Raw genomic sequence first — 72,089 nt, 5'->3', positions numbered from 1 at the left:
GCATGATTTGGAATAGTGACTACAGTCAGTCAGCAGTATACCTTCATTTGGAAAAAAAAACCTAGACTATTACTAAAACTGAGCAAATTCAGCAGTTTATTTTTGCTGAATGGACTAAGAATGTTCCGACCCCCCCCCCCCCCCCCCTCTACAGGTGGTTGTTTTAGGACTTAGTGGGTTAACGACATGGGAATATTGTAAGAGATTAGTAAATTAAGTGATATTTAGGCTTAAAGAAATAAGTAGTTGGTGATCGATCATATTCATACTGATGAAAATGTTCGATTACTTTATTTTGTGGCATGTGTCTTCCGCTGCAAAGGAAAATCAGCTTTTCTGAAATAGCACCATTTATCAAAGTTGATGCTTACGTTACAAAAGGGTTAATTCTTATACAATGCATATCATGTGATAAAGATATGTCTTGGCAACCTCTGACAGCCAGCAAACATTCTCAAGTAGTACAGGCAGCCTGTAACTCACATTTTTCTTCCGGTGGGTCAGATTTTAAGCAACCCCCGATTTCCATGACCTTTTGACCTCTGAACAGCAAATTTGCATAATAATCAGATAATTACATATTGTCACATGTAGAGTGAATAAAAACAAATATTTTGAATGGTAGTTTGCAGTTATATCATGTATGGTTGTGGCATTATAAGCATTTTAGTTTCCCCTACCCCAAATTTTTGGTCGCCTCATGAATGCAAAAGCTTGATATTGTGACGTCATTTTCTCAAATCCGACCAGGCTCCCAGATGTCCACCCTCACTTTTTTGATGTCCCACATGGCATGGCATGTCCATGATGTCTTCAATAATATGAAGAGAAACTTAGGGCACATAAAAGTCACACAGAAACCACCCCAGCCCATGGACTATGGGGAATTCTTTACAATGAGCCATGTCTCAATTTTTTCTATGCAGCGTTTTCGGAGATGTAGAGGTGCAATGTTTTTCGTTTTTTTCCAAGATTGTGCCAGTACCACGTGACCTATAACGTCATAATTATCATCAAAAAATTATATGGTGAAAATTCCCTGTCAATTGGACCAACGGTTGCAGAGAAAATCATATTTATTCTGTGCGGACAAACAGACAAACAAACGGACTCAAATGCAATACCCTCTCCTCTGGCGAGGGTAAATATCAGCAGATATACTCTGACAAGTTGGAGAATGACAAAAGAGCAGGAGGATTCAAAAAATAACTTGACAGACCATAGATAGACAAAGAAGGCTCATTTGGATGGCTAAGAAGAAGTCAAATTAATTGGGATGGAGAACGAGTCACCAAAGGTACCCAAGACCAAGGAAACGAGACTAATGGTTTTAAGAAAATGGCGGGATTGAGCCAATCGGACAACTGCAGATGTGGGGTAGATACAGAAAGTACCAGTCACCTCCTTTCGGGATGTAAAAAAAATGTCGGAACAGTTGTACACAAAAAGACATGACAGCGTCTGTAGAGTAATCCACTAACACATCTGTAAACATTTCAACATTCCGGGTTCAGAACAATCATACATACGTCTATAATCATGATCAGGTGCAGAACATACTTCTGGTCAAATCTGTTTCTGGGGTTTGTTCCCCTTCCATCCCCTCCCTTACCTCAAACGGTTACACAGCTGACACTGCACATGAAAAAGCCGAATTCCTCAACTCTGTACTTGCCTCTAAATCTTGTGTCCCGAACCCATCTCTCTCTGTACCCACCTTACCCAGTCGAACCCAGCTGCTCCTGGACTCTGTGTCCTTCTCTCCTGACAGGTGGAGAAGTTTTCGTCAAACCTTGACTCTGACTCTGCAACTGGACCAGATGGCATCAGCCCACGGGTTCTAAAATCCTGCTCTGCCGCTCTATCTCACCCTCTCTCTGTTCTCTTCACCCTCTCTTTTGCTCAAGGTCATCTGCCATCAGATTGGAAATCAGCCAAGATTACCGCTTTACGCAAAAAAATGTGCAAAAACAGATCCTTGCAACTACAGACCAATCAGCCTTCTCCCAATAATCAGCAAGGTCATGGAATCAATCATCACTTCTGACATCAAATCCTTCCTCTTCTTCAATGGCTTGATCTCGGATCATCAATTTGGATTCAGACCAGGTCATTCTACTCTGGACATGCTGCTTCTGCTGTCTCAACGATGGATGGAGGTCCTTTATGCCAAACAGGAAATCAGAGCTGTCTCCCTTGACATATCACGTGCCTTCGATACGGTGTGGCACCCCGCTCTGCTCACCAAACTCTCCTCCTATGGTATTCATGGAAATGTCCACGCATGGCTTGCGGACTTCCTTTCTGGTCGTAGTCATTGTGTGGCCCTGAATGGTTTTCTCTCATCTCCCTTTCCTGTTCAGGCTGGAGTTCCCCAAGGCAGTGTTCTGGGCCCTGTACTTTTTGTGGTCTTCATCAATGATCTCTCCGACTCTCTGAAAAATCCTCTCTATCTCTTTGCTGATGACTCCATTCTCTGCCGCTCCATACCTCATCCCTCAGTTCGGCAGTCTGCAGCCTCCTCATTCTCTGCAGACCTGGACAAAATCACAGACTGGTCAAACAAGTGGAACATGGCTTTCAATCCTGACAAATCTCACACTCTTACTATGTCTCTCCGAAACGACTGGAAAACCCACCCATCTACTTTCTCAACAATCCTCTTTCACGAGCCTCGATCTTGTATACAAAAAAAAAGAAGAAAAAAATAGTTCTGTCACTCATGCGTTTGGGTCTCACTGTCTGCCATTATCTTTCCGGGGAAAACCACATTTCCAAGCTCGCCTCCAAAGCCAGTTGCCGACTGGGCATCCTCCGTTGTGTGATGTCCTTCCTTGGCACACCTGAGCTCCACACCACATACAAGGCTTTCATCCGCAGCTCAATGGAATGCTGTTCTCCCCTCTGGACTGGTGCTCCTGCCTCACACCTTGCTTGGCTTCACGCTGTTGAAACCAAAGCTTTCAGAATAATTGGAATCTCCCGCGATGAAGCTAACTCCGAGGGCCTTTCACTCACTCACCGCAGGTAGGTTGGTGGTCTTTCTGTCTTCTACCGACTCCTCGCCAGGCTAGCTCCCCCAGCTCTGTCTCCTAAATATTCCTCCAAACAGCTGTTCACCACCATCTTTTATCTTCCCACATTCAAAACCTTGATCTTTTCTAACCCGTTCATTCACCCCAGATCCACTTTTTTTTGAAATACTGACTTCTTTCCTGGAAGTCCTAGCAGTGTCCGTGTGTTTTATACCTCCCCCCCCCCCCCCTCCCCTTCCCATGCTTCCTCCCTCCCTCCCCCCAAGCCCTCTGCCTCCCACACATCTCCCGATGTCCCTGCTCTGAAATGTTGTACTTGTGTGCTTCCCTCTCTCTCCCCATCTTGTCTCCCGCTCCCTTTATCATGTTTTATGTGTCAGTTTGTCTTTTTGTGATCAATGTTAGCTCTTACACGAGCCTCGATCTTGTATACAAAAACAAAAAAAAATCAAGGAAACCCAAACCGAATCTGATCCTTGAAAATGAACACATAGTGCTCATGCATGACAACATGATCCCCTCAAGTGTAGACATTGCAGGTGGAGTATTGCATCTGGACATCGTGCTCAAACACAAAAAGGAAAAGACGGCACTGTTCATTGAGGTTTCGGTTCCATGACTTTGGAATAATTGCTTCAGAGACCAAGTAAATGCTCAAATACCATTTTCAGTAAATGCTGAAAAATGAAGTCAAGAGGTCGTGGAAATTGAAGAAAGCTGAAATTGTACCAATGATAGTCGAAACAACTGGATTGATCAGGAAAACCCTTACTGAGTACTTAAAAATCATTCCCAGGAATATCACTACAAATGGACTACAAGTGGAGGCTTTCAGAGGTTCAGTGATGATTTTGAAAAGAGCCCTGGGAACGAAGGTACGAGAAGGAAGTTTCACAATCGGATTCATGACTAATGATCCTTTACCAAAATAGGAGGTCGAGATTTTGAGTTCTGGGAGAACTTCCTCCTACCTAAGAAAACCCGCATGTGTGGATACCAACCAATGAGAGAAGCCTTACAAGTTTTCTGCATGCAGCGAGGCTTTTGCTTCTTCCTCATATTTTTCTCAACATCAAAGAATACACAGAAGAAAGATTGGAGTTTTGGTTGTGGACACCTACCTAGTGAGAGATTCCAAGTGATGGCAAGCTATTAAGCAAACCAGTGAGGAGAAAGTGAGCAGGTAGGTGCACAACCCTGGCGTATACCTTCTTGGCACGACTCCCCTGAGTGCCATCGGTGACACCTGCCAAGCAGCCGAGGCACCACGGCCTCTTGGGGAAAGCAACATCGTTGGCTGCAACAAAAATATGCCAAACAAGTAGCAGCACTACATTCAAAGTACACCGCTCCCACGCCAAATAAATAAATAAAACATCCTCCAGCGCCACGACATTGCCGGGGCGCCTTCGCGAGAAAGTAAATGACTCCAGCGTGAGAAAACATATAAGTACTTCATAAATCGATAGTATTTAAGTAATTCATCAATTAATTTATGAATCAAACAAGAGAGAAATGACCACAGTGTGGTCACCAGCTGCGACGTGTTGAATCATGAGGATATCCGTTGCAATATGCGCTACCAAATTCGACCAGTCATTAAATTATACGCATGCACTAGCGTCTTTTTGTCTTTCAGTTCTGGTCTTGTCCTTTGTTTTGCGACGCAACATACTTCATCAACTGATTACGTATAATGTGTGGACGTGAATGTTATTTCTGTTAATGTTAATGGTAATTCATTAATGTTATTTATTAATGTTAATTCTGGGTGGCAGAGGGATAATTTGAAACGGGCTTGGTCGGTAGGGGAAGTCCGAGTGTCTGCACATGCTCTATTCAAAAAGTCACCCCAACAACAAGAAGTTGTCGCAGCTAAAAATCCAGTCGCCTGAGATCAGCTGATTCATGCGAGCATGTTCCTATACAGGTGTCTCTGATTTTAGAAGTGTTGACATTCAACGTTGTATGTAGTAGGCACATCCGAGTGTATGCGCATTCGCCATTCAAAAAGGCACCCCAACAACAAGAACAACAACACGGTCCTCTCAAAGAGCTGCTCGTCACAGCTAAAAAAAATAATATCGTTTTGTCTAAGCACTAGTTCACTATTGTGCCCAAATTTCACAAACAGACAAGAAAACAAATGAAGTGAAAACTGAGTAACTCCGATCGGCTTGCATCATCGTCGGCTCCCCTCCGGCGCCCGGTGATGACGTCATGTGCCTGGAGATGGAATAGAGAGGGAACGGTGTACAACAATGATGATCAGTCACAGAAAATGACTAAATGGACTCAGACCCCTCATAGGCTGAGGCGAGGCCGAGGTCTCTGCGGCCACACCGAGCAGCCAGAATGTGTGCTGAGAAGTATAATGACTGCACCTTTTTGAATGAGGAAGGGGATCCCCGCCTCACAATAGGACAGAGCTCTACACAAAAGCTAAAAAGGTGTCGCCTGTTCTACAAACAACATCTTCTAGGTTATAGACGAATCGGAGAAGATTAAATGAAGAGTTCCATTAAAAGAGCCATTGGATCGAAGCTATGAGGACGAAGTTTCACAATCTGGTTCTTCAGTTTTCATCCTTTTCCGAAAATGAAGGTGGAGATTCTGAGTTCTGGGAGAACTTCATTTCACCTTCTTAAACCCGCAAATGAAGATAACCAACGATAGAGTAAACTTGCCACAATTGGAATCGATAAACTAAATACCAAAACAAGGAAACTCCTCACTATCCATAAAATGTTCCACAAAACCAGTGCATCCCAAGAATGTACCTGCCAAGATGAGAAGGAGGTGGTGGCTTGGTGGAGCTCAACCAAGTGCAAAGACTGGCAAGTGTGGGGTTGGTTGAGTACGTGAAAAGTTAATCAGACCACCAAATACAATTTGTACACAGACACGAAGACAACAAAGCAGAAAAAGGATCTCTAACTCACGTTACAAAACTTTGCAAGAACAGGAGTGAATAGAAGATGCCACGTGTGAATTTGAGACAGCAACGAACAGCCCCAATGATTGCAAAGATGACAAATGAAAATCAGAACACAAAATGTCAACAAATATTCAATGCCAATTTGGAGAATGACAAAAGAGAAGGGAGATTCAAAAAAAAAAAGGTTTGAAACCAATTGCGAGTAGTATAGACTCAAAAAGGTAATTGGAATTGCTTGGAAGAGGTTAATAGTAGTAATAGAATGTTGGTTCTGAGACAACCACTCGGACACTCGTCGCTCACTCACGTTCGCTCTCTATCGAGCTTTTACCTCACAACCAACATTCTGTGTGTGTGTGTGTGTGTGTGTGTGTGTGTGTGTATGTGTGTGTGTGTGTGTGTATGTGTGTGTGGACACACTACACTCTAACCTCATTATTGTGTATCATACGGACATCTTCACATTAAACTCTGAGAGCCAATGAATATATTTTAGTGAGAGAGAGGAGACACACCATACTCTAATCTCATTATTGTGTTCCATTCTGAATGAATATCTGTTTATGTTATATTTTGAGGAAATAGCTTGATTTTCTTATGACACTCATCACAATCAAGAATATTGACAAATAATATGTTGGAACTTGGTTCTTTGTTTAAATATCGTTGTTGAATAGAGAGGAAATGATAAACCTCCTTCAACATTCTGGTCTGAGCACCTCCCGATCCACATATCATTTTGAGGTTGTAGTAAATTATTTTTCCATCGATATTGTTTTTGACATCCATTAAATCGTTTTTAACCCCTCAGTCTGTATGCTTTATTTACACTTGTCTTGGTTATCTCTTCGATAAGAGCTTTTTGATATTTACCACACTAGCTACGGTACCCGCCCTATGGGCGGGACTTCAATTTGGAGGCCCAAATGAAAAGGCAAAATATCAGAAATTGAAGGCTTTTTTATTTTAAACGATTCATATAAACATCCGTTGAATCATATCACATGCAAATCATCAAAATCTAAACAGTACATGGCGCCCATTTTGAAAAAAGATAAAAGCGGCCGCTACACGTCTTTCTCAGTCGCATGTTTATGTGTGAAGAGTGCGCTACGAATCTGTAACACTGAAGCAGCTGCTACACCTGTTTCTCAGTCGCTTTGCACACGCTGCCATGTTACTTCGGAGCCGCCCGTTTATATAGGAAGAGTTCGTCAGGAGTCGATCTACTCTCTCCTGGTACGTAGCATAAACAGTATTTGTAGAATTTCAACAAAAGCCACATCACTGTTCATATCGGTAAATATTATTCCATCGTGTTTGGAAAAACTGGAAAATTGGCAAACTTGGAAACATTGGAAAAACAATATAGCCTATTTTACTCCCAGGGGTCCCAGGAATACCCGCCCAAAATATCGTTGCGATCGGTTGACCCGTTTTTGCGGTACCTTCGAACAGGCAGATGGACATTTGGTGAATTATAGTAAAATGTGATTTGGGTTGGATTGGTTAATTGGTTTGGTTAATTCAACAGCAGGGTTGAAGGCTAAAATAGAGTGAGACTTGGACAAAAAAGTGAAGTGGGGAGGAAAGGGGTCGGAGAGGATGCACGGGGTGGACAATATGGATACAGAAGCAGATTCTCAGGAAGAAAAAACTGGAAATTTGGAAGAAGGTGGGCTTAGGGGTAGTGGGGTGAACAAAGGTAGAAAACATAAAATGGTTTTGGATGGAGGATGATCTGAAATGGTGGTGAACAGCTGTCTTGAAGACCTGCAGGGAATAATGAGAATGAAAACAATGTCGAAGTCTATTCCATAGGTGGGAAAAAAGAGGAATGAATGAGTGGAGGTAAGCAGTGATTTTTCGATTTGCGGAGTTTCTCTTGAAGGGGATTTATGGTGGACCGTGTGCGTGCTGTAGAATCCTCAGGGGAGGGGACGGTAGAAGAGGGACACCTCTGATAGACCCACAGACTCAGCTTCAATGCGGGAGATTCCTTGGTTTTGATGGCATCAAGCTGAGCAATGTGTGAGGCAAGAGAGCCAGCCCAGAGGGGGAGAGCAGTACTACATCAAGCTGCAGAAGAAGTCCTTGGAAGTGGACAGGAGTTCAGATGTGTCAAGGAAGGACTTCATATGACAGAATATGCCCAGTTGGCGACTGGCTTTGGAGGGTAGGTTTGAAATGTGGTTTTCCCAAGAAAGATTATGGCTGATAGAGAGACCCAGGAGTTTGAGTGACAACTACCTCAAGAGGATTGTTGAGAAAGTAGATGGGAGGGTTTGCCAGATGGTCCTTTTGGTGAGAGTGTGACATTTTGTCAGGATTTAAAGACTTAGCACAAGTGTTTGACCGACTTGTATTTTGTCAATATAGGAAGACAGGGATGCTGTCTGTCTATCTGAAGGAAGAGGGATTGGTTGAAGGGTAGAACAATGGATGAATTCAACAGAATGTTGATTGAAGTATGTTGATCGAAATATGTTAAGCAAACGAGGAGAAGCTGATATTTGTCAGACAAACCTCTGATTGTTATACACTGTCCAGAGTGATGTAACTTTCTTGGGTTTTCAAAAAAACGGCGATTCAGATCGATTTAAAAGGCTTATATTCAACATAAAGCCCGGCATCAACCGAGTAGTCCTCGACTTGGAAGTGACGTTTACGTCCCGTTGTAAATTCCCGATGGTGAGGTCTAGGTGTTGCATACATCACTGGAAAAAGCTTTGCTAAGGTAGTTTGTGTGTGAGTGGAGAACAGAAATATGGACCCTGTTTAATCAAATTTATGAATTCATCATAAACTTTTCTGTATTTTTCAAAGTTGGTGTGAATTCTTTATGGTTTTTGTGACTTGTCTTTGCAGAGAAGCAAATGAAACTGGATTCTTGTTCCAACTGTTCCGAGTTGTTCAACATACAAGTTTTCAATCGACACATGACACGCAATGTTACTCAAGAAACTGAAACATTTAGCAACGTGTCTTGTAAATGTGGGACAGATACCCTCAAGGATATCCAAGGAAATCAGAGACCACACAAGTGTTCTTTGTGTGACAAATCATTTACAACGTCGTCATCTTTCAAACTACATCAAACAATCCACACGAGCGTGAAGCCGCTCACGTGTTCTATTTGCAGCATGGAGTTTGCTCGCACATCAAATTTACACATTCATCAAAGAACACACACAGGAGAAAAACCATACAAGTGTTCATTGTGTTCAAAAGCTTTTGCTCAATCATCACAATTAAATAATCATTCAAAAATACACACAAAAGAGAGGCCACACAAGTGTTGTTTCTGTCCGAAAGCCTTTGTTCAATCATCACATTTAAGGAGACATCAAAGAATACACACAAAAGAGAAGGTTGACAAATCAGTCTTGACAACTTTTCCAAATGCACATTTCTACCACGTAAAACAAAAAGCACATACATCTCCATAAATCAAAGTACAACAATACTGGAACTAGAAAACTAAGCAGCCTCCCAATATCTCGGAATAGAAAAGGCCCCCAGGTACAACACAAAAACCATACGTAAAATAATCAACAGAGTACCTCCATAGAATAAGACTAATTTGAAGTCATCACTCTCTCCAATTAACAAAACCAAAGCTATAACAAGAGAGAGGCCACACAAGTGTTGTTTCTGTCCTAAAGCCTTTGTTCAATCATCACATTTAAGGAGACATCAAAGAATACACACAAAAGAGAAGGTTGACAAATCAGTCTTGACAACTTTTCCAAATGCACATTTCTACCACGTAAAACAAAAAGAACATACATCTCCATCAATCAAAGTACAACAATACTGGAACTAGAAAACTAAGCATCCTCCAAATATCTCGGACGAGAAAAGGCCCCCAGGTACAACACAAAAAAACATACGTAAAATAATCAACAAAGAGTACCTCCGTAGAATAAGGCTAATTTAAAGTCATCACTCTCTCCAATTAACAAAACCAAAGCTATAAACCTAAATACTACCATTGTCGCTGTGCAATTATAAACGCAACAATTGGAGATCATCAACTGAGACACCAAAACAAGGAAAATTCCAACTATTCACAAGATATTCTCTAAAAACCAATACATTCCGAGGTTTTACTTGCTGAGACGAGAATGACGAGGCAGTCTGATGGAGCTTAATAACCAAGTGCACAGAACAGTGTGTGTAGGAAAAGTATGACAACTTCATACTTCAGTATGTGAAATACTGAAATACTTCGGCGCTTCAGTATGTGAAAAGCTCAACAGACTATTGAATGAGATGTTTGCACGAGCAAGAAAACGACAAATCAGAAAAGGTATCCTTAATCCATTTAGCAACAAACTTCCAAAAACAGATGCAAGTGCAGGATATTACACAGGAAAACGAAACAGAAACAAATACATCCCCAATGATCGCAAAGAAGAAAAAGGAAAACTGCAAAAAAAAAAATCAGCAGATATACTCTGACAAATAGGAGAATGTGATACGGATTCGTCACTTCCGTTGTTGTGGTTTTCACCCACTTGACATATTTCTGATATTATGTACTATTATTATTCTCAAAAGGTTTGTTATTCATGAACAGTTATCTAAAGTTAAAAAGGCTAACTTTAAATGATACCGGAAACCGAACCGTAAGACGACGGGAGAGAAGAGGGAGAGAGGTGGCGAGCAAAGTCGGAGAAGACGTGTGACGTTGAGGCTCCGTAGCGAGCGTGGTCTACCGAAAGTCGCGAGGGAATTTTGAGTTCCTTGAAAGGACATCCGGCGATAGGAATTATCGCTGGAATTGAGAAATCTGCGGTCAGGTTTGGGCGCTGAGATTTCGACGAATCCTCGCCTAGTCGCATCGACTCAAGTAAGAGCCGTTGGCCATTTTGAACCTCGCGCTTCGGACACCTACAAAGGCTTTGCTATGCGTCAGCTGTACCCCAACATCCTATCGTCTGTCGGGGATGTGTGTGTGCGACCGCTTCGTCTCCAATTACGTTGCGGTTTGCTGAGTGAGCGGTGAAGGTGCTCCTCTGGAGGGTGCCTTTGTACAGTTTCTTGTACAGTTTCGGCGGGGTGATCGCCATTGCCAACTGTACGCGATTCGGGTCTCAACTGGAGAGCGAGATTCGGGCTTCGACTGGATATCGTTCTAACGACCGCTGGAGCGAATCACCTTTGCCTTGGAAAAGGTTATAGAGACATTGAGGAGTGTCCTTTTCCCTCGCTGGGAGCACAGTGAGTTACCTGACTTTAGTGATGGTACCATCCTAAGCGATAAGGTATATAGAGTGCACTCTTGCACTAAGTGATAGGTATATAGAGTGATCCTAAGTGATCACTCTATATGATCCTAAGTGATCCTAAGTGATAAGGTATATAGAGTGCCAGTTGTTGTACCGTTATTCTTGTGTGTGATTCTTAATACAATATCTGTTCATTTATAATCATTGGTGTGGCTTCACTATTGATTTCTAACACAAAATAACATATTTTTTTGCCGGGGCTCCTCTCGGGGTTCGGAGGTTTACCGAGACCAGGAGATCGTAGAGGAACCCGTAACAGAAATTGGGGGCTCGTCCAATTGACTCGTGGGCTCGAAATTGGGTCTTCGCCGGGATAGAATTCCCTAGCATTCCCAAATTTTCCAATTTTGGAATATTTTCCAACATTCCCAAATTTTTCAAAAAACAAACAAAGAATGTTTTTTTTTTTTTTGAAATTTCTTGTGTGAAGGTTAATAGGTGCTAACGGATAGTCACCATGGAGTTTGACGCAGAGAAGTTTGCAGTGACCCCTAGTGAGGCACAGTTCCGAGCATTATTAAAATCGGAACTCTTGGTATTGGCCAGACATTTTAGCTTGGAGGTCCGAGCGAGTATGAGGAAAGCAGAGATTGGTGATAGAATCTCTGGAACTAGGAACATGGAAAGAGGGAGCCTTGGATTGGTTACCAGAAGAACAAGAAAATGTGGAGCTCCAAAAAATGGAGATGCAATTGCAGAGCCAGGAAAGGTTAAAAGCAAAGGAAAGAGAACTCGAGGAAAGAAGAGCAGCACAGGAAAGAGAACTCCAGGAAAGGTTAGAAGAGAAAAAAGCAGAGGAAAGGAGAGCTGCAAGAGAACTCGAGGGGAAAAGAGCAACACAGGAAAGAGAACTCCAGGAAAGGTTAGAAGAGAAAAAAGTAGAGGAGAGAAAAGCCGAAAGGGAGTTAAGGGAACGGGACTCGGCGCTTCAGCAGGAAATTAAACTCAAGGAGCTGGATTTAATGAAAGAACGGGGAGAGGTACCATCCATGCTGACTGGTTCGACACCTAGTCAGAACACCTGGGATATTGGCAGACATGTTAGGCTGGTTCCACTCTTCAATGAAAAGGAGGTAGGCAAGTTTTTTTTACACTTTGAGAAAGTGGCTCAAATGCTAAAATGGCCTGAGGAGTCCTGGACCATGTTAGTGCAAAGTGTTCTGGTGGGTAAAGCTCAAGATATTTATTCGGCTTTGCCGATTGACCAATGTGCAGATTATGGGATAGTGAAGAAAACCATTCTCAAAGCCTAAGAATTGTTCCCTGAAGCTTACCGGCAAAAATTCCGGAATGCCAGGAAGAGGGAAAGTGAGACCCATGTGGAGTTTGCCAGAATGAAAGAAAACATGTTTGATCAGTGGTGTGATTCAAAAGGGGTCGGGAAAGACTTCGAACTATTGCGACAATTGATCCTGGTGGAGGAATTCCAACAGTATGTCCACGAGGACATTAAAGTACATCTGGAGGAAAGAAAAGTACCAAAGTTGTATGAGGCAGCAACCATGGCAGATGACTATGCCTTAACACACAGGATGAGGTCCCATAAACCTAACTTCCCGCCTAGAGTTCGCATGGAGAGTTCTGATACATCCGGGGCGGAGAACGAAGATTCAGGGGGGCGGCCTAGAGATGACTATGAGGACAGATCTGATACTGCGACACTTAGGGATCAGAGGTCTACAGTTCCAAGACGGACTTATCCTCCGGGGGGCTCGAGGCAGACCACGAGGTTCTCCTCTGGGCCTACTTGCGCTTTTTGCCATACACATGGACACTTGATGTCCCACTGTTATGCTCTGGAAAAGGAAAATCAGGAGCGGAGTCCGACTAGTACAACTCCGAATGCAATGGCAAATGTGAGAAATCGCCCTCAAATGGGTTACCAACCATTTATTTCAGAAGGGTTTGTGTCCTTGGATGGAGACTCGACTAACCAGAAACCGGTTAGGGTCTTGAGGGACACAGGAGCACATCAGTCTTTGATGCTTGAAGGCATTTTGCCATTGTCAGAGAAGACGGCAACTGGTGTTAGTGTTCGTTTTCAGGGGATTGGTGGCTGTGTTAAAGCTCCACTTCATGTCATCCATTTAGAGTCTGATTTGGTGTCAGGACCGGTCACCGTAGGTTTACAAGCCACTCTTCCTGTAGAGGGAGTATCTTTTGTTATCGGGAATGATTTGGCCGGTGGTCAAGTTTCTGGTAACCCGATGTTTGTTGAAAAGCCTAGTAGGAAGCGCCCTGAAGAGAAGATGAAGTACCCTGAAACTAAGTGTCAGCACACGCAAGTCAGGGATGGAGGCAATATTGGCAAGTTCTTTGTAGGTGGACTGAACTTCAAAACAAAGGAAGATGTTCTGGAGTCTGTCTTCAGCAAATATGGACCGCTTTTGGAAGTGCTGCTGATAAAAGACAGGGAGACACCAAAGTCAAGAGGGTTTGGCTTTGTCACGTTTGAAAACTCAAAGGACGCCAGAGATGCAGAAACGGATCTGAGTAGCAAGGAGTTGGAGGGTTGGACCATAACAGTAGGGAAGGCATTTCATAGGTGTCGAGGGGGCTACGGAGGAGGACAATGGAGTAGTAGTTTTGGTGGTGGCCGCAATCGATATTATTATGGAGGCTCCCAGAGTTACGGCAGCTCCCGAAGGAATGATTAATCAGAGTAGTGGCCGAGAAGGAGACCGCTATTCATGTGACTACAGTGACAAGCGTTCCAACCGTGATTATTATGAAAGTTCAGAAGAGTTGAAGCACTGAATGCTGCGGAGCAGCCGAGCCAAAAAATCCTACACGGATTAACCGTGAACGCCACGTTCCTAAAGGCGTCCATGTAGTGAACCTTCCTGCACGGACTAACCGTGAACTCCACGTTCCTAAAGGCGTCCATGTAGTGAATACTTCCAGGCCTCACCACCCAACCACCATGGAACCTGGCTTTCAGCTCGGCCTCCCGGGAAAAGTGCTATAGATTTGCTGGCCTTTGGGTTTTGATCACAACCCCTTAACCTTCATTCAAAAAATAATAATAATAATAATAAATCAGAGGTTGATGGGATGGAATTTGGCTTTGCAGAAGTTCAACTTGGAAATTGAACAGGTAAAGGGCAGGGACAATGTCGTTGCTGATGCTTTGTCCAGAGTGAATTAACTTTGGAAATCTCTGTGGGTTGGGTGAAATTTTGTTGCTTTATTTTTGAGATGTTGATAATTGTTGCTCACGGGAATTGGTGATTTGGGTTGTGAGTTTATTTTTGTTTGTTTAAAGAGTTTGCATGCAAAGAAAGTTTTCGCTGTGTTCATGAAATTTTCTTTCTTGAGGGGGGGAAGTGTTACGGATTCGTCACTTCCGTTGTTGTGGTTTTCACCCACTTGACATATTTCTGATATTATGTACTATTATTATTCTCAAAACGTTTATTATTCATGAACAGTTATCTAAAGTTAAAAAGGCTAACTTTAAATGATACCGGAAACCGAACCGGAAGACGGCGGGAGAGAAGAGGGAGAGAGGTGGCGAGCAAAGTCGGAAAAGACGCGTGATGTCGAGGCTCCGTAGCGAGCGTGGTCTACCGAAAGTCGCGAGGGAATTTTGAGTTCCTTGAAAGGACATCCGGCGATAGGAATTATCGCTGGAATTGAGAAATCTGCGTAGTCAGGTTTGGGCGCTGAGATTTTGACGAATCCTCACCTAGTCGCATCGACTCAAGTAAGAGCTGTCAGCCATTTTGAACCTTGCGCTTCGGACACCTACAAAGGCTTTGCTATGCGTCAGCTGTACCCCAACATCCTACCGTCTGTTGGGGATGTGTGTGTGCGACCGCTTCGTCTCCAATTACGTTGCGGTTTGCTGAGTGAGCGGTGAAGGTGCTCCTCTGGAGGGTGCCTTTGTACAATTTCGGTGGGGCGATTGCCATTGCCAACTGTATGCGATTCGGGTCTCGACTGGAGAGCGAGATTCGGGCTTTGACTGGATATCGTTCTAACGACCGCTGGAGCGAATCACCTTCACCTTGGAAAAGGTTATAGAGAAATTGAGGAGTGTCCTTTTCACTCGCTGGGAGCACAGTGAGTTACCTGACTTTAGTGATGGTACCATCCTAAGCGATAAGGTATATAGAGTGCACTCTTAATTGCCAGTTGTTGTACCGTTATTCTTGTGTGTGATTCTTACTTAATACAATATCTGTTCATTTATAATAATTGGTGTGGCTTCACTATTGATTTCTAACACAGAATAACATATTTTTCTGCTGGGGCTCCTCTCGGGGTTCGGAGGTTTACCGAGACCAGGAGATCGTAGAGGAACCTATAACAAATGACAAAAGAGAAGGAAGATTCAAAAAAGAATCTTGAAAAATTGAAAGACCATCAATCGACAAGGAAGGCTCGTTGGAATGGCTAAGAAGAGGTTAAATTTATTGGGATGGAGAACGAGTCATCATAAATGCCCAAGACCAAGGACACTACACTTTAAAAAAATGGCGGGACTGAGCCAATCAGACAAATGCAGATTTTGTGGAGTAAAAACAGAAATTGTCAGTCACCTCCTTTCAGGATGTAAAAAACTCATGTCAGAACAGTTGTACACAGAAAGACATGACAGCGTCTGTCGAGTAATCCACTGGCACATCTGTGAACAGTTCAACATTCCGGTTCCAACACAATCATGGAAACACAAACCAAATCCGAACCTTGAAAATGAACATTCGTGCTCACGCATGACAAGATGATCCCACAAGTGTGGACATTGCAAACAAAGCATTGCGTCCACACAGAGTGGTCATACACAAAAAGGAAAAGACAGAATGTTGATTGAGGTTTCAGTACCAAATTATTTTATGCTAAATGCTTCAGAAACCAAGAAAATGCTCAAATACCAGGATCTGAAAAATGAGGTAAAGGGACTTGGAAATTGAAGAAAGCCAAAATTGTACCAGTCATTGTCGGAGCAACAGCGATGATCAAGAAAACCCTTACTGGGCACTTAAAAAGCATTTTGGGAAATATCACTACAAAATGGGGAATGCAAGTGGAGGCTGCCAGTGGTTCAGTGAGGATTTTGAAAAGAGCTCTTGGAACGAAGCTTTGAGAAGGAATATTCGTAATCTGGTTCATGAATAACGATTTACCTTTACCGAAAAAGAAGGTGGAGATTTTCAGTTGTGGGAGAACTTCCTCCCACCTCCTGAAAAAAAACCCTGCAAATGGACAAAACAACCAACGAGAGACACGGGGTTTGGTTGTGGATACCGATCCTGTGAACGATCCAGCGTGACTGAAAGCTGTTAAACCAGTGAAGAGAAAGTGAGCAGGCAGACTTGCAACCCTGGCATATACCTTTCTGGAACGAGTACCCTGAGTGCTATTGCTGACCCCTGTCGAGCAGCCGATGCCCTACGGCTTCTTGGGGAAAGCAACTTGGCTGGCTGTAACAAAAGTATGTCAAACAATGACAATCAGTCACAGAAAATGACTAAATGAACACAGACCCCCTTGTCGGCTGTGGCCTAAGTCTGTATCCAGCCACACTGAACAGCCAGAATGTGTGCTGAAAAGGATAATGACTGCACCTTCTCCAGTGAGGAAGGGGATCCCTGCCTTACAATAGGACAGAGCTCTACACCAAAGCTAAAAAGTGTCATCTGTTCTGCAAGCAACAACTACCTGGTTCCAGATGGAGAAGTTAACAGAGCTGGAGCTTAGAGGAGAAGGAAATTATCCTCCCCTGCAAAGCATCTTCTGCACATGAAGCATGGGGGATCAATGGTAAAGGAGAAAGAATCATGAACCAGTTGAAACGAATAAGGCTGTCATCCAAGGCCAAAATAGTTACATTAAAAGAGCCCTTGAAATGAAGCTATGGGAACGAAGTTTCACAATCTGGTTCATGAATAATGATTGTTTACCAAAAAAGGAGGTGGAGATTTTGACTTCTGGGAGAACTTCCTCCCACCCTCTGTAACCCGCAAATGAAGATAACCAACGAGAGAGTAAACTTGCCACAATTGGAAATCGACAAACTAGATACCAAAACAAAGAAAATCCTCACTATCCATAAAATATTCCATAAAACCATTGCATCCCGATGATGTACCTGTCAAGATAAGAAGGATGTGGCAGCCTGATGTTGCTCAACCAAGTGCACAGACCGACAAGTGTATGGTGGTTGGTTGAGTACGTGAAAAGTTCATCAGATTACAAAATCAATTTGTACACAAACATGAAGACACCAAAGCAGAAAAGGTGTCTTTAACTCAGATTACAAAATTTTGCAAGAACAGGTGCAAATAAAAGATGCCACATGTGAGTTTGAAACGGCAACGAACAGCCCAATGATTGCAAAGATGACATGAAAAGCAGAAAAGAAAATGTCAACAAATTAATCAACGCCATTTGGGAGAATGACAAAAAGCAGGAGAATTCAAAAAAAGATTGAGACCGATTGTGAGTGGACTTAAAAAGGACAATGGAGTCGCTCGGAAGAGGTTAATTTAACTGGCATGGATAAAGAAATCAAAATAAATGCCCAAGATCCTGGACAATTTATCAATGGCTTCAATAAGATGGCAGGATTGATTCCATCAGACAAGTGTAGATTATGCAAGGTAGAAACAGAAATCACAATCACCTTCTCTCAGGATGTCGATAAACCTTGTCAGAATGTCGATAAACCTTGTCAGAATGGGAGTACTCACAAAGGCACAACAATGTATGCAGAGTAATCCATGAGCATATCTGAAAAAAACTTCACTATTCCGGTTTCAGAAATATCCTGGAAGCACGAACAAAAAGCGATCATTGAAAATGAGTAATAACAAAGAACTTCACTGAAATTTTGAAAATCTTATGGAGGAATATTACGATAAACGAACTACATTTGGAGGCTGTCTGGGATTCAGCGACTATTGTTTAAAGAAGCCTTGGAACAAAGATATAGGACCAGGAAAACTTCACAACGTGGTCCTTGAACTGTGATCCAATACTGCAATAGAGGTGGATACTTTCAGTTGTGGGAGGATTCTGTTCAACCTTATGAACCCGCAAATGGAGATTACAACCAACAAGAGAAGAGGGATTTGGGAATTTATCTTTAATGTACAAGTCCACACAGTACCATCGGTGACCCTTGAGAAACTGCCTGGGCCTCAGGGATCCTTGGGGAAAGACATGTCTGAATCTGTGAGCAAAAGAGAGAATAATTCCATACAAAACAAAGTGAGCTCCTGATGAACAGAAGAGGTTGAATGGTTGAAAAGAAGTGAGCTATTCCGTACAAAAAAAAACATCCTTGATCACAAAGTATAAAATCAATGCACTGTCAGTCTCAACACTTTCATCACATGTCCTCATACCATGCAAACTTTGCTTGAAATGTGCAAGACAAATTTAGAAAAAAATTTAGCACCAAATTCTGAGCAATATATTGTCAAACGCCATGAAATGAATTATGAATATAAACACAAGCTAGTTTCTGGCAAGAGAGAACCGATCTGTGACCGACAGTGGTACTGTTACAGATGTGGCTTAGATGTTATTTACCGAGCGGTTTTGGTATGACCACGTCTGCACAAGTTACCCGATTATACCCGAACGTTGACTAATCGCGCTGCGCTAGGTCAATAAAGGAAAAGGACACCCGGCTGGGATTAAAATGACACGACACCCAGGGTTCAGTTCTCAAGCCCTCCGGAGGAGGTTATATTGTTACGGAAGGTTAGATTACAAGGACGAGAGGTACAGCATAGAAAGACAAGCACTTAGACACAATCTTATATTAACCCCAACAGACGACAGATAAACGGGACAAAAGGCTGACTCACACGGGGTTTGATGGCTAGGAAAGGCAGGATCGATGGCTCCAGGTGCACCTGGGCTCAAAGGTCAGAATCGACTCGGTCCGGTCCAGAGATGCGGGGAGGTATTCAGCGCTCGTACGTGGCAACTTCTCTCTCCAGGCTGGGGGCGCATCTGACGTCACATCCGGGGAGTCGCTTCGTATATCCGGCGGGGAGTGACACGCCCTCGGCTCGTTAGCTCCGCCCCAGATGGAATCGGCACGTCGCCTCTCATTGGGTGCGTGCGGGGGGGGTTACCGGCTCCGCCCTCGACGGGGGACTGACAAGGAGCCCCTTCGTGGTAACCCCGTGGAGCGCATGGTTCGGCGCGCATTGTCAATGGCGGCTAACCGAGCCGGTGTGATGACGCACACTCCCCCCGCGCAGCGTCGTTGTTGTTGTAATTGTTGTTTGGGGAAGAAGATGGAAGGAGGTATGGGAAAGGTCCTAAACTCACTACTGGTGCCATATAATCACATTCTGGTGCAACGAAGAGTCAGAATTAATGGAAAGGAGTCCTTAACTGACATAGACTAAGAATAACTAGCAAGATGTCCGAAAGTTGTCTACGTGTGATGCGGTGGACCTGGGCACGACATTTAATGGGGGAAAAAGGGGAAGGTCGGCTCTACTGATTGTTGTTTACAGACAATGGGACTAGGGAATGGGGGATTGGGGATAGTTGGGGAGTATTGGGGAAATAGGGGAATATTTACAAGCGGATATGGAGGCCAAATTCCATATTCGCAACATTGCACCCTTCTCTACCCTCGGGGCGTCCCGACCCGATAAATTTTTACCTACTTTAGTGTGGCACGCAATGTAGTTCCCTCTACTATTAACTCTACCCTGAGTGCGACAGTTTTACAGATATTCACAAATGAGTAAATATGTCCCCCTGCGACGTTGCACCCTTCTCCTCACAGAAACACACCCACAGGATAACCGAATCCGGAAAGAATCCTCAAACTAAACATACAGCCGGTAGGGGGAATTATTTACAAGACTACGCTGATATTTACACTACGATCCAGGACCTGTTTTTGGAGGAACACATGCAGATGTCATGCATAGAGAGAGCACGCATGCCAGCATCGATACACCAACCCACGAGTGCTCTGTGGCCTACGGCCTTTAATAACGTGCAGAGCACCCTTTCCCAGCACGAAAAGCACCACCCTATCATGTACAGTCAGCACCATCCGGTGTACCAATAAAGTGTTTATAAATCATGGTGTGGTGTCACAGCCGGCCGATGTTCTGCCGCTGGTCTTGCCTTCATGTGGTGCACTTGGCCTTCTTATTTCTTTAAAAAATCAAGAAAGGCGCCAACCGCGTCCATTTCTGTGTCGTGGCCTTCAGTGGTGTCAACTAAAAGTGGTTCACCTGCATGGCATAGGTGCCACGTTGACCCATAGGTCCATCCACGGGTGGTGCTTGGCCGCAAAAGAGCTGCGGTCCATGGTGGGTGGCCACAAACATTGCGGTCCATATGGTGTATCGATCCAAGCAGCAAGCAGCGAAAGTGCAGGCCCACAACTGCGTAGCCAGCACCTCTCTCTCCTCTCTCTCTACCCCAAAGCCAGATCCTCGGAGGTGGGAGACAAAAGAAAAGACAAGTGAGTAAGGTGGTAAGGGCACAAAAGTGCACGCAATGTAAGATGATGCACACTGGGGGCACATGGGAACCAGGTGAGACAGGTACGTTTCTATCGTACGCCCCCCCCCCCCCCCCCACCAGGTAACCTACATGGCCCCTCCCTTACCCCTTACTGTATCCACACAACACAACACTACCCATAAACATCTACTTTACAAATCAACAAACATCCCTACTGTCTTCCCCGTTCCTCCCATAAACCAAATTCGTCTTCTCTCCCTCCTAACCAATCAAATTTGCCATTTTCAACTTTCATCAAAATTTGCCATCTCCAACTCAACATCATAATTTGCCATCACCAATTCATCATCAGTCCCTCCTAAGGAGGGAGAGATGGAATCACCCCAATGTCTCATCCACGTCGTGATGCGTCTCACAATCCACACAGCAATTTCATTTCCTGCAACAAAACAAAGAAAACACAGGTGTGGAGTCATCATCATCACCACAGGTAAGTGGCTGCGTATGGTGCGACAGGTTCATCAATCCTAACTATTTCCTAAATGACTTTACAACTTTACACTACCCGGGGTCTTTCTCCGGCCAAACCATTGGCCCTCTTACACTATTGGGTTCTAAAAACCAATTCCCATTGGCCAGACTGTGGTGCTTTTCAATTTGGGGTCTCACTCCCCCGATTCATCTCCCGGTGCCCTCGCACAATTTCTGGGCTGTGGCGTGTACCTCTCCCAGTGGGTCTACCCACCTGCACACCTCCACCACTGCAGTTGCCTCCGAGCTTACCTGCTCCTTACCCTAACCTAACTACCTGGGGAAGGCCCTCTGGCACTCTCCCCACTCGGTGCCCTCTCTGGCACTGGGCTACCCGGGTCCATCCTCCGGATCCTCGGGCCCCATCCACAACGCTACCGGCTCCCAGAGCCCACCTGCGGCCTCACCTGGCCGACATCCTCACAGTGGTGGAGTGCCCAACCAACTACACACACTAACAGGCTACACGCCCAGCCATTTTCACAACACTAATGCACCCATTCACAATACCATTCTGCAACCGCACCACAAATGCCAATATCCAACCACAATTTACCTATACCCTCTATCTAACACTTACACTACCCGCCCCGGGTACTCGTGAAAGGGGTCCACTCTTTCCCCATCCACACCTTCGCACCATGCACACCACTCCGTACCACTTACTCCAACTCTCTCCACACACCTGTACTTGCACACCTGTGCTCTCCCACCTGGTGCCACCTGCACCCTTCTCTCCCCAAGCGCATTCGCGCTGATCCACAACACTCACTACTCATACACTGCTCCACACACCTGTCCAGTTGCACACCTGTGCAATCACACCTGTTCAATTCTCACACACACACGGCATCATCTCAGCTAACTACTCCCTTCTGAAACTTGCGCTTCCCAGTCGTCCCTTTAAACTATTGCGCTCCCTCGTCATTATAATCCACACTAATCTACCTGCGTCCCTACTACAGGTATCAGTCACTAACTAATCTTAACGTCACCTAATGTCATCTTCGCTAGATCCCTACACACCATATCCTAACCCACCCGGGCTAGTTTTCACTGCCATACACCCCATAAGCTATTGCTCCTTTGCCCCCCCCATGGGAAGGGTGGCAGGGATGCCAGCCTTACCCACTGGGCCCATCGCTCACTACCAATTTTGCACATCAAATTTCAACAAATTAAAAATTTGCCAATCACTGCCCATCATCTGCCAATCACTACTGCCAATCCCTTGCCAATCATCAAATTTTGTTTTTCTCTAATTTTGGGTCCAAAACACTAACCTCATCACCCAGTCTACTCACTAATACCTCTCGGTGCGCCAATCCCTGTCCAAAGCCCGGCTTCGTGAAGCCAAGCAATGGATGCTGGTTGTTTTGTGCCAGCGGCTGGATGCGTCCGGCACTCGGTGCAGGGACGGGGGCTTACCCGGGCCGAGATCCCACGCATCACCTCGGCGTGGAGCCATCCAATGTCCCGATCTCGACCTGCCGGCACGTCTCACCAAAAAGTGGTCGCCATGACGACCCTTTCTATCGGGCTGCCAGCTCCGCCTAGTGGAGCACGGACGCGGCCGTTCAAAGCGAGGCCCAGCACGCACCGAGGGCCCGCTTCGGCTAAAAGTCGCTCTAACCTCTAACCCGTTTAACGTCGATGCTTCACCTGGACGCTTACACCCCGCAGCCCGTTCCTTGCTCACACATCCAGCCGTGCCCATGCTCCTCGTACCTTTCCTTACACACCCAGGTACCCTCATTCCACTCACAGCCTTGGTCACACACCTGACCACCGAACACTGTGGCACACATTCGTTGCTCGCACACCTCACCAATACACCGCTTCGCGCCCCCTCCTCGGTCACCTCCTCTGTGACAATCACAGGTGTGCCCTCATTCGCACACCCAACCACGTGCCTCACCACCAACTCCAGCGTGCATTCCCACTCACGCTCTACCATTCCAGGTGTGCATCCTTCCATCCCAGGTGTACATCCTCGCTCACCTGTCACAACCAGCTCACTCTCCTTGTCACTCTCACTACTCTCACCTCCATTCTTGACAGCGCACTCACCCTTACTCTTGACAGCGCACTCTTTCCTCATGCACCTGTCCGTCACACACCTTTCTCGCGCACACTCTCCCGTTACACCCTCTGTAACACTCACCACAGGTGGACACTCTTCCTTACTTCTGACAGCGCACTCTTTCCTCATGCACCTGTCCGTCACACACCTTTCTCGCGCATACTCTTGCGCACACTCTCCCGTCACACCCTCTGTAACACTCACCACACCGCGCTTCCACGTGCTTCCTCGCACACGCGCTACGACCGACTCACTCTCGCCAGCACACTCACTCCTCGGCGTGCACTTTTTCCTCACACACCCCAGAGTCGGACTTTCTCGCACACCTCCTCTTTCGCACACCAGACCTGTCACACACTTCACCAACGGCCTCTCACGAACACCCGGGTCCATCTCGACCCCCAAGCTTCTTAAATCCCCTGGCGCATCATACGCACGACCATATTGGTCACCACTTACACCAGGTCCTCTTCCTCTTCGCTTCTCCTCCATCACCTGCGAATCCCTCATCCGGTTAATGAGCACATCATCACGATCCAAACACAGACTTTGGACCAATTCTTTTATCTCCTCTTTTATCTCTTTCTTATCCCCTCTCCGTCGCTTCTTAATTTCGCTCACCCCTTCTTCCACTTCTTCTAATTTCTGCTTCACCTCTTTTATTCCCCGGTACGTCTCCTCAAGCTCATCCTCTAAGGCTACCTTGACCGTTTCCATGTGCGTCCTCACCTGCCGGTCCTTCGTCTCCATTACCTCTATCACCTCGTCCAACCTCGTTGTCAGTCCCTCACGTACCATCTGACATTCCCTCTTTGTCGCTATCAAGTCGTTTTTTATGTCGTTTTGTGTCGCTTTCAACCCTCCTAATACCGCAGTGTTCCTTTGAACCTGCTCCGTTAGTCCTTTTTGTCCCTCCGTCAGCTGTTCCACCTCCTGCGTCAGGACCTCTATGCCCCCTTGTAACTTTACAGTCCCCTTTCTCACCTCTTTCTCCATGTGCTCCTTACAGTGCCTCACCTCCTCGCGCACTCCTCCGACCTCCTCACTCACACCTCTTCTGATCTCCTCTCCCATCACTTGCATCTCCTGCCCAGATGCCACCCTCATCTGCTCCATTTCCTCCCTGTGAGCATCCAGTTTGGTTTCTACCCCCATTCTGACCCCCTCTATCTGCTGCCCCATTTGGTTAACTTCCCTTTCCGCTTGGTCCCTCATGTCCCTCAATTTGCCTTCCATACTGTTTTCTAACCCCTCTAACCCATTTTTCACTCCCTCTATCTGATTCTCCTGGGCAGCCATTCTATTTTCTACCCCCTTTAACCCATTTTTCACTTCTTTTATCCCGTTGTCTAACCCCTCAAAATTATTGTCTAACTTCTCACCGGTACCCCTCGCTTCGTCCCTCATTACCCCCATTTCGTTTCCCATTACCCCCAATTGGCCCTCCAATCGCTCACTCTGAGCCCTCATTTGCTCACTCTGAGCCCTCATTTCCTCCCTATTCTGGGCCATAAGGGCCTTCATTTGTATGAAAAACAAGTTCAAATCCACCGGTGGCGCCACTACGGTCGCGGGCGTGGACGCCGTGGCCACCTCGTGCATGACAACGCTATTTTGCGACCCTGCCGCCCTCACTGCTTCGCTCTCCTCCCGTCCCTCAATTTGGTCCTGGACCGACCCTGCCTCACTCTCCCCTACCGGACCCCAGCTGTCTTGATCCGCCATAGCGCGACTTTCAAAATTCGGGTTTTTATTTTCGTATAACAAAATCAAATTTCGCCGTTATAATTTTGCGCGGGAAACGCGCTCCGAATCGATTCTAATTGTTACAAATTTGGGCCTAATAAATTTAGTCCCGGGTTCGAATTCCACTCCTCGACACCAATTGTTACAGACGTGGCTTAGATGTTATTTACCGAGCGGTTTTGGTATGACCACGTCTGCACAAGTTACCCGATTATACCCGAACGTTGACTAATCGCGCTGCGCTAGGTCAATAAAGGAAAAGGACACCCGGCTGGGATTAAAATGACACGACACCCAGGGTTCAGTTCTCAAGCCCTCCGGAGGAGGTTATATTGTTACGGAAGGTTAGATTACAAGGACGAGAGGTACAGCATAGAAAGACAAGCACTTAGACACAATCTTATATTAACCCCAACAGACGACAGATAAACGGGACAAAAGGCTGACTTACACGGGGTTTGATGGCTAGGAAAGGCAGGATCGATGGCTCCAGGTGCACCTGGGCTCAAAGGTCAGAATCGACTCGGTCCGGTCCAGAGATGCGGGGAGGTATTCAGCGCTCGTACGTGGCAACTTCTCTCTCCAGGCTGGGGGCGCATCTGACGTCACATCCGGGGAGTCGCTTCGTATATCCGGCGGGGAGTGACACGCCCTCGGCTCGTTAGCTCCGCCCCAGATGGAATCGGCACGTCGCCTCTCATTGGGTGCGTGCGGGGGGGGTTACCGGCTCCGCCCTCGACGGGGGACTGACAAGGAGCCCCTTCGTGGTAACCCCGTGGAGCGCATGGTCCGGCGCGCATTGTCAATGGCGGCTAACCGAGCCGGTGTGATGACGCACACTCCCCCCGCGCAGCGTCGTTGTTGTTGTAATTGTTGTTTGGGGAAGAAGATGGAAGGAGGTATGGGAAAGGTCCTAAACTCACTACTGGTGCCATATAATCACATTCTGGTGCAACGAAGAGTCAGAATTAATGGAAAGGAGTCCTTAACTGACATAGACTAAGAATAACTAGCAAGATGTCCGAAAGTTGTCTACGTGTGATGCGGTGGACCTGGGCACGACATTTAATGGGGGAAAAAGGGGAAGGTCGGCTCTACTGATTGTTGTTTACAGACAATGGGACTAGGGAATGGGGGATTGGGGATAGTTGGGGAGTATTGGGGAAATAGGGGAATATTTACAAGCGGATATGGAGGCCAAATTCCATATTCGCAACAGTACATTTGGGACACAAAACCAAAAACCATGAAAAATTGACCAAAGTCAATTTCGAGAAACTCAGTAAAACTTTAATATGCTAATTGTTTCAAGACGCTGTATTCATTAGAACGCTCCGGCCGACAGAACATGCATGAGCTACATTACATGACCTACAGTTAACAACCTCTACTGGTCACATTAATCAAGTTGTGCAAACACACAATGATAACGCTCAGTTTTCTTGCCAACAACGGGCAGACTACAGTCTATACAGTCGGTCACGCATCTTGGTCACAACCGCCACAGCACATGGTCAAAGGGTATGGCCAGTCCTAGCCTGTAGAGTGTGGAAGTTCCCAAGGAAAAGTGGCAGGGGAGTCTCCCGCTGTTCTGTGTGTCTGGTGTCGGAAGATGTTTGCTGGCACCTCACATAATTGTTCCGCTTATATTTGCATATGTTCCACTGATGTCAGTAACTATGACAGAGACAAGCAATTCGCTTGGTTTTTGATGTTTGTTCCGAAGAAGATCATGCTGTTTCGGTACACTTTCAAATCATAGTATTTCTCTACATTTATGAATTCGTTCTTCTGCTGCTACCATTTGTTACATCATCAATAAAGATGAGTGAGCCAGTTCCAGAGGGAGCCATGTGAGCCCAAGCCATGACACTACCTCCAACATGTTTCACACATGCATCACTTCACTTTGGATTCAGTTCATTTTTAAACACTTTCACCTTTCCATCGCTTTAGTATAGGTTTATCTTGGTCTCATCTGCTCGCAAATTCTAATCTGGTCTTTCTCTTGTTGGTGCTGATGAGAGGTCTGCATCTTTCGTTGTAGCCTTTGTAATTCTGCAGTCGAAGTCTTCTGTGAACGGTAGATTATGATACTTTCACCCCTGCACTCTGGAGGTTGTTGGTGATGTCACGGACAATAATTGTTTTCAGGATTTTCCTCACAGCTCTGATGATTTTTCTGTTGTCAACTGCAGTTGTTTTTTTTGGCCATCTTGGATGTTGTCTATTGCTAAGTACCCAAGTGGTTTCTTTCTTTTACAAGATATTCCAATTTGTTTTATTTGCTATGCCCAATCTTTGTGCTGTGGTTATAATTAAATTTTAGCTCTTACATGAGCCTCGACTTTGTATTCAAAAAAAATTCGAAATTATTCTGCTCTTTCAGCTTCCAAATTGCTTGCTTTTCTTTAATAGACAGTTCTCTGGTCTTCATGTTGGTTTACACTACCGGTCAAAAGTTTGAGTAGAACACCTCAATTGTTCCAGTTTTTATAGAAATTTACATAGTTTAATGTCCAGTGAATAACCTGAAATGGTACAAAGTTAAGCAGTAAACTGCTCGAGGTTAAAAAAAAAAGTTTAGGTAAGCAAAAACCAGAAAATAATGTGAATTGCACAGTTGTATTGTAAAAAAAGGCCTTCTTCAGGGAACAAGTAATGGGTTAACAACTTACAGCTGTTCTGCAGCAATGTAAGTAAATTAAGCCTTGAAAGTTGATGCAAACAATTCCTACAGGTGTCCCAACCTCTGCTGATTACTTGATCACAAACCCCCTGTCTGTATAAAAGCAGTATTGGAACAGACTGTTATTACACCCTCTGAAGCATTATTTGGACAATATTGCACTGCAGGAAGTAGTATATTGGAAACTGGAGGAAACTGACAGGAAGAGGTCTGGCAGACCCAAAGCCACAACAGAATCAGAAGACAAGTTTCTGAGAGTCGACAGCTTGCGTGATAGGTGGCTCACAGGACAACAGCTTCAAGCACAGCTTAACACTGGTCGAAGTAGGCAAGCCTCAGTTTCAACTGCGAAGAGAAGACTTCGAGCTGCAGGTTTGACAGGTCGAGTGGCAGTAAGAAAGCAATTGCTAAGATGGCAAACTAAGAAAAAGAGGCTTGCCTGGGCCATAAAGCACTGCCAGTGGACTACTGAAGACTGGAAGAAGGTCTTATGGACCGATGAATCAAAATTTGAAATCTTTGGTTCATAACGCATGGTTTTTGTACACCGTCGAGTAGGCGAAAGGATGGTACCTCAGTGTGTGACACCAACTGTCAAACATGGAGGAGGAAGCGTGATGGTCTGGGGCTCTTTTGCTGGATGCAGAGTCGGCGACTTGCACAGAGTGACTGGCACCCTGAACCAAAAGGGCTACCACAGCATTTTGCAGCGCCATGCAATAATACCCTCTGGTATATGCCTAGTTGGTCAGGGGTTCATCCTACAGCAAGATAATGACCCTAAACACACCTCCAGGCTATGTCAAAACTACCTTCGAGGAAAAGAACAAGAGGGTAGGCTTCAAATCATGGAATGGCCAGCACAGTCTCCAGACTTAAACCCCCATCGAGCTGGTTTGGGATGAACTGGACAGAAGGGTGAAAGCAAAGCAACCTACAAGTGCATCACATTTGTGGGAACTTCTGCAACACTGTTGGGAAGAATTTCCCGAACAATATTTGATTTCCATTGCAGAAAGAATGCCACGAGTGTGTTCGGCAGTTATATCTGCAAAAGGTGGCTACTTTGCAGAGTCAAAATTTTAAATTAAATTTTGTCAAACAAAATGATTCTATGATTTCTTTTGTATCTCCAATTGTGTATTTGTTCTATGCTTAATTTCAGAGTACATTGAGACATTAAACTGCGTAAATTTCGATAAAAACTGGAAAAATTGAGGTGTTCTAAAACTTTTGACCGGTAGTGCATGCATACTGACTCCAAAGGCAGATTTATGTGTTAACAATCAATACAACACGAAACACCTGTCAGTCATCTGTTCCAAAACCTGCACCTACCTAAAATGGGGGACTGAACATGAAACGTGCTATTGTTCCGCAATTGTAAAACAAATTTGCATCAAAATACCAATAAATAAAAGTTGACCTTCTGTCCTCTTGCTTCGCATTCATCCTTTGATCGCAAATCTCAAAATGTATTCGAGTGTTTTGGATATTTGAGGTCCCACACTGGAACCTTGGAATACTCGGATTGTCGTACAAGGCAACATTAGCGTTAGAGTCGGGAGCCAGCAAACGTCAGATGTCACACCAGTTCCTGTCCAAAGACACAATCAGGTGCTGATCTCGAGATTTAGATCCATCCCAGTGTAAGTATACGAGGTCTCCACCATCAACTGTCGGTGTGGCAGGGTGGGTACGTAATGGGAACTTGGACTTTATGCGATGAGCATGGTTCTTGGTGTGTTTGGCATGCTGCTCTCTAAAATAAGGTCCTGACCCAGGACTGGGATCTGCTGCTTCAGCTGATGGTAATATCAAGTGATCAAGCTTGATGTGGAGACCCTTATCAGGCTGTCCAGGACCAGACGTGGGATTACTATGCATTCACTGGTCGGTTGGAAGGTTGTGATATCGGACAACCAACATTCCATTTTTTGATATGGTGACTTTTTTGATATGGTCAAGCACCTTTTCACATCTTTGCTATTGGTCAGGTTCTTTGAAGGGTGGGTGCATGCATTTGGTGTAAATTTGTGCACTAAGACTGCAGAGATAACCTGGCTGAAAGGTTTGTGAAAGGATACATCGTTTTACAGGTGAGGACATCTCGGATGGAGGAATGATGGACGACACAGTCTTTCTTCCACTTAGCAAATGACCAAACCTGACAGTGGGGATTGTCAAAATCAGAGATGTTCCGTGTTGTGGAATCTGAGGGTATATCAGCAGAGTGTGAAAGGTCGTGGACTGACGCATGGTACCGACTGACTGAGGACAAGAAGGTGGAGACATGGGGATGAGCTGAGAATTCTCCTCGGCATAAAAAGCTTGTACACGTGGCTTAATATCAGTCAGAAGGCAAGTTTTATGGCAGAAGTGAACTATGAGTGGTACAAAGAACTTAAGGGCGATCAGAGTGTCATGGCGCCACAAATCCCGGCTCCCCGTCCTGTCTCTCTCCCCGTCCCGTCTCTCTCCCCGTCCCGTCTCTCTCCCCGTCCCGTCTCTCTCCCCGTCCCGTCTCTCTCCCCGTCCCGTGTCTCTCCCCGTCCAGTCTCTCCCACCATCCCGTCCCGTCTCTCCCCCCCCATCCCGTCTCTCCCCCCCCCCCCCGTCCCTCTCCCCGTCCCGTCTCTCTCCCCGTCCCGTCTCTCTCCCCGTCCCGTCTCTCCCCCCGTCCCGTCTCTCCCCCCTTCCCGTCTCTCCCCCCGTCTCGTCTCTCCCCCCGTCCCGTCTCTCCCCCCGTCCCGTCTCTCCCAGTCCCGTCTCTCTCACCGTCCCGGCTCTCTCACCGTCCCGGCTCTCTCACCGTCCGGCTCTCACCATCCCGGCTCTCACCATCCCGTCTCTCCCCGTCCCGGCTCTCCCAGTCACATTAATACTAATTACTGAGATGTCTGAAGGAGGAACTAATAATAATTAATCAATACGAGCAGCATGAACGATACTCGCTGGGTTTGAATCCCGCTGCTCCCGTCTGGTTCGAGTTCGGCAGAGCGTGAGTATTCTTAAGGTGTTCGTGATGGTTACAAAGGAGGTGAAGGGGAACGGACTAACGCGAGACGCGTCACGATGTGTATGATTGTGACGTCACAATGGAACAACAATGCGCTTACAAAGGTAGGTCCAACAAACAATGTATTTCATCTGAAAGGTAATTAAATTGATTGTTTCTGTCCCGGAAACAGATTGCCCCTCCCCCACAAATAAATCCCAATTTTTCAGGTAATGACGTCACTAACGTGTACAAAGTGATACTCCTGCACCAGAGTTCCATCAAATCCTCCAGAGACGATTAGTAACACGAAGGGATTTTGCTACATCTATTTATTACGTATGAAAATATCGCCGAAATATTTACACCTCTTCTTCCTTAATCACCAACCTTCACCTCCACCTGTGTGCTCCATATATTAATTACACTTTCATTGTGTACAGGGGGTGAGGAGAGATTAGTGTACATTTACATGGAATATAAGGACAGGAAGCAATAGATTAATAGACACATGTGGTACACGGGATTTGAACCTGGGTTCCTCCTATTCACGTGACTCCTGGGATTCACATGAAAACATAAACAAGAAAACATGGCGGAACCTCTTTGTAAACTCTTAATAATATGAAACAGGACGAAATAGTCCGACAGTACGAGGACAGGAACCGGAAGGTCGTTGTTAAACTTGTTTAAAGATCTCGAAAACGAACATCGTCACTCACGAGCCCAGGTGACATTAGGGGCGTGGTCTACGGAGATCCAAGAAGCGCTGAACACGTCATTATAGTTAAAGAAGAAGAAGATCCAACAGAAGAAGAAGAGCACGTGTTTCTCTGTTGCGCCGGCTCTCAGTTCTGTGGTAACGGAATGAATTGTCCCGAAGTTACGAACTCCGAGCTGTGTGAGATGAACCGAGATATTTCCGTTGAGGAACACAAGGTGAACCCTTTGGGATCCACGAGGGTCTCCGATGGGAGGAACCTGCTAGGTCCAGGAGAATCTCCCGCGGATAAGCCTAAGGAGTTCGGACCCGGTACGTGACGTTCTTGTTCCCGTGCGGGTTCCGTACTGTGCACTATGTACGTCAATAGTTTATGTGGGAATGAAACCATGTACGGATATCTGGTTCCCAGACCAGTACTGGAACCAAGTAACTGCTTCAAAACAGCAAATAGCACATGCACAAGCGGCAAACTTGATTGGTCGTGATGACGTAAAAATGCTGTAATATTTTGACATGCTAAATGGAGAAGGTTTGAAAATGTCAAAAAGTCTATTTGTGTTCTACACTGCAGTGTTCAATTACATGATTCAATTGAAATGTAATATCTTAAAGATCACCGAAAAAAAATGCCAGAAGTTTTACCGCTGTTGATACCGCGTCTATTACACCACCTTATTTAATCGGTACGTTCGCTCTTCTTCCCTATTGTTTGTGTCCATGTTAACTTCCTCAAAAACAGTACGTTTGCTGTTTTTGAATAATTTTCAATTTTGTTTAACTGCCCAACAGGTAGACAGAGTAAAAACAAGAATGACCGCTCAGTCCTCACAACCTGCGACATAATTCCCCCTGACAGCCTCCATCTGAAAGGAAAGGGGTATTTTGCCCTCGTTAGGGTTGGGTGTTTCTATTGATGGTGATGATGATGGTGTGAGTTGTCGTTTTCGTCGATTTTCTTCCCTTCGTTGGCGTGGGATGGCTGTATAGTCCAATGCAGGACCCATGGCGTCGACCACAAACATCGCAGGTATAGACTGCTCCGTCTTTCCTGGTGGAGGATACAGAGACCTAAGTTTCCATGGGTCCATGTTCTATTGTTTGTCAACACCATGAACATGTTGGAAGTATTCACCTTCCCACAGATTGAAGACCTGCAACCCAATATCATTTTTCGACAGGAAGGCGCTTCCCCCTTATTGGGCCTTTGTCATCCGAGCCGTCTTGAATGAAAATTTTCCAGGTCGCTGGATTGTCTGAGACGGACCGACCGCCTGGCCCCCACTATCACCAGACTTAACCCCCTTGATTTTTTTTTCCTGTGGGGTTTTTTCAAAAATGTCGACAACACCAAGGTGGCAAACCTGCAGAATCTTCGTTCTCGGATCACAAGTGCATGAGCATTGGTGGACGCAAACATGCTGAGCTGAACATTGCAACAACTCGTGTTCCGCGTTGATGTCCTGCACGCGATAAACGGAGCTCACATTGAAGAGTATTGATTGATGATGTGCCCAAAACTTTGAGTTTCTGTATTATATAAACCAAAGGGTATCGTTGTATCATTTGTGGTTCTAAATATATTGACAACCAAAGTTGTCCGAGACTATTTGGAACAGCCTGTACAACCTTACCTCATATCAGTGGAATCGGCAAAGAGGTCAGACAAAGCAAAAGAGGAGGTTAGATGTGCAGAAGTTAAGGTAGATGGTAATAAGGGAGGTGGTCAGGATTGCAAAAGGAGATTTTTATTTTTGTATACAAAGTCGAGGCTCGTGTAAGGGTTGACACATAAAACACAAAAACATAAACAGAAACACATGAAATGTAATAAAGGGAGGGGGAGAGAGAGAGGGAAGCACAACAATAGTGGGGAACAGGGACTTCGGGAGATCTGTGGATGGGAGACGGCTGGGGCAGGGTACATGGTAGACAAGATGGGCACCACAAAACCTTCTTTTTTTTTTCTTTTCTTTTTTTTTTTTTACAAAGTCAAGGCTCGTGTAAGGATTAACACATAAAACACAAAAGCATAAACAGAAACACACATGAAACATAATAAAGGGAGCGGGAGACAAGAGGGGGGAGAGAGAGGGAAGCACAGACGACTTCAACTGTCATCATGCCAGCTGGCTGGGTGTGGGTACCCCTCTCACCAGCCATGGCATCTCGGCAAAGGACTTCTGCGACTCATTCGGACTGACACAATCTGTCAATTTCCCGACCCGGATCTCAGTCAATGGAGTATCTTCTCTTCTAGACTTGGTTATGACTAACTTCCCTGCCAATGTCTGCTGCTCTTTTTCTGCTCCAATCGGTTCTTCTGATCATGTGCTTGTTAAAGTGGACATCTCTCTGGCCATTCTCAGAGAGCCTCCTCAGCCTAGATGAGTTTGGCATTTCTCTCAAGCCGACTGGCATGGTCTTCAGAAGTTGGTCAGAAGAAGTTGGTCCATGTCAGACAGTGAGATGTAAATGGAGTCATCACTGTTTGGTGGACGGTACAGAACACATATGAACAAAGGTGGATGGGAAGCCGTAGCCAGAGGAACTCACGGGGTTTGGGAGGTAAAATAGCAGTGTACGGAGAGTGAGGAAGAGAGTTTTTGATAAGGAGAGCAACTGCACCATTAGGACGAGGCTCAGGTCTATCATACCGGAGGAGGGAACCAGGGAGAGATATTAAGAAATCGGAGACATCTTGAAGGAGGAAAGTTTCTGTTAAGCAGATTACGTCTGGTTTGTCAGAAGCAACCTGAATGGAGAGATCAATCAGGTTTGAGCGAAGGCCCCGGATGTTTGAGGTCCATACCGTTAATGAAGAGAGAGGAGGAGCATCAGGTGCAGGACAGGGGAGGGGAGGGGTAGGGTCAGATGAAGGATGAGAGGGGGAGGTAGGGAGAGCACCTTGTATCTTACAAAAGGAGATAAAGTTGTTAACCAAACATCTTGCATCTTATGTTGTAGAATTCTATTGTTTGTCTTTGTTTGAACCAATCAGTATGTTTTGTGTTAATAATATATGAAGAGTAATTCATGTCGAAAGGTGATGTCAACTACTCATTTTATCAATCATTGACCAACGGGGCAGGTCATTGGATCTACATTTTCAAACATAATGTTGTGGTTTTGGAAAAAAGTGCAGCTCAGGGGAGAACATCGATGTTCACTGTAGGAATCCCGAGATGGATATTTCTTTGTCAAAGTAAAAGTAGACCTTTGCCCATTAATTATCGAGTGGGTTTCGGGAATGGGAACATGCGTTGTTGTTATTTAGTCTACTAGGGCATTGCCCGTACGTGGGTGCCCGTTCCTTGCCCAAAAAAAAAAAAAACGCTACCCGTACGCTCTACCCCGCCCGTACGCCCGTAAACAAAAAATAACAACGCTCTTCGCTTCCGCCCTTCGCTCTGACTGAATTGGGAGAAATAATGCGCATAAGAAATCGAATTACGTACCGTAATGGCGGTCAGCTCGTAACGCGCACACTGTCCGGAAGTTCGCATATCGCATATCTATCTATCTATCTATTAATGCCCATTTATTCAATTATCGCCAACGTATTTTGGCTTTTTGCAATTTAATCGCAAGGAAAAGTAGAAAGAGAAGAGGGAAAAAAAGAAAAGCCTTGCCTTGCTGCAAACAGCTGCTGCAAACAACAACAACATGGAAGGCTGCACTGTCCGGAAGTTGGCATATCGCAGTTACGATTATTTTAGTGTTAATGGCCAATTATTCAATTAGCGCCAACGTATTTTGGCTGTTTGCAATTTAATCGCAAGGAAAAGTAGAAAGAGAAGAGGGAAAAAAAGAAAAGCCTTGCATTAACGCATTAACGCTTGCATTGCATTAACGGTTCGGCACACGTGATAGCTCGCTGCTCTCTGATTGGTTGAAGCGTTTTTTGGACATAGCTCGGTAGGTACTTGTCCGATTAATTACAAACCTTGAAAAGGCACATCCTCGGGTCCCCAGCAATATACCTGGCAAGTTTCAAGTATATCGGACCCGTGGTTGTCGAGAAACAGCGGTCACAGACAAACACACAGACACACAGACAGACACACAGAGATTACTGGCATTATAGATAGATGTATTCCCGGTGTGGTGTCTCTCCATTTACAACTATCTCTCTCTTTCAAATCTACATTCGGTCCGTGCTTCAATCCATTCGGTCCGTTCTAGCAATCTTATCTTCAAGTCCCATTAGGTCTGGGCTTTAACCAATTCGGTCCATTCCAGCAATCTTATGTTCAATCTTGATTTGTTGTTACCCGAAGCACCTTTTCAATTTCGCCAAATGCAAGGAGCATGAAGGCTGGGTCTTTCAGGCACTCCAGGTGCTGCACGGGGAACCGGGGCGCCTTTTCAGGTACGTTGCTTACTGGCCAGGGAACCGCGTCACTCGATTATATGTACTGAATGAATGAATGAATGAATGAATGATCGTTTTAAGGCCATTTTCCCCGCTCGAGCGGGGGTTAGCCTTGCGGGCCCCATGACAATCATGGTTCCCTGTTTGAGGCAATGTTTTTATGGCCGGACGCCCTTCCTGACGTCAACCCTTGGTCGCCTCTTACGATGCGCAGGGATACGGTGTACCTGTACCTATTCTAAACCGGGGTACACACCGGGATCATTCATCCCAGCAAGCTGGTACTCGATTTGCCGACCTCGGAAGGATGACAGGCTGAGTCAACCCCCCTAGCGTTAATTCAACGATCGATCGGGATTCGAACCCAGGATCCTAGGATCCCAAGCCGGCACCCTAACCGCTAACACAACACCAGGCTATATATGTACTGTACACAGCAATCTTTGCGAGGGAGAAAGAAAGAGCTGGCTTGCATCGCCGCTTCCCATGGGAGGGGAGAAATGGGGGTTTTGTCGAAAGCTCCCTCGGTTTCCACCATCTGCATCGCAGGAACCGCCCCCCTTCAAACACTCACCAATGGGGAAGGGATGCACACACTGTGTTCACCTGGAAGCCATGCCCTGTGTGGCAAGATAAAAGAGATACGGGGTCAGTGGTGTGCTGCTGTGGCGAGAGGCTGTGGGTCGCCTCAGAACGAAATTGGTCATTGTATGGAAGCCTTGGTACGAGTGCAGTTGCGCCTGCTTGAAGGTTGGCCTGCTGGAACGAACCAAGCACTAGTTGTGTTGGATCAACAACAAGCTACACTTGGTCCAGAGTGAGGCGAGGGTGCAGTAACGCCACTCCGACATGAGCAATCCATCGTCCCCTTCTCATAACTCCCTCCGCTTGCCCATATTTTTGGCCCCATCCAGCCTCGCCAGTCTGGGTGTGAGCTTGGAGTCGTCCCTCGACTCCAAACTGCCTCTTTTGTTCTGTTATTCTTTCTTTTCTCCTTATTGCGGAATGAAAGTAGGTACCTTGTCTCTGTTTGTGTTTAGGTCCTATAGCGGTACTAGCGAAGGATAAGTCTGCTCTTTTTGTTTGTTTTTACTTTGCTGGTTTTTTGCTGTAATTACATGCGCTTTTGCCTCTGATTTTGCTTGGTGAATAAAGAGCTGTAAATAATGTGCTTTTCACCATTGCTTTGTAATCCACCAAATAAAACACAATGTGACTTTGTGTGTTTTTGTGTTTGTGCAGATGTCTGTCCCCCTTCCAAAGGATGGGTTTTCAAGGCAAATATTTTAACACGAATGTGTGTTCACTGCGGTCTATTTTTAAAACGGCAGAGTAAAACGAGTGTTCATTTTCGTCCGTATGATGTCTATTAAATAAAGATGGTATAAGCACATCTGACACTAGGCCAAGGCTTCAGACTTTGGCATTCTCACGAGGCTGCACCGTCGAATAAACCTGTTCCAACCCATCATTTTTGACGGGCGTTTTACAAGTAAATAATAATTGTGCATTTTCTATCTGCTTCGTTCTCGTCCTTTCTTCCATTGATGAGACATAAAGGGGTACGTAGTGGATAGCCGGGAGTTCTGCCCCATTGTTTCGCTTCGGTAGTGTTTAGCCAATGTTCACTCATGGTTTGCTCGGCCGTAGTAGTAATAGTACTTGGAAGACGCGTGAACGTTGAGGGTGCGGTCCTTAGTTGAGGTCATTGGGTCACCAGCAGGTAAGATGACATAAAGGTGAAGGGACCTTGTTAGGCCCAATTATTCCAACGTCAGCAATTGCTTAACAACCCGTCCGGCCGCAGTTAGTCAGGGAGCAGGTCTGAGGAACCCCCTTGGCCTTGTGGTAACCCCTGATCCACATTTCCGTAACAATATTTTAAATAAGTATTGTTACGAATTTGGTAGAGCATTATGTAGAGCAGCGTAGATCTGAGTAGGTAACATGCTTCGAGATGTCGCGATAAGGAACACTTCCTGTTATAAGTCATGTGTAGGCGTTTGTCGGGTTAAGATGTATGATTGTGAATCTACCAGGGGATTCGTGTTAGTTAGTGTCGGGAATAATGAGTGGAGCCCTTGTATGTCTCACCTGGTAGTCAAACCTTTGTCCATTTTGGCACTGCACACCACTTAAACATTAGTTATGAGCTTTAGTACAACACTAATGACGCCTTTCCACCCTGGCATGACTTAGGAAGAAATCGGGCGAGAACACCGCCACAATTGGCCGCCACCATTTACACCTCCGAGAGGCCTACCCACCTCGCATAGCACGTGCTATAACACAAGGACCACGGAGTAGGGGACGAGAGTTGGAGTGACGCAGTGGGCGTGCACAGGGGCGAGTCGGTGGAGGCTCTGATTGGCAGAGCAGTGCGCCAATGCTGACGTCACCGGCCAAGGATATTAGCGGAGGCTGGACGCCTTTGCTGGCAGTTGGAGTCCCGGTGCGAGTGAGATGAGATCAGAGCCCCGACCTGAGTTGAGCAGGAGGAGTGAGGGAGTTGTGACATTCCTGGCGCAGTCCAGAGCAGCTGGATTCGCAGAGTTGGCAGTTGAGCCATAGGGAGTTGCTGAACGCCAGTTTGCCGAACGCCATTGGGCAGTCGAGTCGACACGAGGAGTTTTCTTCAGCAGCCCGGTCGAGTCGTTCAGAGATCCCGACCCGAGTTGGGCTGAGGTGTAGCCCGAGTGGAGCGGTGCTGGTGCTTTTGGAGCTTGGTGCACGGACCTTGTTGGTGGCGAGAGGATCGGAGCTTGGAGCGAGGCCTCGTGGGTACATCGGGGCCGGAGTTTGGAGCCGCGTTGGACGGACAAGACGACGAGACAGATAAGCCCGAGCTCCGCGTACACTGTACACGACGTGACATGTTCTTTTTGTTAATTCATCTCCCTCGTCTCGTGTTTGATATCTGTTGTGTGCGGGATCCCGATTTAGCTACCTTATTTTATTACCGGCGCGTGTTTTTCCTGTCCTTGCCCTTTTCCTGAATAAACCCTTACATTATTTTCTGTCCATACTTGAACGCAGTTTACCACCTGATTGATTTGATAGTTTAGGCTGTGGGGACTTGCGCTGTTTCCCTCCATTCCGCGCGCTTAGGTGTTTTAGATTTTGGAATCCGCCATTGAGCTTCCGCCTCGGAGTTAAAGCCTCGTAATCGGCAAGCCGCGACCGCCAGATATTAATTTCGGCGGTTGCGCGACAGTATTTTTCGGAGATTGAAAAGCAAACACTTAATGAACATTTATTGTGACAACGACTTTGTTTAGAAATGTTCCTTAAAATTGAGTTTGAGTGCGATGTTTTATTTTCAGATGTTATTTTGGCTGTGAAGGTGGAATCTGAGTTTCAGGACGAGTCCTCCACGCTAGACAAAGGTATGAATGACAACAATCTTCATGTTATAGTTCTACTTCCTAATTCACTACTATAACACGGAAACACTGTTTGTTTGTTTTTGTTTGTTTGTTTGTTTGTTTTTTTGTATACAGAATCGAGGCTCGTGAAAGAGCTAACATTTATCACACAACAAAATCAAACAGACACACAAAGTATATAATAAGGGGAGCGGTAGACAAGATAGGGAGAGAAGGGGAAACACACAAACACAACATTTGAGAGCAGGGACATCAGGAGATCTGTGGGAGGGAGAGGGCTTTGGGGGAGGAGGCGTGGGAAGGGGGGGGGGGGTGGGAGGAGTATAAAACACAAGGACACTGCAAGGACTTCCGGGAAATAAGTTGGTATTTCAAAAAAGTGGATCTGGGGTGAAATTAGCGTGGGTAGAAAAGATCAAGGTTTTTTGGATGGGGGAAGACAAGAGATGGTGGTGAACAGCTGTTTTAAAGACCTGGAGGGAGGAGTGGGATTGAAGGGAGTGGGGGAGTTTGTTCCAGAGGCGGGATAAAAGAGGAATGAAGGAGTGAAGGTGAGCAGAGAGTCTTGATTTTGGCAGTTTAACCACAAGAGGGTTGCAGGCAGATCTTGTGCGACCTGTAGGAATATTTGGGGGACAGAGCCCAAAGAGAGCTGGGGGGGGGGGGGGGAGCAAGGCCGGAGAGGAGTCGGTAGAAGACAAAGACCACCAACCTGTTGTTGGTTGATTTCCTAGCAGTTGGTAGATTACCTTGAACAAAACATTGTTTGTCCATGAGGCCGTGTGACTATATGTCTATTAAGTACGTACTTTTTCAAATCAGGTGCATCCTGTCTGTTAATTATGTACTATTGGAATGTACCTTTTGAGCCTTTAGACTGCAGACCCCTTAGACTTTGAAGACTTTTTAAGACTCCAAAGACCCACGCTTAGGACCCAAAAGACCCCGAAAACCCAAAAGTTCCCGAAATCCCAAAACACCAAAAATAACCTGAAGAACAAAAAGACCCTGAAAACCCAAATGACTCAAAAGACCCCGAAGAACCAAAAGACTCTGACGAACCAAAAGACCCAGAGAACCCAAAAGACATCAAAGACCCATATTACCTTTTAGACCCATTAGACCCCAACATCCTTAAGACACCAAGACTCTTCAGACTTATTTTTTACCTTGAAGACCCTTTCAATGCTCTCGTCACCTATTCACCTATCTCGTCACCTAACTCGTCACGTCACCCTTCACACTTTAGACCTTTTATATCCTTTAGTCCCCTAGAACCTGTAGACGTTTACACCACTCAAGTCCCTTTCAAGTCCTTCGGCCTTAACACCATTTAGACGCCTTAAACCTATCAGAAGGATAAGACAGCTTGGACCTTGACCACTGAGAGGTTTACATCACTTGGACCTTTTTGATTACAAATAAATTACAAATAAATATATCATCAATATTACAAATAAATTTGCACAAAAGAAATGCTTGTATTATGATTGGTGTAAATCATGACAACACAGCAACTCACGTTCCGTAATTATCCTCAGTTAAAAGAAGCCTGTGCGTCTGCAGCGACGTGTGGTGAGGAGAGCGCAGCAAGCCGATCCACGCTGGTAATAATAAAAATTGGGGAACTGATTACGTTTCCAGAGCGCAATGTTGACCGAGATAGGTACAGTCCAGAACTATACGAACTGCGGCGAGTCTCAATTACCACCCACACGCATCAGCGCCAGAGCCGGACCGGGACATTGGCCAAGGAGAGCTTCCCCTCACCCCCTCCCTCACCCATGCCCCCCCCCCCTCCCACAAACCTCAAAACGTAGTGGGAATGAAAAAAAAAAAACATTTTAATGCCTAACTGCTTTAAAACCCAGCGAGCATAATACAAATGCCCAATCCTAATTTTAAATCCAGAGATATAGAGGTGCAAAGTTTTTCCAAGATGGCGCCCATACCACGTGACATATGACGTCATAATTGTCACTAAAATTATACAGGAGGAGGTGCTCCTGTGGCGAAAATTTAGTGTCAATTGGACCAAGAATTTCAGAGAGAAAAACATGTCATACTGATCGGATGAAGCGTTGAACTTCTTGAATTACGACGTCATAACAAAGGCACTGATGATATTATTATTAACATATCTTATTCCCCATGGGGAGTACCTGACAATGAGCCTTGTTTCAATTTTTTCCATTGAGCGGTTTCAGAGATATAGAGGTGCAACGTTTTTCGATTTGTCCAAAATGGCGTCCATACCACGTAACGTATGACATCATATTTATGAATTTAAAAAATGTTTTTCACTTTGCGGGGTTTCACCTAACCCTGTTTTTCACTTTGCGAGCGCAGGGTAAACTGGAACGGCACTCAGTAGAGAGCATACCTCCGCCTGGTGAACAGTTTACGTTTTGTATCTCAGAGTAGACCAGAAAATCACAATACAGAATTTATATAATGGAGAAACATTCTTCACCAAAATCGAATCTATTTGTCCGTCAGACACCCAACCGGTCCACCAAGTTTCGTCCGAATCCGTCCACAACTTTTTGAGATATCCTGCAATGTATCGTTTTTGGCCCTATTTCCCAATGGTGAAAAATCACTTGAAACATTCTTGTAGCCGGATCCGAATCCGGATCCTCACCAAAATCTAATCATTTAGTCCTTGTCACATACACTGCATCTCTGCCAAATTCCGTCCGAATCATTCCACAACTTTTTTGAGATAGCTTGTTCACAAACGGACAGACAGACAGACAAATGAAAAATCGGTCAGAGACCGAGGACTTGCCGGAATGTACTTTTTTATCGGCCATTTAGGACAAATATGGCGGCCGAAACACGTGATAGATGACGTCATCATTAACATATTTTATTCCCCATGGAGAGTTCTTTACAATGAGCCATGTCTCAATTTTTTCTATTCAGCACTTTTGGAGATATAGAGGTGCTAATTTTTTCGGTTTTTCCAAGATGTCGGCCGAACCACATGACCGATGACGTCATCAATTGGGCACAGTCTATTCCAGGGCAAGACAAATACGTGTGCAAAGTTTGGCGATTCTACGTGCAACGGTGTAAACGTAGTGCTGCAAACAGACAGACAGACAAACAGACAGACAGACAGACAGACAGACAAATGAAAAATTCCTGGGAATGGTGAATTTTTATCACCGCTTCGTGCCCCGCGCTGCTCAACTCATGCGGCCCCTCTACGAAGCCCTCCGGGGCAAGCCGGCCAAGCACGACATCGCCTGGTCCGCAGCAATGGATGCGGCCTTCCAAAGCTCAAAGCGGGCCCTCGCCGACGCAACACTGCTCGCTCACCCGGTGCTCAACGCTCCCATCGCCCTCACCACGGATGCCTCCGACTACGCGGTGGGCGCCGTACATGAGCAATGGGTGAACGGGGTTTGGCAGCCACTCGCTTTTTTCAGCCGGCAGCTCCGGCCGAACGAGCTCAAATACAGCACGTTTGACCGGGAGCTCCTCGGTCTACACCTGGCCGTCCGCCATTTCCGCCACCTCCTGGAGGGCCGACCTTTCACGGCGTTCGTCGACCACAAGCCGTTGGTTTACGCCATGGCCAAGGTCACGGAGCCATGGTCGGCCCGCCAACAGCGCCACCTCTCCGCCGTGTCGGAGTTTACCACGGACATCCGGCACGTCGCCGGCAAAAACAACGCCGTGGCCGACTGTCTTTCCCGGGCCAGCGCGAACGCGGTCCACCTGGGCGTGGATTTTGCGCTCATGGCGGCGGACCAAACCACCGACACCACGGTGCAAGCCCTCCGGGCGGCGGACACGGGCCTCCGCCTGGCCGACATCCCCTGCGCGGACACTGTCCTGCTCTGCGACGTCTCCCAAGGCCGGCCTCGCCCCATCGTGCCCGTCACCTGGCAACGCCGCATCTTCGCCTCCCTCCACGGCCTTTCCCACCCGGGCCGGAAAGCTTCCCAGAAGCTGGTGTCGGCGCGTTTCGTCTGGCACGGCCTTCGTCGGGACGTCCGCGATTGGACCAGTGCCTGCACCGCCTGCCAACGGGCCAAGGTCCACCGACACACCCAGGCCCCGCTGGCACCTTTCACCGTGCCCGAACGACGTTTCGACCACGTCAACGTGGATCTGGTGGGCCCCCTTCCCCCATCACGAGGGTTCACACACCTGCTCACCATGGTGGACAGGACCACCAGGTGGCCGGAGGCCGTTCCCCTCGTCTCCACCACCACCGCCGACGTGGCGCAGGCCTTCATCGCCACCTGGGTCGCCCGCTTCGGCGCACCGGCGGACATCTCGTCAGACCGCGGACCACAGTTCACCTCCGAGCTGTGGGGCGCGGTCGCCCGCAACCTGGGGGTCAAGCTCCACCGTACTACGGCCTACCACCCCCAAGCAAACGGGTTGTGCGAGCGATTCCACCGCTCCATGAAGGCCGCGCTCATGGCCGGCCTTCAAGACGGCGGTTGGGCCGACCGGCTGCCGTGGGTCCTTTTGGGCCTTCGCACGGCCCCCAAGGAGGACCTCCAGGCATCCACCGCCGAGCTGGTCTATGGCCAGGTGCTACGCGTCCCGGGCGAATTTGTGCCCGACGCTACCAGCCCCTGGTCCGCAGCTCGCCAGCGCTCGGACCTCCAGGAGGCCGCCCGACGGTTTGCCCCCGTGCCGACATCCCACCACGGTGACCCCCAGTCCTACGTCCCCCCAGCACTCCGCACCGCGGAGTATGTTTTTGTGCGTCACGACGCACATCGGCGGCCACTCCAGCCGCCGTACGACGGGCCCTTCCGGGTGCTGCGACGGGACGACAAGTCGTTCGTCATCGACATCGGCGGCAGGTCGGACCGGATTGCAGTGGACCGCCTCAAGCCGGCGCACGTGGACGTCGACCACCCACCACGGGTGGCCCTCCCACCGCGGCGAGGCCGCCCCCCGTCCACGGTGCCCCCCACTCGACCGCCCACCACCTCACCGGACCCCCTCCCACGACCCACCAGGGGTCGCTTCGGCCGGGTCATCAGGACCCCCCTCAAGTTGACCCTGCCGGTGCAAGTCGATTCTGGGGGGACGTGTGTAGCGGCTGCCGCTGGGGTTACACAATCGCCTTGCACCTATCAAGGACGCGGAGCGATCACCAGGCCGGGCTCGTCCAGGACGCCCGGGCAGGCCCGCGCTCGACTTGCCAGGCCTCGGTCGGGACGCCCGGGCAGGCTCGCCCTCGGCTTGCCAGGCCGCAGCCGGCCCGCGGGGCCACGCCCCCTGGCGCCAGGCCTGGGCAAACCCCCTGGCGGAATAGATATATATTGCCGACCGTAAAACGTTTTTCCCAGAGTGCCTGAGTGTTTGATTCTAATAAAGCAGCTCAGATGAATCCAAGCTTTTTGTCGCGTCCATTCTTTCGATCGACGTGGGAGCCACAGCTCCTTCAATTGCGTCATTTTGACGTGATGATGCTGATCCTCCCATAACAGGTCATGTAATTCGTGTGGTATATCATTCATTGCTTGTCCGGTATTACCGTTTGTGTTTTTAATTGAACGTTGGATTATTTATATTAGACCTTGAATTCCTGTCTCTCATTAGTCAGGCAGCTTCGCAGCATATTTATCGAAAATGGGGAACGGCTTGACAAAAGCGCCATTTTTATTTTGGTGGTCCATTAGACCATATACAATAGATTTAGGACCGGAGGCAAGAAATATACAGTGTTCTTCACCTTTTTATTGGACAAAAACCAATTATGTATATATTTTGAACAAGGAGGCTAACTTTTATTTCATTACATGCAGTGTTATTTGTAAAACTTATGCATGCCTGCATAACAAATCTTACGCTTCCATGTAATAATAATTAGTAATGTAGCGGTTCCCGCTGAATGTACACAATCGCCTTGCACCTGCCAGGACGCGGCCAGGGCGCGATCGCCATGCCGGGCTCGTCCGGACGGGCCCAGACGCACCTCTCCTGGGCATGCCCGGACTCGCTGTTCCCGGGCACGCCCGAACCTCCCGGGCACGCCCGGTCTCGTCTTTCCCGGGCATGCCCGCTCTCGCCTTTCCAGGGCTCGCCCAGAGCGCCCGGGCACGCCCAGCCTCGACTTGCCAGGCCACGTCCAGGACGCCCTGGCATGTCCAGACTCGCCTTTCCAGGGCTCGCCCAGAGCGTCCGGGCATGCCCACTCTCGCCTTTCCAGGGCTCGCCCAGAGCGCTCGGGCACGCCCAGCCTCGACTTGCCAGGCCGAGTCCAGAACCCCGGGCATGTCCAGACTCGCCTTTCCAGGACTCGCCCTTGACACCCGGGCATGCCCGGTCTCGGTTTTCCCGGGCAAACGCCCCGGCATAAATGTGTTTATATATTGCTGCCCGATAAACGGGCTTGTCAGAATACCTGAGCTGTTTTGTTTCAATAAAGCAACTCGGACGAATTCCGTCTTTGGTCGCGTCAATTCTTTCGACTCGCGTTGGAGCGCAGCTCCTTCAGTAATATAATACCGAGTGTTTATACAAATGTGTTATACTTGTGACTCGCGCACCTCTCATATATCTAACATGTACGCAACTACAAGGATGTAATGACAATATAGCTTTAGAACAGACAACATGTTGTTCAAGGTAATTTGTCCAGCAATTTATGTATTTACGATTTTAGTCTAACTCCAATAGCTGATGATTTATTTGCATAAATGTATTGCTCGATATTATGCTGTGCGAGTCGTATTTGCGCAAAAGTCAAACACTGTATATGTCTTGCCTCCGGTCCTAATTCTATTGCATATGGTCCAATGAATGAAATGAATGAATGATCGTTTTAAGGCCATTTTCCCCGCTAGAGCGGGGGTTAGCCTTGCGGGCCCCATGACAATCATGGTTCCCTGTTTGAGGCAATGTTTTTACGGCCGGATGCCCTTCCTGACGCCAACCCTTGGTCACGCTCTTTCGATGCGCAGGGATACAGTGTACCTATTCTAAATCGGGGTACACAACGTGATCATTCATCCCAGCAAGCTGGTACTCAATTTGCCGACCTCGGAAGGATGACAGACTGAGTCAACCCCCCTGGCATTAATTCAGCGATCGACCGGGATTTGAACCCAGGATCCTAGGATCCCAAGCCGGCACCCTAACTGCTAAGCCAACACCAGGCTGCATATGGTCCAATACAACAACAACAACAGGCATTTTAAAGGCCATTTTCCCTGCTAGAGCGGGGGTTAGCCTTGCGGTCCCCATGACAATCTTCTCCATTTTCCCTATTTTCTGCATCTCTCCTTGTTAACCCCCTTGCCCGCATTTCTTCTTCCACCTTCTTTAGCCAAGTCTTTCTCGGTCTTCCCCGTCTTCTACTTCCTTCTACATTCATTTCCATCACTCTTCTCAACCAGTCACTTTCATCCTTCCTCAACACATGACCAAACCATCTCAACCTGTTCCTCTTCACAGCATCAATCACAGGCTCTATTCCCATCATCTTTCGCAATTCATTATTTGTCTTCCTCTCTCTCAACGATACTCCGCACATCCGTCGAACCATTCGCATTTCCACCCTTTCCAACCTTCGTTGCTGCTCTACGTTCATTACCCATGTCTCGCTCCCATAAATCATAACACTTCTCACACATGCAGCATACACCTTTCCCTTCAGCTTCAACGACACTCCCCTCATCATCAGCACGCCACTCAATTCCCGAAACTTCTTCCATTCACATCTCACTCGAGCAACCGTTGCCGAGTCTGATCCACCTTCTTCATTCAGCATGTCTCCGAGGTAACAAAATGTTTTCACACCTTCCAGCTTCACGCCGTCTCCAAGATCCAACTCAACATTTCCGCCATCTGCAGCTCCCTCTGTGCACACCTTACATTTGAATGTAGCTGCCACACTGGTTAATGACCCTCTCAGACCACTACATTTTTGATGAACCCACTCAGCGCACATTGTACACTGAATGGAGTTCACTCCGACACCCTTCCTACACACAGCACAGGGCCACTTCCCAGTTCTTTCCACCTCACCACATGCTTTACCACTTTCCATCACCTTCGTCTTTCCGATATTCACCTTCAGACCTTTTGTCTCCATACATTCCTTCCACGTGTTCATCTTTTCCTTCAGTCCATCCATACTTTCCGCAATCAACACCAGATCATCTGCATACAACAACTCCCACGGTAAACCCTCCTTTACGTTCTGAGCCAGCACCTCCATCACAGCTACAAATATACACAAAGAATTAAGTTAAGCACCCCTACACAACGAATTAAGGTAAGCACCCCCTAATATATATTCTTTGTGTATATGTATACATTGGCATATATTCTAAGGTATGTGAGATCAAATAATGATTGGTATGACATTAGCAATTATCCATTGATGAAATTGAGTGATCAAAGTGAAAAAAAGTGATTGGTTGAGTCAGTGATCCGATCACGTGGGTCCTACACACGTTATTGACGCAAAGATCGCTAGAGGTCCTCTCAGAACAATGACTGTACGTTAGAAAACATAAACGTCATCCACACTGTCCGTGATGGACCTATAGCTCCATACTTAAATTGAGGTGAAAATATGCCTAAAATTCCCAAAAAATTTCACCTTAAATTATTCAGAATAAAATATTGAAAACGGCATGATTGTTATGTTTTTATGTGACCATAATATCACTTCTCCAGAAAATATAGCAATATCATGGGTATATTACACTGTTTTGACGACAACAAACTTGTAATGTGCGAGGTTGTAAAAACACGGGGGGGGTGCTTAACTTAATTCTTTGTGTATAGTAGTGGACTTAGTACCGACCCCTGATGCACTCCCACCTTCACCTCAAACTCACCACTGTTCCCGTCCTTCGTCCTTACAGCTGTGCGCGCTCTTTTGTACATTGCCATCACAACTCTGATCAACCATTCCTCCACTCCTAACTTCCTCAATGCCCATGTCAATACTTTGCGTGGAACCCGATCGAATGCTTTCTCCAGATCAACAAACCCAAGAAACAACTTCTTCCTCTTCTCCATGTACTTCTCCTGCAACTGCCTCACAATGAAAAGCGCGTCTGTCGTTCCTCCTCCTGGCATGAATCCAAACTGCATTTCGTCGATCTTCACTTTCTTCCTTATCCTCCTCTCCAACACCTTTTCCAATACCTTCATTCCATGCTCCAATAACTTTATCGCTCGGTACGAGCCACACTCCAGAGGGTCACCTTTCCCCTTGTATAGAGGGACGAGGGTACTCAGTTCCCAATCCACTGGAATGCGGCCTTCTTTCACCACCAGATTACAGATCTCTGTCATTCTCTTCACACCCCAACTTCCTGCTGCCTTCAACATATCTCCCACAACTCCCGTCGGCCCTCCCGCTTTTCTACCCTTCATTGCTTTTATCGCTTCCTCAACTTCCTTCTCAGTTATCTTCTCTGCCAGTCCTAAAACTGGGTTACTCTCTATGTTGCCATCCCATTCATTCTCTGTATTCAACAGCATTTCCATGTATCTTTTCCATCTTCCTTTAATTCCATCTGGGTCGACAACGATTTGTCCCACTTCATCCTTCAAGCAACTCACCCCCATCACATCACACCTCTCTTTCGCTATCTGCTTTGCAATCCTGAATACTGCTTTCTGACCCTCTTCCGAATCCAAGCGTTCTCCGAACATTTTCCTACATGCCTCCTGCGCCTTTGCTACCTCTTTCTTTGCAGCCTTCCTGGCTGCCTTATAACTTTCATGCTCTGCTGTTTCTGCTCCCGTACCCTTCGCCTTCTGCCACTCCTTGAACTTCTTCCTCTTCTCGTCAATCCTCTTTCCAACTTCATCATCCCACCACCATGTTTCCGAGTGCCTCGGTGGTCCTTTTGTCCATCCACATACCTCACCAACGGCTCCCAACAGACTAGCTTTCATTGAGATCCAACCACTATCAAGCTCAACCACATCATCCTCGACCCTACTCAGCCTCTCTTTTAATGCCTCCCTTACTGTCACCTCTTTCAACCTCCACACCTTCATTCTCGGTTGGTACTTCACCCGCCGAGCTCTCCTCGCACCTTTCACCCTTACGTCGCAGACAACCAAGTGGTGCTGTGAAACAGCCTCCTCCCCCGGGATCACCTTTGTGTCCCGGAGGTGCCCCCTATCTCGCCTACGCTCCATCAGGTAGTCAACGGTTGTCGTCGACCCACCTGACGTGTATGTAACAAGCTTATTATCCTCTTTCTGGAAGTGAGTATTACAAATCAACAAATCAGCTCCATCAGCAAACACCAAAATCCTTTCACCTTCTCCATTTCTCACACCATATCCGTAACCCCCATGAACTCCGTCAAAACCATCCATACTCCTTCCCACATGTCCATTTAGGTCTCCTCCTACCACAACAACTTCCTCATCTTTCACGTTTTCCATCAGCTTCTCTATCGCACACCAGAACTTGTCCTTCTCTTCATCGCTTCGACCAACCTGCGGAGCATATCCCGAGATGACGTTCACCAAGAGCTTTCCAATCATCATTTTCACCATCATCAACCTATCACTCACTCTAGTCACACTCACCACACTGTCTGCAAACTCCTCAGAAAACAGGACACCAACACCATTCATGCCCTCAGGGCACCCTTGCCACACAAAGTTGTATTTCTGTCCCTGCCTACCCTTCACCATTCTCACACCACTTCCCTTCCATCTCATCTCTTGCACACGACATATGTCCACTCTTCTTCTGACCAATACTTCCACCACTTCTCCTGATCTCCCTGTCATTGTCCCTACATTCCATGTCCCAAACCTCAGAAACCGATCTCCACTTCAGGCTGTACCCTGCCCACATGTAGTTGTAATTGTCATGGTTCTCTTTTTGAGGCAATGTTTTTATGGCCGGATGCCCTTCCTGACGCCAACCCTCTTAGTCGCCTCTTACGACACGCAGGGATACGGCGTACCTATTCTTATCCAGGGTACACACTGGGAAACGTTTAAAACATGGAAATTCTGGGGGGTGGGGGGGAGGGGGGCGGCGTCAGCATCACGGCTGCGGTTTAAACATATTTAAATAAATATTTAAACAAAACCATGAAAAACAATCTGGGAAAAGTCTCTAAGTGAAAACGTGGATTTGAGAAAGCAGGAGCAGAGGTGAAAGAACAAACGAGATATAGGGGGCGGGGCACAAGTCGAGACGAGGAGGCCGCACGAGACACCAGGCCGCACGAGGCGCGAACAAAGAAACGACTAATTACACACAAATTTGCAACAACTACAAAACCGAAACCAAATAGAAACGCACAATAACACATACACAACAAAATACGCAGCGGAAATTTGACAAAGAAACGAACGGGAAAACACTCAAACTTTGATGCCGTGGAGAGATCGAAGCAAGCCCTGTCGCTCGAGGGACCGGAATCACTCCAATTGATGGTCCAATAAAAAAACCACCTTTAGAGGCCATTTTTCCCCGCAAAGCGGGGGTTGGCCTTTTTCGGGAACTGTGGTTGTTGTTGTTTTTCGGTCCCCTTTTTGAAGCAATGTTTTACGGCCGGATGCCCTTCCTGACGCCAACCCTTTTTGCCGCCTTTAACGACAAGCAGGGAATTACCAGTGAACTGGTACTCAATTTGCCGACCTCGGAAGGATGACAGGCTGAGTCAACCCCCCTGGCGTTAATTCAGCGATTGACCGGGATTCGAACCCAGGATCCTAGGATCCTAAGCCGGCACCCTAACCGCTAGCCCAACACCAGGGATGTTGCAACACCAGGGCCCAACATATAACTCAGCACCAGGGATGTTCCAATGAACCACTAAAATAAAAATGGTACTTTTGTAAAGTCGTTCCCCCAAAAATTGCTAAGCTGCCTAACTACCTCTCTGCTGTGCTAACAAGGGAATAAATAATACTACCTTTACACATAAATAAATGTATTTATTGTGGTATATATTTTTTTGCATTTTTTTGCACTTGCATCGTATGATTTTTGTGCCCCCCCCCCCCCCCCTGGAGTTTGGGCCCTGGACAAATGTCACGTTGGTCCTCCCCTAAATCCAGCCCTGATCAGTGCAATTGAGGGGACACGACACCATGGCGGGGAAAGAAAAATACCGATCGGAGGAAGAATACGAACCCACATCAGAGTTGAAAATAACACGTAAAAGTGAGACCAATCCCATTTAAACATAGAACGGCGTTCAAAAAATTATACGTGGAACTTTGAAACTGCGTAAGTCAAACCCTTGTAAAAAAAAAAAAGTAAAAGGGATAAATATGACTATTGTTGAGGTGATATGTGATTGTAAAAGTTGGGTAGAGTCAAAAAATTGACGAGTGTTATTATTGTAGTTCGATTTCCAACCCATATAAAGATTCTGAGTGTTATGGAAAGTTTTGGGCATCGAACAGTTCGTATTGTGCAGTTTCTAGTTCCCTCTAGATATAGAACCATCTCGCATCAATGAGTGGTTTCCAAGAGAGGAGGGACTTTTGTTCATGTTCGTGAATTCCCGAAGTCAAAGAACAAAGCTGAGCTGAGAGAACGTTGCTGTGTGTTGTGTAGTTGAGTTGAGTAGAGTCGAGTAGATCAGGGTGCAGTAGACATGCCGGCGTGTTTGTGTATCGCTTGTGTTTTAATCTTTGTAATAAACAAGTTTGAGCTCCACTCTTCTGACTGTTGGAGGTCAATCGATCAATAAACCTTGGATTTTATGACACAGTGAATCGGATACTTGTTAAGTCTCACAACGTTCATGTGACTGTCCAGTTGATCAAGTATTGCTGAAAATCCAAGATATGTTATCCTGCTGTACTCGCAGAAATATGAAACAAGGTAGCTGGAAAAATGCAAATACATGAAAGTTAAACCTTCATATATGCCAAGGCTTCAATTCTTATTTAAATTTTTTTTTTTTTTAAGAATATTTTTCTTTTTTCAGATTTGATTGTGAAAGTGAAGGTGGAATCTGAGCTTGAGGATGATTCAATATCTCAAGAGAAAGGTCTGAACCACATCAACGTTCTGCTTGTTCCAGTTAGAGACAGTTATGTGTGTGCATGTACATACTGACATTGTACGTACAGAGATTATTCTCTGGAGAGATGATGTTGTATTTTTGTTTAGCTCCCCAAATCATTCAAAGACCCGGCTCATTAATAACGGATTCCCTTCTGCACATTGAAGCATCACAATACATGTTTGACATGTTCCGGGTAAACTTACTGAGAGTATACCTGTATCCATCATGTTCACCGAGTGCATCCTCCGCTACCTCTCATTCTTCCTCGCGTCCCTTACTTGTCCAAGTCATCCTCTGTTTTTGCGATACTTGAATTTGCTTTTGAGGCCAAAATACGAGACTCAAATCACGATGATGAACACTGGCAAGGACACCCTACCTTTTCAGATGTACGAGTTTGTTTTTTTTTGATAACCTCCTCCTTTGTTAACCTCTTTGGTTATCTTGGAAAATGAGTTTCTGTTGGAAACCCTGTGCATTTCTCCCCATGACGTATCACGATTGTTTTTTGTTTAGATTTGCTTGTTTTCCCCTTCCTCTATTGTAATGAACTGTTGTCACATGGTTTGCAGGTGATGCTCAAGTGATGAAGTCAGAAACTTTCCAAAATAACCTTCTTCAGACATCCCAGGATGCTTTGAGCAATGATCATGTAAAGCAGGAAACATGTGATTCTCCACCCACGAAGCCAATCACAGGTGCTCATCTTCTCGAAGGTAAGCCGGGCTCTCAATATATCACATCGCATTGTGTTTACTTGTTTAGTTCATTATTTCACGATGAAATAATTTTGTTATAAATCCTGTAGAATGACTAAAAAAAACCACCTTTAGAGGCCATTTTTCCCCGCAAGCGGGGGTTGGCCTTTTTGACCAACCGTTTGACGGTTGACCGTGGTTGTTGTTGTTTTTTTGGTCCCCTTTTTGAAGCAATGTTTTACGGCCGGATGCCCTTCCTGCCGCCAATCCTTTTTGTCGCCTTTTTACGACAAACAGGGAATTACCAGTGAACTGGTACTCAATTTGCCGACCTCGGAAGGATGACAGGCTGAGTCAACCCCCCAGGCATTAATTCAGCGATCGACCGGGATTCGAACCCAGGATCCTAGGATCCTAAGCTGGCACCCTAGCCGCTAGCCCAACACCAGGTTACTGGTCCATTTAAATTGTTTTCACTCAAATGTCTTGTTTATGTGAACCAGACAAGGTTCCCTGTTACATTTTAGCCAAAAACATTCTGCACTTTGTATTTTTGGTCTTAATTCGTGATTGATTGGACACTTGAAGATGAAGTTGTAAAAGTCTGCATTTCACCAATGTACACTGTGGAAATAGCGTTGGCAAAAACAAACCAATCGAGATTACTGGGACTCGTCAGGTTTGAAAGAAAAGTTTATGATAATCCAATGATCTGATGCGAGAGGCATGTTCAAGATCGTTGCATCAAGTTGATCACAAGCCAATGAAAATTCTGCGATGCCCCACTGCAGTGTTACAATCAGCAACACCAACTTTGGATGATTTCTGTAGAAAGAAGTTAAACGACTCAGTTACATGACTCTTTCAATGACATGTTACATGACATGACTCATATTCAGTGCCTTCAGAAAGTATTCACACCCATTGACTTTTTCACATTTTGCCGTGTTCAGCCTGAATTTAAAATCGATTAAATTGTTAGGGTTAGGGTGAGGATGCCCAGTCGGCTCTCCCCTCTGGGCCGGTGCTCCTGCCTCACACCTAGCTCGTCTTCACGCTGTTGAAACCAAAGCATTCAGAATCATTGGAATCTCCCGCGATGAAGCTAACTCCAAGGGCCTCTCACTCACTCACCCCAGGCAGGTTGGTGGTCTTTCCGTCTTCTACCGACTCCTCTCTGGCCTTGCCCCCCCAGCTCTCTCTGGGCTCTGTCCCGCAAATATTCCTACAGGTCGCACAAGATCTGCCTGCAACCCTCTTATGATTAAACTGCCAAAATAAAGACTCTCTGCTCACCTTCACTCCTTCATTCCTCTTTTATCCTGCCTCTGGAACAAACTCCCTCACTCTCTTCAATCCCACTCCACCCTCCAGGTCTTTAAAACAGCTGTTCACCACCATCTCTTATCTTCCCCCATCCAAAACCTTGATATTTTCTACCCCCGCTAATTTCACCCCAATTCCACTTTTTTGAAATACCAACTTCTGTCCTGGAAGTCCTTGGTGTCCTTCTGTTTTATACTTCTCCCACCACCCCCCCCCCCCCTTTCCACGCCTCCTCCCCCCAAGCCCTCTCCCTCCCAACCATCTCCCTGCTCTCAAATGTTGTTTGTGTGCTTCCCCTTCTCTCCCCATCTTGTCTTCCGCTCCCTCTTTTTATATATTTTGTTTGTCTGGTTGATTTGTTTGTGAAGTAAATGTTAGCTCTTTCACGAGCCTCGATTCAGTATACAAAAAAAAAAAAAAAAATTGAGATTTTTTGTCATGGTCCTGTACATAATACCCCATTATTTTTTAATATAATTTCTTACAAAATAATGAAAATGAAAAGTTTAAATATCTCCAGTCAATTAGTATTGAACCCCTTTGCTTTGACACTCCAAATTGAGTGCAGGTGCATCCAATTCCCTTTGATCATCCTTGAGATGTCTCTACAACTTGATTGAAGTCCACCTGTGGCCAATTCAATTGATTGGACATGATTTGGAAAGAAACATACATTTTTATATAAGGTCCCACAGTTGACAGTGCATGTCAGAGCAGAAACTCTGCCATGAAGTCCACGATTCATGGGAGAGTGGTCAGACGGAAGTCACTCCTGAGAAAAAGGCAGACGGAAGCACACCTGGAGTGTGTAAAAGGCATGTGAAAGGCTTTGAGAGCATGAGGCAAAAATTCTGTGGTCTGAGACAAAAATTGAACAATTTGGCCTGAATGTAAACCGCTACATCTGATGCAAACCGAGCACAGTTCATCACCCATCTAACACCACCCCGACCATGAAGCATGGTGATGGCAGCGTCATGCTATGGGGATGCTTTTCAGCGGCAGGGACTGGAAGAATTGTGAGGCTAGAGGGATCAATGAATGGAGCCAAATACAGGAAAAGCCTTGAGGAGAACCTGCTTCAGAGTGCAAAAGACATTAGACTTCAGTAAAGATTTACATTCTAGCAGGACAATGACCCGAAGCATACAGCCAAAGCAACACTGGAATGGCTGCAGAACAAGAACGTGAAAGTCCTTGAGTGGCCTAGCCAATTCCCAGACTTGAATCCCATTAAGAATCTGTGGAAAGACTTGAAGATTGCTGTTCACCGACGCTCCACATCCAACTTGACAGAGCTTGATCAAATCTGCAAGGAAGAATGGGAGTGGTCAACTCTCTAGTCGTAGTCAACGTGTGGCCCTGAATGGGTTTCTCTCATCTCCTCTTCCTGTTCAGGCTGGAGTTCCCCAAGGCAGTGTTCTGGGCCCTGTGCTTTTTCTGGTCTTCATCAATGATCTCTCTGACTCTCTTGAAAATCCTCTCTATCTCTTTGCTGACGACTCTACTCTCTGTCGCTCCATTCTTCATCCCTCAGATCGGCAGTCTGCAGCCTCCTCACTCTCTGCAGACCTTGACAAAATCACAGACTGGGCAAACAAGTGGAACATGTCTTTCAATCCTGACAAATCTCACACTCTTACGATGTCTCTCCGAAAAGACCGACTGGACAACCCTCCCATCCACTTTCTGAATAATCCTCTCCAAGAAGTTCTGTCACTCAAGCTTTTGGGTCTCACTATCTGCCATGATCTTTCCTGGAAAAACCACATTTCAAATCTGGCCTCCAAAGCCAGTCGCCGACTGGGCATCCTCCGTCGTGCGAAGTCCTTCCTTGGCACACCTGAGCTCCTCACCACATACAAGGCTTTCATCCGCAGCTCAATGGAATACTGCTCTCCCCTCTGGGCTGGTGCTCCTGCCTCACACCTAGCTCGCCTTCGCGCTGTTGAAACCAAAGCATTCAGAATCATTGGAATCTCCCGCGATGAAGCTAACTCCAAGGGCCTCTCACTCACTCACCGCAGGCAGGTTGGTGGTCTTTCCGTCTTCTACCGACTCTTCTCTGGCCTTGCCCCCCCAGCTCTCTCTGGGCTCTGTCCCGCAAATATTCCTACAGGTCGCACAAGATCTGCCTGCAACCCTCTTTTGGTTAAACTGCCAAAATCAAGACTCTCTGCTCACCTTCACTCCTTCATGCCTCTTTTCTCCCGCCTCTGGAACAAACTCCCTCACTCTCTTCAATCCCACTCCACCCTCCAAGTCTTTAAAACAGCTGTTCACCACCATCTCTTATCTTCCCCCATCCAAAACCTTGATCTTTTCTACCCCCGCTAATTTCACCCCAATTCCCCTTTTTGAAATACCAACTTCTGTCCTGGAAGTCCTTGGCTAGATTGTTATAGATCGCGGCTAGATGTTATAGACCGAGCGGTTGGTGACCGCGACCTAACAAACTTACCCGATTCCACCCGAACGTTGACTAATCGCGCTACGCTAGATCAATTGAGGAAAGGACACACGGCTGGATTAAAATGACACGACACCAAGGGTTCAGTTCTCAAGACCTCCGGAGGAGGTTATATTAGGGCGGAAGGTCAGATTACAACTACAAGAGGGACAGCATAGAAAGGCAGGCACTTAGACACACTTATCTTATTCCCGACAGACCACAGATAAACAGGACAAAAACTGACTCACACGGGGATTGATGGCAAGGAAAGCGGGTATTCGATGGCCAGCACAAGGTGCACCTTGTGCTCAGGGACAGGATAGCGCGGCCCAAAAGATGCAGGAGGTCTCTCAGCGCTCGGAGGTAGTGACTTCTCTTTCTCCAAGCTGGGGGCCCTTCCCATGCCTCCTCCCCCCGGGCCCTCCCTTCCACACATCTCCCTGCTCTCGGATGTTGTGTTTGTGTGCTTCCCCTTTTCTCCCCATCTTGTCTTCCGCTCCCTCTTTTTGTGTATTTTGTTTGTCTGGTCGATTTGTTTGTGAAGTAAATGTTAGCTCTTTCACGAGCCTCGATTCAGTATACAAAAAAAAAAAAAAAAAAAAAAAAAAAAATCCAGATGTGCAAAACTGATACAGACACACCCAAGAAGACTCAAAGCTGTAATCGCTGCCAAAGGTGTTTCTTCGAAGTGACGACTGAGGGTTGAATACTTGTGTAAATTAGATATTTCTGCATTTCATTTTTAGCTCACCTGGAATGAAGTTCAGGGGAGCTTATGCGATGGTGCGTCGTCCGTCCTTCCGTAAACACTTGAAACTTATTCTCCGAAACCGCTGATGGGATTGTGACCAAATTTGGCACAAATGATATTTGTTATGTTGTGACCAAAGTCTGTTCATGGCATTAAAAAAAATCGAGGTCTAAGGGGATTTACCGGGGGTCAAAGTGGATCGAGGTTTGACCCCCCCAAAATAGATATTTGCTTTCTTCTCTGAAACTACACACACGATTTCGATGAAACTTGAGCACAACCGTCACAACCCATGATGTACCAAGTTTGTTCACAGCAATCAAAAAATCGGGCCCTGGGAGGACCATTGGGGGCAAGGAAGAATGGGAGAAACTAATTATATTATTATGGTAGTTATTTTAATTATACTGCAAGTATTTCTAAAAGAAAATCCACTTTGACATTATGGTGTATTATGTGTAGATCAGTGACAAAGAAAATCTCAATTTAATCGATTTTAAATTCAGGCTGTAACACAACAAAATGTCAAAAAAGTCGAGGAGTCTGAATACTTTCTGAAGGCCCTGTACTATCTCCTGGTTCAGTGCAACACTGCATTAAGCCTGGACCCTTTCCTTTACCATCTGAGCTCGTTTATCGGGTCGGAAGTACAAATGCACACCATTTATTCGATTATGTCCCTTATTCTCAGTGATCTTGTGGTTCTGTTGTTTTGAAAATTGGCAGCTGCTGTCAGAGTTCAGCTTGAGTTGAACATCCCATTTTTCAAGTTCCTCTAATCGATATCTAATGTCTTGCACTAACTAGCTTGCACTACGATAACATTCTGGATTCTATTATATTCACGATTACTCACTATTTCTCCATAAAACAATTCTTACCATTCCACAGACCATTTGGTAGTACTTTTGACGATTATTCTTCCCATTGACATAAAGACAGTGATTTTATCTCTCACAGCTTTTTTGTTTGTTTATTTTTGCATACAAAGTCGAGTCTCATGGAAGACTGATACCACTGAATGGATCAGGACGCAACATGACAAAAGAAAGAGCAGAAAGCATGGAGAAACACCAGCAGCAGTGGTGCAAGATAAAATAGAGGGAGACAAAAAAGGGGTAGGGGAGGATGCACGGGATGGACAAGATGGATACAGAAGGAGATTCTCAGGAAGGAGAAACTGGAAATTTGTAAGAAGGGTGGTTTTGGGATGGTGGGGTTAACAGAGGTAGATAAGATCATGGTTTTGGATAGGATGATCTGAGATGGTGGGTAACAGCTGTCTTGAAGACCTGGAGGGAATAATGAAATTGAAAACAATGTGGAAGTTTATTTCCACAGCGGGAGAAAAAAGGAGGAACGAATGAGTGGAGGTGAGCAGTGATTCTGGATTTTGGGAGTTTCACGAGAAGGTGGTTAATGGTGGACCATGTGCACTCTGCAGAAACATGGGGAGAAGGACAAGCGTGTGATCGGCCCATGGACTCATCGTCAATGTGGGAGATTCCTTGGTTTCCACAGCGTCAAGCTCAGTAATGTGTGAGGCAGGAGACCCAGCCCATAGGGGAGAGCAGTACTATGTCAAGCTGCATATGAAGGCCTTGTAAATGGAGTTCAGATGTGCCAACGAAGGACTTTGTATGACGGAGGATGCCCAGTCGGTGACACACTTTGGAAGCCAGGTTTAAAATGTGTTTTTTTCCAAGAAATATCATAGCTGATAGTGAGGAATTTGAGTGAATGATCTACCTCAAGAGCGAGACCCAGGAGTTTGAGTGATGAACCAACTCACTCAAGAGAATTGTTAAGTAGATGGGGGGTGGGAGGGTTGCCAGACTGTCCTTTTGGTGACATTGTGACATTTGTAAAGATTTAAATAAATATTCCAAGTTTTTGAACAACTTGTTTGGGATGGTGATGTTTGGGTGTTTTGGGTATGCTATTAGCCAATTGATTAAGAAATTATTTTACGATTATTATTTATTTCTTTAATTATGCAATTTATCAATCAATTATTGCCTCCTAATACCGTCGCTATGTGCTGCACGGCGGTATCCCCCGAAGGCGAAGAAGATTATTTTTTGATTAATTGATTTATTTCTCAATTATTATCGATTTATTAATTACTTAGTTCTTTTCTTTCTCATCTGGGCAATATCTCGGGCACGGCAATATCTCTCGAAGCTGATATTTGGACACGACAGTGATTTGGCTATAAAGGGTATTTTTAATTTATTGATTATTCAATAATCGAATAATTATTTTTGGTTAATCAAATAATAGATGATTATTTAAGTTTTTTTTTTAAAGATATTATTAAACCTTTTTAATCCTCCGCCTTCTGCAGGTGGTGCCATGCCTCACACGTACTGTATTTTTTTTTTTTGGGATGCAGTATCGAGGCTTGTGAAAGAGCAAACATTTATCACACAAAAAAATCAAACCGACATACAAAACATAATAAGGGTAGCGGTAGACAAGATGGGGAGAGAAGGGGAAGCACAAACACAACATTTGAGAGCAGGGACATCGGGAGATTTGTGATAGGGAGACGGCTTGGGGGCAGGAGGTGTGGGAAGGGGGGGGGGGCGGGGTGGGAGAAGTATAAAACACAAGGACACTGCAAGGACTTCCAGGAAAGAAGTTGGTATTTCAAAAAAGTGGATCTGGGGTGAAATTAGCGGGGGTAGAAAAGATCAAGGTTTTGGATGGGGGAAGATAAAAGATGGTGGTGAACAGCTGTTTTGAAGACCTGGAGGGAGGAGTGGGATTGAAGAGAGTAAGGGAGTTTGTTCCAGAGGTGGGATAAAAGAGGAATGAAGGAGTGAAGGTGAGCAGAGAGTCTTGATTTTGGCAGTTTCACCATGAGAGGGTTGCAGGCAGATCTTGTGCGACCTGTGGGAATATTTGGGGGACAGAGCCCAGAATGAGCTGGGGGAGCAAGGCAGGAGAGGAGTCGGTCGAAGACAAAAATACCACCAACCTGCCTGCGGTGAGTGAGTGAAAGGCCCTCGGAGTTAGCTTCATCGCGGGAGATGCCAATGATTCTGAAAGCTTTGGTTTCAACAGCGTGAAGACGAGCTAGGTGTGAGGCAGGAGCACCGGCCCAGAGGGGAGAACAGTATTCCATTGAGCTGCGGATGAAAGCCTTGTATGTGGTGAGGAGCTCAGGTGTGCCAAGGAAGGACTTCGCACGATGGAGGATGCCCAGTCGGCGACTGGCTTTGGAGGCCAGATTGGAAATATGGTTTACCCAGGAAAGATCATGGCAGATAATGAGACCCAAAAGCTTGAGTGACAGAACTTCTTGGAGAGGATTGTTCAGAAATTAGATGGGACGGTTCTCCTGTCGGTCTTTTCGGAGAGACATAGTAGGAGTGTGGGATTTGTCAGGATTGAATTGATTTGTCAGGATTGATTAAATGATTGTTTAATTAATTTTTTTTAAGTTACACATTTTGATGAAACACTGGTGGTTTAGGTATTCTATTAGCCAATTGATTGAGAAATTAATTATTTCATGATTATTATTTCTTTATTTTAATTACGCAAGCAATCAATCAATTATTGTACACCTTTGCCTCATACTGCCTCTATGCTGCACAGCGACAAAGCCAGGCGCCTAAGGTGCCCCGGCAATGCCACGCGCTGGAGGATATTGTTACGTTTTTGGGTGGTAGGCAATACCTTAGTCCAGGTAGAATTGCATAGGGAGTGTGCTCCGACTCGTGAAAAAGAAGAAACCCTCATGTATCACAAGTAGGGATCTGGTGGACCGTATGTCGTGGAAGAGCGTATCTTCGTTCCCATCACGAGGGGTGGGGTTATGTTAATTAGTTAGGGATTAATGGTAAATCCCCTGTATGTAATGGCCTCTGTTATTTTTCCTCTGTTCCTTATGACACATGCAGCACACACACCTAGCTAGGAAATCGCGTATTGATAACCCTGAATAAAAAACGAACCAGAAGGAGGACATTGAGCACTACCGCTGATAACACCGACCTGGTGAGCACACATCATTCAGGCAGGCTGTGGGGCCACGCCCCGAAGAGCAGTGATTGGTCTGGGATTGATTGGCGCAAAGACGGCTAAGATGGGATTGGTGGAGCAGGCACGGATGACGTCAGAGCCCCGAGTATAAAAGAAATCTCTCCCCGACATTTTGTCCTCTTGGCTTTCCGTCACTCTCTTGAGTCCTGGCTTTGTTGGTGAATGGTCGCCTAAAAGCTCTCTGCCTCGGGATTCCATAGCGAACTCTTTTTCTCCTCTTGGTTTCCGCTCTTCTTCTTTGTCTCTTGAGTCCTGGCTTTGACAACGAATCGCTCTCCTTCATCTTCTCTTGGCTGGCTCTGATCTTCTGGCTTTGGCGGTGAACGGTCACGATTTAATATCTCGCTCTGCTTCGGGAGTTCACGGCGAGTGTTCAGAGTTCGTGGCGCTCTTGCGCTGGGAGACGTGGTGTTGGTGTTGGTGAATGAGATCGTGAGGACAAGCACGGCTGGAAGAGCGAGCTGCATACCATTGTCGTTCCCGCGGAAAGACTTCACGCCAACGAGCGCATTTTCACGTGCAACGACATGGGAACCGGGATGATTCCTGACGAGATTCAAGAGCAGCTCGGAGTTACGTGCCCACAAATAACACACATTTATTTTTGTTCTTTTATATTTCCCTTTGTCTGTATTCGGGTCTATGTGGGGGCGCTACAATTAGGAATTTAGCTTTATCGTGCATTCTTTGTTACCGGCATTTTCTTTAACAAAGCCGGTATTTTTGTGCATTTTAATCCTGTGTCGGCTTGGAATTAATTTATCCAGGTGCAAAGAAGTCGGGTGGAAGCCGTCCAGGTAAGTTAGTCATCCTCTTTTCCCTCGCATGTAAAGAATACCGTTATTTTTGGATTGAACACCTTGGAGTAAAGCTCGTTTGGTCATCCGTGTCACCCTGCGGTGTTCACTACAGGGTAGTCACACAGACACACACCAATATGTTATTTATTTATTTGGCATGGGGGCTGTGTACTTTGAATGTATCTGTACTTGCTTCTATATTTCTCAAAGTTGTGTAAATTATTAATGATTTGTGTGACTTGTCTTTGCAGAGAAACAAATAAAACTGGTTTCTTGTTCCAACTGTTCCCAGTGGTTCAGCACACAAGTTTTCAGTCATCACATGACACGGACTGATACTCAAGAAATGGACACATTCAGCAGCGTGTCTTGTAAATGTTGGACAGAAACCCTCAATAATATCCAAGGAAGTGGGAGACCACACAAATGTTTTGTGTGTGATAAATCATTTTCAACGTTGCCATTTTTGAAAGTGCATCAAACAATCCACACGGGTGAGAAGCTATACAAATGCTCTGTGTGCATCAAGGCTTTCATTTATATGTCAGAATTTAAAATTCATCAAAGAACGCACACGGGTGAGAAGCCACACAAGTGTTCTGTGTGTCCGAAAGCCTTTACTCAATCGTCACATTTAAATTATCATTCAAGAATGCACGCAAGAGAGAAGCCACACAAGTGTTCTATTTGCAGCAAGGAGTTTTCTGGATCATATTATTTTCGCATTCATCAAAGTACACACACTGGAGAGAAGACTTTCAAGTGTTCTTTGTGTCTAAAAGCCTTTGCCCGATCATCAGCTTTACACGTTCATCAAAGAACACACACAGGAGAGAAGCCTTACAAGTGTTCTTTGTGTCCAAAAGCCTTTGCTCAACTGGCACATATAAATGATCATTCAAGAATACACATAGGACTGAAGCTACACAAGTGCTGTTCGTGTCCGAAAGCCTTTACTCATTCATCGTATTTAAAAAAACACCAAAGAATACACACAGGAAAGAAGCCGTACAAGTGTTCTGTGTGTCGGAAGGAGTTTATTCGCTCATCAGATTTACACATTCATCAAAGAATACACACAGGGGAAAAGCCTTACAAGTGTTCTTTCTGCCATAAAGCCTTTATTCAATCAGCCCATTTAAGGAGACATCAAATAATACACACAGGAGAGAAGCTGTTCACGTGTTCTGTGTGTCATAAGGCCTTCTTTCGGTCAACATACTTACAAACCCATCATCGAAGATTACATTCAGGAGAGAAGGCATACCAGTGCTCTGTGGGCAGCAAGGCTTACACTTGTATCTCAGAATTGAAGATCCATCAAAGAACACACACAGGTGAGAAACCTTACAAGTGTTCCTTGTGTCCCAAAGCCTTTTGTCGATCATTACATTTAAGGAGACATCAAGTAATCCACACAGGAGAGAAGCTGTTCACATGTTCTGTGTGTCACAAGGCCTTCTTTCAGACAACACATTTAAAAACCCATCATCGAAGATTACATTCAGGAGAGAAGGCATACAAGTGCTCTGTGTGCAGCAAGGCTTTCAGTTTTATCTCAGAATTGAAGATTCATCTAAGAACACACACAGGTGAGAAGCCACACAAGTGTTCCTTGTGTCCTAAAGCCTTTGCTCGATCATCACATTTAAATAGTCATTCAAGAATACACACAGGAGAGAAACCACACAAGTGCTCTGTGTGTAGCAAGGAGTATGCTCGCTTATCAGGTTTACGCAATCATCAAAAACAACACACTTGAGAGAAGCCTTACATGTATTCCTTGTGTCCGAAAGCCTTTATTCAATCATCACATTTAAGCAGACATCAAAGAATACACACAATAGAGAAGTCCAAAGCTCAAGCAAAGAATCGGGCAAATAAACAAGAAACACAACATCGAAAACAATGGCCTGGAACCATTAGCTGCCCATAATAAGCTCCAAATACGACAAATAGCAGGGGGGGGGGGGGGGAACTAGAAATGAGGCCAACAACAAAAGAAAGCAAAATCAACAGTTTGAAAACAACCCGAAAAAGCTCCACAGAGAACGAGGGAGACAGAAACAACATGTGGCAACTCCCCAAAAAAAGAAGATCTTGAAAAATTCTGGAAAGGGATATATGAAGACTAACGAGAACACAACAAGGAATTAGATTGGATACGACACTTGGAAAATAAAAAAAACACTGACAGGAAATGCACTCTATGTTAATAGATGAAGAGAAAATCAGAAACCATCTTGCAAAAACGCTGAATTTCAAATGCCCAGGCCCAGATGGGATCCCAAACTTCTGGCTAAATGAACCGTATGCTCTCCACGCTCACTACACTTGTGCATTTAACAAAATCATCAAAGCGGACCAACCAGTGGATCATTGGTTCACAGAAGGCAACACTCTTCTCATCCCAACATTTGATGAAACTCATCTACCTCAAATATAGACCGATAACATGCTTACAAACGGCACACAAACTTTTCATTGGATTAATCACTGATGAAATTTAGGAATACTTGACTCAACCAGGAAGTTTAGAGGCAGAACAGAAAGGATGTAGCAGGGGCTGTTATGGAATGAGACCATTTGTTATTGAACAAGACCATACTCGAAAATTGCAAAACTTCGACAAAACAAATTATCCACAACCTGGATGTATTACAAAAGACCCTTTGATAGTGTCCGGCGTTCATGGATTTTAAAATACGTGCAAACATATGAAGTTAACCCTCAATTAGTCACACTGATGGCACTCTGAAATGGAATACAATGCTGATACTACCTCACTTAGAAGGAGAATTAAAATCCCAGGGGTAAAGATATGATGTGGTGTCTTACAAGGTGACAGCCTTTCACCCCTTCTGTTTTGTCTGGCTCTGGACCCACAGAGTCACTTTATCAATGAACAAGGACATGGATACAATCTAATGTGCAACAGAAAAATGACCAAAGAGCCGAGAAAGGTGACACATCTACTGCACATGGAGGATCTCAAACTGTTCGCACCGAATGCAGATCAACCTCAACTAGTAAAGCGCTACTCGGAGGACGTTCAAATGGAATTTGGTCTTGCCAAATGCGCCAAATACACATTTCCAACTAGTAAAAGAAAAACAACACACAATATCTCAATCGATGAAAGTACACCAATACAGGAACTTGAAATCGAAACATCCTACAAATACCTCAGAATGGAATAAAGTCCCCAGGTATAACACAAAAAAAATGCGTACAATAAATCAGCAAAGAGTACCTACGCAGAAGAAGAAGAATTCTGAAATCATCCCTCACCAATGAATATAACTAAACCTATAAACCAACTTGTCGTACTGGTATTCCTGTATAGCTGCGCAATTATAAACTGGCCACAATCGGAGATGAACAACTTAGACACCAAAACAAGGAAACTTCTAACTCATCAAAAATTACAATGCTCTTCTACAAAATAAATCTACAAAAATACTCAAACAAATATTCTACAAAAATAATACGAAAATATCCTACAAATTAAATAAGCTCTTCTACAAAAAACAATGTATTCTGAGGTTTTACTTGCCGAGAAGAGAAGGAGGAGGAGGCGTTCTGATGGAGCTTAACCAAGTGCACAGAACAGCGTGTGTAGGACTAGCGGAGGACAGGTTTTGAACAGACTATCGAATAGCTCAACAGACTATCGAATGAGGTTTGTACACGAGCAAGAAAACACCAAATCAGAAAAGGTATCCTTAATCCACTGAGGAACAAACTTCCAAAAACAGGTGCAAGTGCAGGATATTACACAGGAAAACAAAACAGAAACAAGTCCAGATACATTCAAAGTACACCACTTCCATGCCAAATAAATAAATAACATCCTCTAGCACGCGGCATTGCCGGGGCACCTACAGTGCCCGTGCAGCACATAGAAACGGTATTGGGAGGGAGAGGTCTACAATAATTGATTGATTAATTGCGTAATTAAAATCGAAAAATAATAATCGTAAAATAATTTCTAATCAATTGGCTGATAGCATACCTCAACCACCAGTGTTTCATCAGAAGCTGTAACTCTTTGAAACTTAATCAAATAAGTGATTAATCAGAGAAATAAAGAATTAATTGATTAATCAATAAATCAAAAATGTATTTTATAGCCACATCACTTGGTCACTGTCATGTCCAAATATCAGCTTCCTTACTCAAAAGGTGCCTGAGATATTGCCCAGATGAGAAAGAAAATAAATAAGTGATTCATAATGAAAATAAATAAATAATAATGGTAAAATAATTAAATTATTCATCAATTGGCTAATAAAATACCGAAAACACCACAGTTTCATCCAAATCTGTAACTTAAACAATTGTCATTAATCGAATGATTAATCGATTCATCAATAAATCAAAAATATTGTTAGACGTGGCTTAGATGTTAGTTTACCGAGCGGTTTTGGTATGACCACGTCTGCACAAGTTACCGATTATACTCGACGTTGACGAAGCCGCGCCACGCTGGCTCAATAAGAAAAAGAAGACACCCGGCTGGGTTATAAAATGACGACACCAGGGATACGGTTCTCAAGACCTCCGGAGGAGATTATATTCGTTACGGAAGGTCAGATTACAGGGACGAGAGGTACAACATAGAAAGACAAGCACTTAGACACAATCTTATATTATTCCCCAACAGACGACAGGCAAACGGGACAACGGCTGACTCACACGGGGGTTGATGGAAAGGACAGGCGGGTAGCGATGGCTCCAGGTGCACCTGTGCTCAAAGGTTAGAATCGACCCGGTCCGGTCCAGAGATGCGGGGAGGTCTCGTCGCAGCGCTCAGAGGTGACGTTCTTTCTCAGGCGGGTTCTCTTCCTCTCAGCGGTCGTAGGCAAGGCAACGTTCTTTCTCCAGCTGGGGGCGCATCTGTCTCACATCCGGCGCGGGGCCGCGTATATCCGGCGGGGAGTGACACGCCCTCGGCTCGTTAGCGCCGCCCCAGATGGAATCGGCACGTTGCTTCTCATTGGGTGCGTGCGGGGGGGTTTACCAGGCTCCGCCCTTGACGAGGAGCTGACAAGGAGCCCCTTCGTGGTAACCCCGTGGAGCGCGTGGTCAATGGCGCTAATCGAGCCGGTGTGAGGACGCATCCTCCCCCGCTCCGCCGCCATCTCCTCTGTTGTTGTTGTAATTGTTGGGGAAGAAGATGGAAGGAGGTATGGGAAAGGTCCTAAACTCACTACTGATGCCATATAATCACATTCTGGTGCAACGAAGAGTCATAATTAATGGAGACAAGGCCTTAACTGACATAGACTAAGAATAACTAGGAAGATGTCCGAAAGTTGTCTACGTGTGGTGCGGTGGACCTGGGCACGACATTTAATGGGGGAATAAGGGGAAGGTCGGCTCTACTGATTGTTATTTACATGCAATGGGACTAGGGAATGGGGGATTGGGGAAAGTTGGGGAGTATTGGAGAAAATAGGGGAATATTTACAAGCGGATATGGAGGCCAAATTCCATATTCGCAACATTGCACCCTTCTCTACCCTCGGGGCGTCCCGACCCGATAAATTTTTACCTACTTTAGTGTGGCACGCAATGTAGTTCCCTCTACTATTAACTCTACCCTGAGTGCGACAGTTTTACAGATATTCACAAATGAGTAAATATGTCCCCCTGCGACGTTGCACCCTTCTCCTCACAGAAACACACCCACAGGATAACCGAATCCGGAAAGAATTCGCAAACTAAACATACAGCCGGTAGGGAGCATTATTTACAAGATTACGCTGATATCTATACTACGATCCAGGACCTGTTTTTGGAGGAACACATGCAGATGTTATGCATAGAGAGAGCGCGCTTGCCAGCATCGATACACCAACCCACGAGTGCTCTGTGGCCGACGGCCTTTAATAACGTGCAGAGCACCCTTCCCGAGCATCAAAAGCACCACCCCACCACCAATCGGTGCAGTCACCATTGTTCATTGGAATAAAAATAAATTCGACAACCCCTAACCCTGCAGGTGTCTCTTGCTCTTCGTGTGGCCTTCAGTGGTGTTAATTAACAGTGGTTCACCTTTATGGCATAGGTGCCACGTTGACCCATAGGTCCATCCCCGGGTGGTGCTTGGCCGCAACCGAACTGCGGTCCATTGTGGGTGGCCACAAACATTGCGGTCCATATGGTGTATCGATCCCGGCAGCAAACAGCGAAAGTGCAGGCCCACAACTGCGCAGCCAGCACCTCTCTCTCCTCTCTCTCTACCCCAAAGCCAGATCCTCGGAGGTGGGAGACAAAAGAAGCAGACAAGTGAGTAAGGTGGTAAGGGCGCAAAAGTGCACGCAATGTAAGGTGATGCACACTGGGGGCACATGGGAACCAGGTGAGACAGGTACGTTCCTATCGTACGCCCCCCCCCCCACCAGGTAACCTACATGGCCCCTCCCTTACCCCTTACTGTATCCACAAAACACAACACTACCCATAAACATCTACTTTACAAATCAACAAACATCCCTACTGTCTTCCCCGTTCCTCCCATAAACCAAATTCGTCTTCTCTCCCTCCTAACCAATCAAATTTGCCATTTTCAACTCTCATCAAAATTTGCCATCTCCAACTCAACATCATAATTTGCCATCACCAATTCATCATCAGTCCCTCCTAGGGAGGGAGAGATGGAATCACTCCAATGTCTCATCCACGTCGTGATGCGTCTCACAAATTCTCACAGCAATCCTTACTTCTGCACAAAACAAAGGAAACACAGGTGTGGAGTCATCATCATCACCTCAGGTAAGTGGCTGCGTATGGTGCGACAGGTTCTTCAATCCTAACTATTTCCTAAATGACTTTAACAACTTTACACTACCCGGGGTCTTTCTCCGGCCAAACCATTGGCCCTCTTACACTATGGGTTCTAAAAACCAATTCCCATTGGCCAAACTGTGGTGCTTTTCAATTTGGGGTCTCACTCCCCCGATTCATCTCCCGGTGCCCTCGCACAATTTCTGGGCTGTGGCGTGTACCTCTCCCAGTGGGTCTACCCACCTGCACACCTCCACCACTGCGGTTGCCTCCGAGCTTACCTGCTCCTTACCCTAACCTAACTAACTGGGGCAGGCCCTCTGGCGCTCTCCCCACTCGGTGCCCTCTCTGGCACTGGGCTACCCGATCCACACCCGGGATCCTCAGGCACCCACTCACAACTACCGGCTCCCAGAGCCCACCTGCGGCCTCACCTGGCCGACATCCTCACAGTGGTGGAGTGCCCAACCAACTACACACACTAACAGGCTACACGCCCAGCCATTTCCACAACACTAATGCACCCATCCACAACACCATTCTGCAACCGCACCACAAATGCCAAGATCCAACCACAATTTACCTGTACCCTCTACCTAACACTTACACTACCCGCCCCGGGTATCCGTGATGGGGGTCCACTCTTCCCCCATTCACACCTTCGCACCATGCACACCACTCCGTACCACTTACTCCAACTCTCTCCACACACCTGTACCTGCACACCTGTGCTCTCACACCTGGTGCCACCTGCACCCTTCTCTCCCCAAGCGCATTCGCGCTGATCCACACACTCACTACTCATACACTGCTCCACACACCTGTCCAGTTGCACACCTGTGCAATCACACCTGTTCAATTCTCACAAACACGGCATCATCTCAGCTAACTACTCCCTTCTGAAACTTGCGCTTCCCAGTCGTCCCTTTAAACTATTGCGCTCCCTCGTCATTATCATCCATACTAATCTACCTGCGTCCCCACTACAGGTATCAGTCACTAACTAATCTTAACGTCACCTAATGTCATCTTCTAGGGCCCTACACACAATATCCTAACCCACCCGGGCTAGTTTTCACTGCCATACACCCCATAAGCTATTGCTCCTTTGCCCCCACATGGGAAGGGTGGCAGGGATGCCATCCCACCACATCGGGGGTCTCTCACTACCAATTTTGCACATCAAATTTCAATAAATCAAAAATTTGCCAATCACTACCCATCATCTGCCAATCACTACTGCCAATCCCTTGCCAATCATCAAATTTTGTTTTTCTCTAATTTTGGGTCCAAAACACTAACCTCATCACCCAGTCTACTCACTACTACCTCTCGGTGCGCCAATCCCTGTCCAAAGCCCGGCTTCGTAAAGCCAAGCAATGGATGCTGGTTGTTTTGTGCCAGCGGCTGGATGCGTCCGGCACTCGGTGCAGGGACGGGGGCTTACTCGGGCCGAGATCCCACGCATCACCTCGGCGTGGAGCCATCCAATGTCCCGATCTCGACCTGCCGGAATGCCTCAACAAAAAGTGGTCGCCATGACGACCCTTTCTATCGGGCCGCCCGCTCCGCCTAGTGGAGCACGGACGCGGCCGTTCAAAGCGAGGCCCAGCACGCACCGAGGGCCCGATTCGGCTAAAAGTCGACCTAACCTCTAACCCGTGTAACGTCGATGCTTCACCTGGACGCTTACACCCCGCAGCCCGTTCCTTGCTCACACATCCAGCCGTGCCCATGCTCCTCGTACCTTTCCTTACACACCCAGGTACACTCATTCCACTCACAGCCTTGGTCACACACCTGACCACCGAACATTTTGGCACACATTCGTTGCTCGCACACCTCACCAATACACCGCTTCGCGCCCCCTCCTCGGTCACCTCCTCTGTGACAATCACAGGTGTGCCCTCATTCGCACACCCAACCACGTGCCTCACCACCAACTCCAGCGTGCATTCCCACTCACGCTCTACCATTCCAGGTGTACATCCTTCCATCCCAGGTGTACATCCTCGCTCACCTGTCACAACCAGCTCACTCTCCTTGTCACTCTCACTACTCTCACCTCCACTCGTGACAACGCACTCACCCTTACTCTTGACAGCACACTCTTTCCTCATGCACCTGTCCGTCACACACCTTTCTTGCGCACACTCTCCCGTTACACCCTCTGTAACACTCACCACACCACGCTTCCATGTGCTCCCTCGCACACGCGCTACGACCGACTCACTCTCGCCAGCACACTCACTCCTTGGCACGCACTTTTTCCTCACACACCCCTGAGTCGGACTTTCTCGCACACCTCCTTTTTCGCACACCAGACCTGTCGCACACTTCACCAACGGCCTCTCACGAACACCCGGGTCCATCTCGACCCCCAAGCTTCTTAAATCCCCTGGCGCATCATACGCACGACCATATTGGTCACCACTTACACCGGGTCCTCTTCCTCTTCGCTTCTCCTCCATCACCTGCGAATCCCTCATCCGGTTAATGAGCACATCATCACGATCCAAACACAGACTTTGGACCAATTCTTTTACTTCCTCCTTTATCTCTTTCTTATCCTCTCTCCGTCGCTTCTTAATTTCGCTCACCCCTTCTTCCACTTCTTCTAATTTTTGCTTCATCTCCTTCATCTCTTCGTGCGCCCCTTTAAGTTCTTCCTCTAACTCCACTTTATTTTTTTCTATGTGCTCCCGCACCTCCCGCTCTTTAACCTCCATTACCTCTACCACCTTGTCCATTTTCCTCGTCAGGTCCTCATGTACCGTCTGGCACTCTTTTTTAATTACCCCTACGTCCTTTTTCATCTCCTTCTGTGTCGATTTTAAACCCTCTATTACCGCTGTGTTCTTCTTTACCTGGTCCCCCAACTCCTTTTGTCCCACTGTCAGTTGTTCTACTCCCAGCGTCAACTCCTCTATACCACCTTGCAATTTTACAGTCCCCTTTCTC

The 72,089-nt window shown here is 46.2% G+C and overlaps 1 protein-coding gene across 1 annotated transcript; it reads left to right on the top strand.

The window, feature by feature from the left end:
• Positions 1-31,574: 31,574 nt before the first annotated feature.
• LOC137428619 (uncharacterized) lies at positions 31,575-65,816 on the top strand. Its single transcript, XM_078778049.1, has 5 exons — positions 31,575-31,803; positions 39,190-39,252; positions 52,176-52,238; positions 52,829-52,972; positions 62,588-65,816. Exons 1-5 carry the CDS (start codon positions 31,638-31,640, stop codon positions 64,096-64,098), a joined length of 1,947 nt encoding a protein of 648 aa, XP_078634175.1. The 5' UTR covers positions 31,575-31,637; the 3' UTR covers positions 64,099-65,816.
• Positions 65,817-72,089: the final 6,273 nt, after the last annotated feature.

This window comes from Myxine glutinosa, chromosome 5, assembly GCF_964187855.1.
Source record: "Myxine glutinosa chromosome 5, kmMyxGlut1.1, whole genome shotgun sequence".
Lineage (NCBI taxonomy): Eukaryota > Metazoa > Chordata > Myxini > Myxiniformes > Myxinidae > Myxine > Myxine glutinosa.
Note: the sequence above shows the minus strand (reverse complement) of the source record. Positions and strands in the feature narration are given on the sequence as shown.

Coding starts and splice junctions, on each gene's coding strand:
- LOC137428619 (XM_078778049.1), top strand. CDS start 31,638: ATGAATTGTCCCGAAGTTACGAACTCCGAGCTGTGTGAGATGAACCGA. Junction 52,239..52,828: donor TTCAATATCTCAAGAGAAAG/GTCTGAACCACA, acceptor CATGGTTTGCAG/GTGATGCTCAAGTGATGAAG. Junction 52,973..62,587: donor AGGTGCTCATCTTCTCGAAG/GTAAGCCGGGCT, acceptor TTGTCTTTGCAG/AGAAACAAATAAAACTGGTT.